Below are 71,414 nucleotides of genomic sequence, written 5' to 3' on the forward strand. Positions count from 1 at the left end.
GGGATTGTCACCAGTCGATGACCCTATTTGTTACTTATCTTCAAAATGTACTTCTTCTTAAAGAAAAATTGTCTCTGACACAGAAATTTCAGTTGTTAAAATGCGTTTCTTGATATCAGAATAACTTATGCCCATTTCATTGATTTCATAATCTGTTCATTTTTTATCTGATTTTCTCTCAGTTATTTAGCTAAAGAAAAACTAGTTTCTTTAAGGAAAAAAAATCCCAGTTTTTTTTTTAAATACCAGTTTTAATATTTATATTTTACATAGCCCATCTATGACACAAACCTGAAAAGAAAAAATGCAACTGTTGGCAAATGCTGAAAATATCAATAACTTTAGGTATCATGGAAGGGAGATTTCTCCTGTGAGACCAAGGAAATCAGCTGGACCTAGCACCTATCCTGAGAGCTCTTACTGCTTCACAGCACACTTGTAGCTACATTGTCAGGGTGTCTGCAAATGTTGTTAAGAGGGGGTGACCATCTTCTATAATTTGTGTCACAGAGAGACAGTTTGCACCTGGCAAAATGTTTGGAATTGACCTGGAAAAGCCCATGTAAGTGACTGGCCTAAGTGTCTCCAGTTTCACAGTAAATGACCCCATCAACCAGAAAAGGGGGTTGACCCAGCGTCTGCAGGGTCATTTCACCTCTACTTTAAGATACCCACCTCACAGCCCATGCTCATGGACAAAGCCTATGAAACAAGGGTCATGGGCAGCCCAGGTGGCTCAGCAGTTTAGTGCCGCCTTCAGCCCAGGGCATGATCCTGGAGAACCGGGATAGAGTCCCACGTCGGGCTCCCTGCATGGAGCATGTTTCTCCCTCTGCCTGTGTCTCTGCCTCTCTCTCTCTCTCTCTCTGTGTGTGTGTGTGTGTGTGTGTGTGTGTGTCTCATGAATAAATGAATAAAATCTTTTAAAAAATGAATAAACAAATAAACAGGGGTCACATCCTAATTGTATAGATGAGTGGAGCATGGGGGAAAGAGCAATAGGTTCGGGACCATGTCTCATCTGATAGGATGATACTTTATGTATCATAAAGAAAGTATATTAATAATACTATTAATGCTTCTATAAAATAATAATAATACTATCCTTACCTACCTCACAGTGGTGAGGATCAAATTGTATAAGATCGAGAGAAGTACTTTATAAACTACAAAGCACTTCCTGAAAGCAATGTATATTGTTCATGCAATCATGTGTTCACTAAACGTTTATTGAGTACCTACTATATGCTAGGCACTATTCCAGCACTGGAGATAAAGCATTAAACAAATACCATTATCTTTTTAATATATAAAATTGATTCTCTTTCTGGTCTTTAAGCTGAATGGCTTTTTAATATGATGAAGAGTCTCCAAGATGGCCCGCCAATGATCCTCGCCTGTTATGGGATGTTGTCCCTACCACATTGATTCTGACCTATGTGACCAATAGAATATGGCAGAAGTGCCAGTCTGTGACTTCCAAGCTTAGGTCAAAAAACACACTACCTCTTCATCCTTGGTCTCTTAGATGACCTGCTCGGAAGGAAGCCAGCCATCTTGTCATGGGGACATTTATGAAGTCACAAACAGGCTCATGGGAATAAATGTGGTGTTCTTTCAGAATCCAGCACCAAACTGCCAGGTATGCCCTACTTTGGAAGCAAATCCTTCAGCTCCAGCCAAGCCTTCAGATAACTGCAGTCTAGCTGACATCCTGACTACAAGCTAATGAGAACCTCCAAGCCACTTGCCCAGCTTGACCACTTCTTAATAGCCAACCCTTAGAAACTGTGACAGATAAGTATTTATTCTTGTTTTAAGCCATTATACTTTGAGGTAATTTGTTATGCAGCAATATCTAACTAATACATTCATCAAATAGTTCTTCCAAAAGGTTAAATGAAGATAATTTCAGATTATGTCTCATATTGCTACAAACTGACATTTGTTGCCTCTTACGTGTCACTTGTTTGAGGAACTTTGCCCTCATAGCACCAACCATGTAGCCTGAACCTATGTCCCATAAAGAATTATTTTTTGGCTGCTGAGTGATTGATTTTAAAACTTCTTAGCACAACTATGGCTTATAAAGCAGGGGAGAGGTCATCCAAGAGAGGTGACTGGCCAAGACCTACCAAGGCAGGCATGGTGTTCAAGAATGGTCTTAATGACAGGTAATCCTGGAAGTCCAGAGAGGTGGGCTGGTAGTTTGGGGACAATCAGTGGACATCCTGGTGGCTGGTCAGAACACAACATTCAGGTAGATCCAGGCTTGAGGGTCTGGACAGAGGAAAGTAATGGACAAGTATAATTTGAAGGAAGGGCAAAGGACAGGTACTGAGACTCCGGGCCAAGACTTCAGACCAAGACTTTGAGGCAGGTTACTGGGGGGTTAGCTAGAAGAACCCAGTCTCAGAGACTTAGGGAATCAAGGTAGAAATGGTAAGCAAGTCAGAAGCCCACACTCGGTGCTGAGGCCTAGATAAAGCTGACGGGTACAGCAGATTACCAAAGGAATGGCTGCCATGCTGACTCAGTAGGTATTCATAGAACTGTAGCTCCAGATCCCTGCCATTCTCCCTATTGAAGATCTAGCTTGATCCCAGAGCCCAGAACATAGTACAGTGTTCAGAAGAGACAGCTAAAGAGGCTCCTGTCAGGTGAAGTGTAGAGAAAAGAGTGAGCAGACATCAGACTCATCGGTACTTTGGGAGAAAGCTCTGACTAGTATGTACTTCTAGATCTCATTCCTCAGAGTAGAAGCCAAGGAGACATAAACAAACCATGAGTTGAAATGCTTGCTTATTTCAACCTCTGATCTTCCATCAAAACTGTTTGTTGTTGTTGTTGTTGTTGTTGTTGTTACTGGTTGGTGGCCAAGGGGACTCTTTCTCTGTGCTTCCTTCTCCCTGCTCACTTTGGGATGGGCGGGGAGGGAGGGTCAGGTAGACAGATGGATTCAAATATTTGGAGAACAGAGCATAGACAGCAAGCTGGCTAAGAAAAGCACATAGGCATGAAGATGAGTTCCATAGATTCTCAAGGGACTAGAGTGAACGTTCAGCTTCTGGCCACTGAGGATCAGCACTCTCCTCTGGGGAATGAAGCAGCTACTGAGTGTCATGGGTGCCCTAGCACACCATCTCACTTCACAGATCTGGTCCTGACTTCAATTCAGCTTCTTTCCCTCACTCCCCCTCACCTTTTTGCTCCTTCTTCTCTTTCATCTCAGCCACCTTTTGGATTTAACATCCATTATGGTGCCCTTTGGCTTTGACTTCCTCCCACTATGATTCTTCATCCTCAACCTTATAAAATATCCTTGAGCTCCTACCCTAAGGAACATCCTTCCCCCCTTACCTGGCACTTGGAACTTCTTAGCCAGACCATCTTGCCTTCCCACTAGTAGAGCTCCCACCATATTCACCTTGCTTATTTCAAACTCTGATCCTCCATCATACTGGTGCCTAAATCTGAATTCACCCTGATTTAGGATAGGGGACTTTAACACAGTCCTTCCATATCAAAATAGCAGGGGAAGCTGTCTCTCCTTAACCATACCTTCACGATTTCCCCTTTAGTAGACCCTGAATTCCTGGAGCAATAGACAATGTCCAAACAGGTGACAATGACAATCTAGTGATGACACCAGATTGTGAGAGTCTGGTGGGGAACCAAGGCAGGAAACTTCACTGACAAAAGAAGGACTTAGTGTTGGAGCTCTGGAGATAAGTGAATGGAAACAAAATATAGAGGAATCAAAGTAAGACCCTCACTTCCCAAAATATCCTTGCTTTCCCCTAACGCTGGATACTCGAATCACAAAATTATAACACAATGTGAAATGATAACCTCAAATCCAAATTCCCTCCTATGGTATCATAGAGACTACCTGTGGTTTTGTAGCATCTCCTAGTTTTTCAAGTATATCAAAGACCCGGATTTTCTAGGCATTCGTCCCAAAAGTAAACTCACCAAATAAAGTTTATCACCCAAAGATTATGCAGATTGATGCTGAGTTCTTTCATGTCAACATCTGCCCTCTCTCAACCTCCACACACAATATTCTGGTCCAGGAGAGTTTTTCTATAGCAATCTCTCTACACAGCATTCACCACTGTTAGCTTAACTGACATGGATTTTTTTTTAAAAAGATGTTATTTATTTATTCACGAGAGACACACAGAGAAAGATTGAGAGAGAGAGAGAGAGAGAGAGAGAGAGGCAGAGACACAGGCAGAGGGAGAAGCAGGCTCCCTGCAGGGACCCAATCCCAGGTCTCAAGGATCATACCCTTGGCTGAAGGCGGCGCTAAACCGCTGAGCCACCCGGGCTGCCCTGACATGAATTTTTGTTTCTTGCTTGAGCTGTAAGAATTGTTACTGCTGAAATGTTTTTGAATTAAATCAAATCAGGCTCCAGTTCCCGATTAAACCAACCTCAGTGTGAAGTCCCATGTTGATCATGTTTTGCGTCTCCCTGCCCCTTCCCCAGGGCTTTCATGAACCCTGAGAAGATAGGAACAAGCCCTCTAGTTGTGGTCCATCATGGTTAGTTAGGATCCCTGGTCCAAGCTTGTAGGATTCATTCAAAGGAGGGCTGCTCCACAAGCATATCCATCACCATCATACCAAGCTCAGCCATGGGATAGAAGCCAAAACTCCATTAACTGTGGTGTTTGGGCCATGGCTCTTAAGCATCCACCAACCCATCCAGAAGTCTCCCTCAGGAATGAAGGTCTTCCATCCTCTTCCCCACCCAAGCCCTAAGCTTGATCCCTACTCCTCTAGGACAATCAAGCCTTCCTTCTAGCTGAGCCTAATCCTTCCAAAAAAGCCCTGATGCTTGATGCTTTTCCTCTTGATCTTTTAATCACACACACACAGAAAGCTTTTACCAGCCTTCCACCCCAGGCCCCAGGGCAAGTGGTGCAGACTCAAGAACAGGAAGGTTGGTGCCCTGTACCTAGGGGTTGGGGAGGGGGGTAAGGATTAACTGTTCTGCTGATGAGCCTGTAGCAACGAAAAGGACAAGACCCTCATTTTTTAATAACTTGATTGTTAATTTATCATCACCTAAACACATTTCAAGTTCTTGATTCCAAAATAATCTATTTCTTTAGAGCAGAAGATCCAGTGTAATAGGACTCTCTCATGGCCAAGCATGAGACCTGGCTTATTCCAATCTCAGGAACTAAGGTAAAGCACCTAGAAAACTACACCCAAGGACGGGCATGCCATGGATAAATATGCCTTACTAAGAATTTTTCCATTTTGTTTGTTGAGACAATTTGTTGTGTGTTTATCAGGCACTGTCAAAGATTAAAAGAAGAAGATGACATGGCCCCTACTCCCCCAAAGACTGTGATTTTCTAATTGGGGAGGTATGCACCCATGAGAAGACTGAAGCTTAATAATAGTATAAAATAACAATGAAAGTAATGTCATGAGACAAATTGGCACATCTCATTGGTTTCTTGCAGCAATCCTGAGTGGTGTTATGACCTCCCATTTTGTAGATGAGGAAACTGAGACTCAGGAAAGGGATCCTGCCCTCCCAATAAACCAGATTTCTAGCAGTGGAAACTAACATGGGACCAGAGAGCTGTTACAGCCCCCCGCCACTCCTCACCAGCTTGCTCCCCACCCGCCCTGACCTGCAAACTTCCCAGCACTTATATACACAACCTGCCTCTACCTTATGGTGCAACTGACTCTGCAACAGTCTATAAAAGTTTTATTGTTCCTTCTTTTAGAAAGTTGCTGGACCTCCCCAGCACTTGTAAATAATATGGCGCTGCACCCCTGCCCCCACCCCATTCCTAACCACAGGCACCCAGGGAAGCTGAAGAAACATGGTCAGGGAATTCTGAGATCACAGACCTCCACCTGTAGGTTGTTGACACACTGTCCCATCTGCTCCCACCTGTCAGAATATTCCCACTGTTTCTCCTTCTCCCCAGGCTCTGGCTCATGTCCTTCCCTCCCAGAGAACCCTTCCTTCAAATTATGCCCGTCCCAGTAAAACTCTGTATATGAACTCACCAGTCTCTGAAACACCCAAGTTTTACCAGGATCATTCGAAGGCATGCTTCCCCATCCGCTGCAGCTTAGTCATTTGTGGCTTTGCCGTAGGGGATGGAAGTCAGAGCTCTGAATCTGTGTCCCACCTCTGCCACATATGACCTATACAAAATTGGGAAACTGAGCCAAAAGAAGTTCATCCACAAAATGGGGTGTCTCGAGGATGAAATGAGATAATTGGGAAGAAAGCATTTTGTTAATGGTAACAGGTTTTACTTGCGTTATGCGTAACCACTCTCTGCCCCAGTTTCCATATTCAGAAAATTGAAGAGTAGGAATAGTGTCTCCCTCTTGGATTTGCAGCACGGATTAAACGGGCTCTCGTCTGTAAAGCAAACTGAGCACAGTTCCCTGCCCCCATCTCGGTTCCACCCATGATATAAGCAGAGCTGGACCCATAAACCCAGCATTATGCTCTTCAGTCTGACCACGAGGTTATGCAGGATTCAGGACGCCTTTGCAAACACCCCTCCACATGGGTGACTTTTGGCATCTGGGCAGGAATTCCAATGCTGTGCAATAATCATCATCATCATAAACAGTTGGTGGTCCCTGCATCTAGGAAATTAGTTTTTAGGGGCCAGGTCTGGCTGTGATAGAACACGCACCCCACCCCCCAGAGGAGAGACTGCAGAGCATGTGTGTCTATAAAACCACAGCTGATCCTCAGGGCGAGATGAAAGAGCCGCCATCCTGAGTGGCTGGCCCTTGCATCAGAGCCAGACGTGCTCCCTCAAATGAGAGTTTGGAGAGCATCCGTCTCAGTCCTCCATGAGCATTGTTCTCTCTGAAGTGCTCCAGTTCAAATTTGGTACAGAAAGTGAATAAATCAGTTTGGACTTTGGGTCAAGGATCTGTATATGAGAAGGAAAAGAAATCATAGACTATCAGAGCTGCAAGGGGCTAGTTTGGACCATGGTCCTTGTTGAGAACCTGAGCCAAGCCCCTCCCCTTCCTCAACAGCACTCCCTCTTTTCAGGGATGGTTCCCTAACTGTCTAGCTACAGTTGGTATAACCAAGAGTGGGCCAAGCGAGGCCAACCAGATACTCGTCCTGGAATTCTGGAGTTAGAAATCAGACACACTGGTAGGTTTCCATTGGGACCTTTACCAAAAAAGACTCACTTCCACGGATAGAATATAGAGTGAACGCCAGACAAGAGAGAAGAGTATGGGGAACCTGGACCTCATTCTGGAGAGAAACAGCTCAGGGAGGTGGCCCTATGCAAGGAAGATTGCAAAAATCACTCTCCAAAGACACAATTACTTTTGCCTCACTGCTTTAGTTAATTAACATGTGTCTTGCATGTAGTCGCTGCTGAATAAAAGCTTGCTGACACTTGAATTAATAATCAAAAACACAGGACGCCTGGGTGGCTCAGCGGTTGAGCCTCTGCCTTTGGCTCAGGGCGTGATCTCGGGGTCCCAGAGTCAAGTCCTGCATAGGGCTCCCTGGATGGAGCCTGCTACTCTCTCTCTCTTTGTGTCTCTCATGAATAAATAAATAAAATTTTTTTAAAAAAATAATCAAAAACAGGTGGAAATCTAATCACAGTGTAGATTTTGAGGAGAAACAAATAGGCACTGAGCAGCTCATAATCGAGACAGATTTATATGAAGTTCAAACCCAGGAAACAGCTAATTAGGATAGTGGTTATCCTTAGAGAGATAGTATATGGAAGGAGCACAAGGGGCTTCTGGAATGTTCTGATTCCCAATCTGGGTGCTGGTTACACAGGTGTGCTGAGTTTGTGAGAATTCAGTGAGTTGTTTGTTTATGATCTATGTACATCTCGGTATGTATAGTACATGTCAATACAACATTTAAAAATAAAATAAATAAGGGTCAGGTCTTGACTTGCCCCCAGAGCCTACCTGATACAGCTCTGGCAGGACTTCAAGGATCCACCTCCCTAGTATTTCATGCAAGTGATTAAGAGCATAGGAATCAGAAGGCCAAGTCACAGAAGAGCAGCTTTGTTCTCAGAAGAGTTTGGGGTGAAGAGCTCATGCTAAGAAGCCAACCCCAAATTGGTGTGATAGCAATGTGTTTAATAGCAAATGTGTGATGGCTAATGTTTTATACACAGACCAATAAACACACATATATGTGTGAGCATATGCCTTGGACCTTTTGATAAATTCAAAATAATTATGAAAGTAGTACTTATTAAACCTTTCTAGATGGCAGGCACTTGTGGTTTACATTTGCTAAATAGTTCAAGTATCACAACAACCCGATGAAGTGAGTATCATTATTTATCCTCATTCTTCAGATGAGGAGACTGAGGCACAGACAGGTTTTAGTGACTTGATTAAAGTCAAAAGCTAATAAATGGCAAAATCAGGTTGGTCTAATTCCAAAACCTATATTTTTAAAAGAATAATTCCCAGCTCCTAAAACAAGGTATAAACAATGGTTTGTATGCTTGACTTCTCCATGTAAAATATAAGAGAAGAAATAGTTTCAGGGCAGCTGGGTGGCTCAGTCGGTTTAAGTGTCAGCCTTCGACTCAGGTCATGATCTCAGGGTCCTGGGTTTGAGCTCCTGCATCGGGCTCCCTGCTCAGTGGGGAGTCTGCTTCTCCCTCTGCCTCCCCGCCCCCTACTCATGCTTAAGCTCGCTCTCTCTGAAATAAATAAAATCTCAAAAAAAATACTGTTTCACTTATCAATGCCTTTTACTGAAGGCACATCTGATAGCAAGATCAGTGAGCTTGTTTGTTTCAAGGAGTAAATAGGAAATCATTAATTTGCTGGTCATTTTTCCATATGTGAAAGTCAGTAGGGAAGCAACAGACACAGTGGTTCTGTTCTCACACTTACTCTTCCTAACAGATTTATGAGGTGGGTGTTATTGTCTCTAGTTTGCAGGAGAAACTGAGGCTGGGAAAGATTAAGGACCTTCATCCTCATTCAGACTCCTGCCTGGATGGCTCCAAGCCCAAGAAGGCATCCCCCTTCCCCCAAACACAGCAGTCTACATCCTTATGTTGATCTCTTAACTGGACCCTCTCTGCTGGTGTGTGGGACAGGAGGGCTAGTGTGTGGCCTGGCCTTGCACTAGACCAAGTATGCTCCAAGGCTGGGCTCTTAACTCTTGGCTTCTATTTGTCTCTAGCAGTACCAGGAGACCCAGGTCCATTGGCTCAGCAAGCACCGAGAAAGGATCACACCAAGGAGCAAACTAACAATGGGTTTGCTGGAGTGGATGGACCCAGAGAGCAATCACCAGCACTCATACCTTGGAAGAATCTGGTGGATGACTGAGAAGAACCCAAGTAGCAGCTTCCCCACTAACCACACACCTGGGAGAAGCACATCATTCACAGCCATGAGCTCACCCTCCTCGCTCAGACTTCCAGGCTGACAGAGAGTGAGCGGAGGTGAAAACAAGCTCCAGTGAGTTTTGCTTTCTCTCTTCTCTTGGCTGAGAAGATCCTGGCTGTTGGCTTTCCTGTTGTCATTAATGATGTGACTGCACTTTTTTTAATGCACACGCGGAACATTCGTTCATTTAATAAACATATGTTGCAGGCCTATTCCCGGCAAACATTAGGAGGCAGGATGCAGTCTAGCAGTCAAGAAAGGGAATTCTGGTGCCTGTCTGAAATGAGTTCAAGTCCTAGCCTTGTTCAGTCCCAGTCTAGTGAGAGTCTGCTGCTATACTTACTCGTGTTACTACTCAGTGGAAGTCCTAAGCTGGGTGCTGGTGGGGAGAGGGACAGTACTCAAGGAGCATTCCTGCTAGAAGAGGCATTAAGACAAGTACACAAATAGCCCGCGATTGTGAAATAGGAAAGATGCAGAATATGACAGGTAACCTAATAGGCTATTTAGAATTATAAGCACTGTCTCTTTCAAGACTGTTCCTTGGGGAGGCCTCATATTTACATATAAAGCATTGCTGCTATGGTTATAGGAGCTTTTAAACATTTATTGCTTTATCATTATTATAAAAGTAAAACATATTCGTTTTTCCTTTTTTTTTTTAAGTAACCTCTACCCACAAGGTGAGGCTCGACTTCATGACCCCTAGATCAAGAGTCACATGCTCTACCTACTGAGCCAGCCAGGCGCCCCCATATTCATTTTTTAAACTTTGGAAAGTACAGAAAGTATTTCAGAAATGTCTCATAATCCCATCATCCAAGAAACTATAGTCAATATTGTGCATATGTTCTTTTATTTGAATTTTTTCCAGAAGTAGTCTTGAGCTCCACGTTTGGAGCCTCTATTCCCTTAGACACTGTAGCACATTCTTTTGACTTTGCCTAGTGAAACAGATCTTTATCCTTTGAAGGTAGGTTGCGTTTTGGAAACATTCGTAAGTCATCAGGAACCAGGTGCGGCGAATTTGATGTGATCAAGCCAAGGGCACGTTGCTTTGGGTCCAGACACAAGATGATAGAGTAATGAAACTAATTTTATTGGGGGGCTTGTAAAATAGTACTAACGGCAATTCCAGTGAATTGCTTGAAATTTGAGTTTGCCACAAGCAGTGATTTAGAAATAAAAGATCTTGAGGAAGGTCAGAATGTTGGGTTGTTCATTTTTATTTTTATTTTTATTTTTTTTAAATATTTTTATTTTATTTTTTTATTAATGAGAGACACAGAGAGAGAGAGAGAGAGAGAGAGAGAGAGAGAGAGAGGCAGAAACACAGGCAGAGGAAGAAGCAGGCTCCATGCAGGGAGCCCGACGTGGGACTCAACCCCGGGTCTCCAGGATCACACCCTGGGCTGAAGGCGGCGCTAAACCGCTGAGCCACCGGGCTGCCCTGGGTTGTTCATTTTTAATTTCTAGTGCCCAGTGTTATGCCTGACAAATAACAGGTATTAAAAACAGTTGGGTGCCCTGATGGAGCTCGACCACTTTATTTTTTAATTGATTTTTAATTGCTGTTTGGCTCTGGCTAGCATTCTTTCCTCTAAGAGATTCAGGCAATTATAAACCCTCCAGAATTTTCCTTAACATACTCAAGAATATGTATATATTTTGAAAGACAGGTAAAGGGAAAATAAGAGATTGTTAACACTTTAATTATATTATTCATAAAAATATCTCACTCATAAAAATGAAACCTTAAATATATGGCTATAGTCCCTTTTGACCACCATATTCAATCTTATTCCCCCCCAACTCCTCAGAGGAAATGAATTCAGTTAACAGATTGATATGCAACTTTGCAATTATTTTATGTTTGTGTATGTATCCATATATGATACATATTACATAAAGCATACCTATTATTTTTTACTAACTTGTATCACTGCATGTATGATTCACTGCTTACATTTTTTAGCCAAGCGAATTAAAACTGACCACTTTAAAGGGGACAAAATCCATTTAAATATGTAAGTTCTGGTTCACTTCCTTTGGAAATAAGCTCTTAACTTCATAACCAAGCCTTCTAAGGCATCTGGGAGAATTTAGAGAAGGCCAAGATGTCAACAGATGGACATAAGAACTTACCCCACAGGCTAGCCCTAGAATTTATCAGCACAGTACTGTACATGTGACAGGCACTGAGGAATGTGGTGGATAACATGGGCTGATGTCAAACTCTAGAATTAGAGACCTCCTAAGACTTCCTCATTGTCCTTCATGACCCATGATGCATCTGTCCTCCACAAATGTATCAGGCTCCTTGAGAACATATTTCTATTTCCAGCTTGCACCATCTTTAGGGGGATAATGAGCTCAATGAGCTCTCTCTGCAATAAGAAAGATGTTTGCATCTCCGTCATCATCATCTGATCTAGAGCATTTGCTGGACTTTGTCTCTCATCTTCACATATTTTCATGGATAGCAAAAGAGGATTTTGCTTCAGGGAAATATGTGTTGAGAGTCTTGTTGCCTCTGTCTGGCAATAACAGTAGGGAAAAACTGAAGACGGGAGTCAAGAGTAGACTCATTATAACTAAACTGGCTGCCATCAAGGTAGACAGATCCAGTGGTTTTCTCCAACCTCTTCCCAAGGCATATGTCACACATCTGGCCAGGATCTGTAATAGCCGTAGTTTGGGGAGGAATAAGAAAAGGAATGGAGATAGAAATGGAAATGGCTCTTGCAAGAAAAGCCTCCCATGGGTGATATTTTAGGACATTAGCTCAGGCTGCCTTGTCCTCAGTCATCTTGCTAGCATTTAAGTAGCCCCTTGGGTTACAGATCACGGCAGGTGTTGGGAAGGAAAGAAGGCCATGCTAAAAATAACCAGCCTCTTCTGGAACTCTGCCTGCCGGCGGGAACTCCCTCCTCAAGCGGCAGCACCTCAGAAAAAGAACAGAGTTTCCTCCATCTCAAGCAGTAAGAAAGGTCTGGCTCTTTCCTCTATTGAAGTTACTGAGGTGGAAATGGTCCTCTGGAGAACATACACTCAAAGAAGCATTTCTACTGAGAAATAGTGATTTCTATTAAATTAAGAAAATGGGCTCTCTTAAGGAGAAGCCAGGGGCCCAGTAGAAAGTGCTTGGGGAGAAGGGTTTTGCTAGTCAGTCAAGAAAGGGTCCTTACAGGGATGCCTGAGTTGCTCAGTGGTTTAGCACCTGCCTTCAGCCCAGGGTGTGATCCTGGAGTCTCAGGATCGAGTCTCATGTCGGGCTTCCTGCATGAAGCCTGCTTCTCCCTCTGCCTGTGTCTCTGCCTCTCTCTTTCTCCCTCTCTCTCTCTCTCTCTCTCTGTCTCTCATAAATAAATAAATGAAATCTTAACAAAAAAAAAAAAAAAAGAAAGGGTCCTTAAAAAACAAGGAAGTCCGCTGCTTCTTTTCAGTAACTGGGCCCACCCATAGGCCTCCAAACCAAATAATCTCAACTGAAAATTAAACTGTTGGCAATGAGTATGGCCAAGTCACAGGAACAAAAAATTTTAGAGATCCCAGGTTTGAGCATGCCTAATACAGCGGCCCTCAGAGAACCTGGATGAGTGGTAGCTAGACGTCAGCTAGGGCAGGAGGCACTGGCTTGCCCACCTCCACAGGTACTTTTTGCATCAGATTTCCCGGTCTGCAAAGTAAGAGTGGAGTTCTGCCTGCCACTCGGGAGGCTGCAAGGGTCACTTTCACATATGTTCCTGTTAAGGACATCAGTGGAAACTTGAGAACCAAGTATAAAAATATAAAAATGAACAGGTGGCATCCAATACGAAAAGAATGCGGGGTTTGCCGGGAAGTAATGATTAAAACCATTCCGAAGCTGAAATGTGGCCCTTGAGGCTGGCTGAAGTCTCTGGACTGCAAAGTCTGTTGATGCTTTTTTCTGCACAGTCTGGGGCTTGAGGAAGCACTAGCTGCTGTCCTGGCCGCATATTTTGTCTTCGTTTCCCCCCAAACATACTACTTGGATTGAGCGATGGCTCATTCCTTTGTCAACCCAAGGGTTTTGAGAGAAGTAGGTGTCGATTCCTAACGATTACCTCCAACTCTTCCCTGAAGCTACTAGGAACAAAATTAATGTACCTGCCTCTCTCTCTTCATGAAGATGTCCTTCCTGTCCCATCCTGAGCCATAAACGTGAGAGCGGGAAAGGTCTCCTGGGCCCAGCCACACCTCCTCACCAGGTTCTCCCAGCGACTGAGGTGCAGGAGCTGGGGCTGCTGTACGGAGACTGGCCCATAAAACATAACACACCCTTTTAGTCCCAGCCTCGTTACTGTCACTTGTTAACCATGGTCATAAGCAGAAAGGACCTCTGGTGGCCCTCTGTTCTCTCTTCATCTTGTAATGTGTTGCTTTGAAATATGACATTGAATATTCATATAAACATGGCTGGGGAAGGGTTAATGGAAAGAGCACCATTGCTGGGAGCTGAGACATCCATGTTCTTGTTCCTGCACTGCCACCTCCCAGCTGGGTGATCCTGATATTCTAATCTGTAGAATGGGAATAAAAGTCCTTATCCTGATGCTGTCATAAGCTGTAAGGAGATGATAAACATGAAAGTGCTTTTTAAACTGTACAGACATAGGGAATATTGCCGTGCTGGAGACTGCTAAATTCCACAAGTCAGGCTTGATTAATCCTATACAGAGTTGTAAGAAGAGAAGATGTAAGGCAGGAAAAGCCATATGCCTTTTCTCATCCTGGGAGAACCATCTTGCCTATGCAAGCCCTCCAGGTAGTGAGTGCACTCAGAGGGCCTCTCAGAGTTCACTCAACAAGGAAGGAAGCATCCACAGAGCTTGAACCCCTCCTGGAAGCAGAGCATGTTCTCCTTGGGTCCTTGGTGGTAGCATCACAAGCCCTTGAGAAAAAACACTCCCTCCCCTGTGGATGAGAAGAACATGCTGTATCTTGTTCCGTGAGACAATGAGCCATGAGCATAATAACACACTGCATTCCAAAATCCAGTAGAAGAAGCAATTGTCTCTCGGGTTAATTATAGATTCTTCACTTTCCCTTAATTGCTTGAGTCAGCACTGTTGACTCTAGGGCAGTCGCCATACACAGGTAGAGCTATTTCTGTGAAACAAGGTGTGACTATTAGGTAATGAGGTTTTTGTTTTATATTGTGTTTTTAGATAAACAAACCCACATGTACATATCCAAGTAAGTGTTCCTGTTAAAGGTGTCCCGGTAGCAAGCTTTGCTTATGTTAACTCTCTTTTTTTGACCAAATATTGGGAAATGTAGCGTGGCAAGTATGGGTGCTCTTATGGGGGTAAAGGGACAGTATAGTAATATTAAAGCTCTCTTAGAAAACCTAAGATATGTGATCCTCATAGCTATAGGGGGCTCAGATAGCATTTGGGAAAATGGTAGTAACATCATTGGAAATACACATTAAATGATTCCCAGAGAAAGGAGAGAAAATGAGTGGGAAATATCAGAGAGGGTGACAAAACATGAGAGACTCCTAACTCTGGGAAACGAACAAGGGGTGGTAGAAGGGGAAGTGGGCAGGGGGGATGGGGTGACTGGGTGACGGGCACTGAGGGGGGCACTTGATGGGATGAGCACTGGGTGTTACACTATATGTTGGAAAATCGAACTCCAATAAAATAATAAAATAAAATAAAAATAGACATCGCCTACCAAAAATAAATAAATAAATAAATAAATAAATAACCCCCCAGAGAGAGGGTTTTTTTATCGGCAACATACATATTTTCCTGGAGGAAAAAAATCCATGTCTCTTATCTACCTTCCCTGACTTTGTAAACTTTAGTTAAATGCCCTGCACACCAAAGTGTTCCATAAATATTTGAGGGACATCGGTCCTACTCTATCACAATAATGATATTTATTCTTCCAAAAATAAACCATGGAGTCCATGTATTCAATGGAAATAAATCTTTTGCACCTAGTTTTGTTATCTTTCCTTCCCGGTATTGTGTCTCCTACTTACTCATATGACTAATAGCCAATAAACAGTCATTCAGCAAACATTTACTGAGAAATGACTGATACCAAGCTCTGGAGAAATCTGGAAATTCTGCGGACGTTCTTAGTGTCCACACAGAAGCTTGGGGCCAAGGATCTTGTGCAGGCTTCTACACCAGCATGATTTGGTCAGCTTTTTTACTTCCAAAGAACACAGATTCTCTCATGTACCCCAGGAAAGAAGGAGAGTTATTATAAGGACCCTTGAACTGAAATGTGATCAGATTCTCCCAGTCGCTTTCTCTCAATGGTCTGTTTATCTTGATATGTCTGTTCCATTCTTTCTCCATAACCAAATTTCTCTGCTTCCTCATAATTTAGAGGATGCATCAAGAGAAGCTAGTTATGCCCCAGGAGACTCCGATCTCAGTGGCCTAAAGTAGCAAAGGTTTATAGCTCACTCAAGCTACTTGTTCACCAAGGGTTAGTTGGGAGAGAGGAGGAATTCCTCTTATCATAGCAACTTGGGAACCCAGAATGACAGAGCAGTGACAGTCTTTAAAAAAAAGAAATGAGGAGGCATGTGCTCTTCAAGTGTCCACCTTATGTCAATTCCGCTCACATTTCCTTGGCCAAAACAAATCAGTGACCACAACTAACTTAGCTGGGTGGGGATGTGCAAGCCTACCAAGACCTTGATTGGAGAGAAAGCCCAAATATGTCTCAATGGCCTTAATCACCCTCATTCAAGGCATCTCCAGCCCAAGACTGCAAACCACTTTTGTTTCAGCAGCCACAGCTAATGATTCATATTTTCCATGTTCCTTCATTCCAAGTACAGTAAGAGAGAAGCTGAGTGGCCTGCAACCTAGGTCCCTGGTTAGCCTATGGATCTTTGTGTCATGGCCAATCTGCTGGGAACAGGCATATACACGGTAGTACATGACTGTCTAGCCCAATCCTCTTGATCCTCTCCAGCCACCAGAAGACCTGCCCAGTACAGTCATGATGTTTGAAAAAAAAAAAAAAAAGTCATGATGTTTGCTTGTCCTAGCTCTTGATGACAGAGAGGCCATGAATGGTACAGTCCATTAAGCTGGGTAGGATCTGGCTGTCAGGCTGTTTATGGGGCAAACTCAACAGTGGTGAAATGGAAATGACTGAGCCCAGGGACCTGCTATGTTAGCTCACCAGTCTAGAGATCAATGATGTGGTACTACAGGATTTTTAAAAGTTGGTTCTATGCAGCTCTATTGCCACACTTGGACACAGTCTTCCTCCTCTGAACACAGACTTAGGTGGGAAGGGCAGAGGGGGGAACAGAAGTGAGTGGCTTCAACCCACACGAGAAGACCTGAATGTGTGAACCCAAAATCAAGTTCCATATGCCCCCTCATCTATCTTTCCAGTCTCATGTCCCAGTTCACCCCCAAATAAACCTTCTGTCCAACTACTGTCAAACATTCCTTGTTCTTTTTTGGGCTTATTCAATACCCTCCTCTCTAACTGCTACCCTTCCTCTAAAATCAGTTTAAAAACTACCACTTTGGGATTCCTGGGTGGCTTAGTGTTTGAGGGTCTGCTTTTGGCTCAGGGCTGGATCCTGGGATTCTGAAACGGAGTCCTACAACAGGTTCCCCGTGGGGATCCTGCTTCTCCCTCTGCCTATGTCTCTGCCTCTGTGTGCGTGTCTCTCATGAATAAATAAAATCTTTTTTTTTTTTTTTTAAAGCCACCACTTTTCAGGAAAGTGTTTCTCTGACGGCTATGACCTGTGGTCCTTTCTAGATCTTCCTCCTCTGAATTCTTGTGCCCCTGCTCATGCTGAACACCTGGAGGGCATGAACATGTCTTACTCATTTTGGAATCCCAGAGCTTAGTGCCTGCCTAGTACATAGCAGGTGCTCACCAACTATGTGTTTAATGAATTGTCTGTAGCACCAGACATTTAAGGAAACTGTAACGAGTTCCTCTGCTATATTAGGCACAGTGGAGAAAAGTCAGTAATAGATGATCTCTCCAGGAGTTTCACTAGTTCAGTAGCCTGGTTTCATAGATGAGAAAATTGAGTCCCAGAGAGGAGAAATGATTTGCTGTCTGCCACCCAAACAGCCCCTATCGACCAAGCACTTCGCTATGCGCGAGACAAATGCTTTTCACTCTTTATCTTATTTTCATCCTTGTGACAACCCTTAAAAGGAAGACTTTTTACACTTACTTTTACAGAAGAGGAAATGGAGGCTTAAAGAAGTTGTAACCTGGCCAGGGCATTTGAAAACGTACGGTCCAACTCCTGAGTCCCTATTCTTGCCCCCTGCACTGAGCCCCAGGCTATGGAGTCAGTTCCCTGTGGCCCATGAAGATGCATATTGCCCGGAGGGCTTGAACCTTTTCTGTGCTCCAGTGGCTGGGTTGACAGAAGGTGATTAAAGGATCCTGGTGAATTTCTGTGCCACCAGGTCCTGTGCACGCGGGTCTAACGTTCTGACCATTAGGTCAGGGTATTTCTTCCCGCCTGGGCAGTCGGGTTAGTGGAAGAAACCCGATAAAATCCTGGAGAGGAACTTGATCATTCTCTGAAGGACTTACAAGTTGTTTGGCCTGCCTAATCAGCTCAGACACCGTCTGGGGAATATTCGGTATCCATGTAGTACAGGTTGTGAATTACTCTGTGGGGACTGTTAACAAGACCCTCACCAGCTCCGCCTTGGCCAGTGTCAGACAGGGCCCTAGGGCGGCCCCCTTTCTTCTCCTCCCACCAAAGTTCTAGAAAAGAATAGGCTTCCCTCCCCTCCCCTTGGGGGCAGGGAGGAGCGAGAGATGGAGGGGAAATCCATCTGCCTCCGAGCAGAGCTCACTCTACACAGCTGGACCTGATCCCTCCTCAGAGCTAAGGCTGTGGATACAATGACTTAGCTGGGATAACACTCGGCCAGCGTTTTGGCAACCTGGTATCCGAGTACCCAAACATGGAAAGAGGCCGACTCCCTAAAATCAGTGCAAGAATAATGACAGGGAGTTAGATTTGGAGGCACGGCAGGGATCATCCACCCCCTGGATTTAAAGATACTGAAGCTAAGTTACTTGTCGAGGAGGTCGCACGGCTCCTGGCTGTAGAGAGCGAGGACCACGGTGCCTCGGTCTAAACTCAAAGTTCCCTTTCCTTCGACTCCCGCCCTTTGCCGTATGGCCACACACAGGCCCAGCACACCTAGGCCGACCGGGTCCTGTGTTCCTGAAGGCTTTGACTGTCCCTCCCCGGGGGAGAAGCTCACACAGAAGACAGAGCCCCAGACACCACCCCCCACCCGCACTAGCAGGAAAGTCTCAGGAGGAGCCCCCCAGGCCTTGCTCTCAACGCTCCCTTCCCTCTTCCAGAAAGGGAGCCCCCAGATGACACCTGGCCGGCTGGGGGCTGCGGGGGAAGGACCTGGAGGGTGCAGGGAAGGCGCAGGCCTGGGGTCGGGCACGGCGGCTGCCGCCCCCCCACCCGCACCCCCCGCACCCCTCGCCCCGGGCCGGATGCTGAGAGCGCAGGGGTCTTGGGGCTCCCTCCGGGCCACGCGCACCCACTACCTGGCCCGCTCCCCGGGCCTCCTGGGGCTCGGGCGGGCCCGGCTGGGGTCCCGGAAGGTGGGGGGCGCGCGGGGCGCGCGGGGCGCACGGAGCAGGGGTCAGCGCCGGCCCGGCCCGGCCCCAGCGAGGCCTCGGCGCCCTCTCCCTGGCGCGCAGGTTTGGAAACAGGGCGGCCTCGGCGGGCCGCCGCCTCGGCGCTCGGGTCCCCATATATAGTCATATCCACCGTCAACCGGGAGGCCGGCAGGCGGCAGCGAATGGGCGCGCGGCCCCCGCGGGAAGGCGCGGGGAGGGGGCAGGGGGCGGAGGGAGGAGAGGGGGGAAGGGGCCGGAGAAAAAAGCTTTTCCAAAAAAGTATTGGCTGTCTCGAGGAATGCGGTCGCCCCCTTGGGAAAGTACATATCTGGGAGCAGCAGGCGGCTCCGCGCCCGCACTCCGCCTCGGCCGCCCCGCCGCGCGCTCGCCTCGCCGCTCCCGCCGCAGCCGCAGGGCCCCCAGCCGCCGCCACCATGGACGCCATCAAGAAGAAGATGCAGATGCTCAAGCTCGACAAGGAGAATGCCTTGGATCGAGCCGAGCAGGCGGAGGCCGATAAGAAGGCGGCGGAGGACAGGAGCAAGCAGGTCTGCGCCTCCCCGGCTCTGCGCCCGCGCCGGCGCCCCCGAGCCCTGGGCGCCCCGCGCTCCCCCTCGCGCTCCCCCCGGGGCTCCCCCGGGGCTCCCCCGGGGCTCCGGCCGCCCCCCTCCAGCCCGGGCGGCGGGGCCGCGCAGCCCGCAAGGCGGAGGGGGCAGCGAGCGAGACTCCGGCTCATTCTAACTTTTTTGGTCTCCTCGGGGGACGTTTATCTCGCTCCTCCGCTTCCCAGAGCCCTCGAAGTCCACTCCAGTCCTAGAGGCACTTGATCCTCAGGATCGGGGATCACTGCGGGGCGGGGGGGGGCGGGGAGTCGAGTCCCGAAAGTGCTAGTAGTTCCTCTGGACTTTAGGCTGCAGAGAAGAAAAGCTTCACCTGGGTTAGAGACTGGGCGGGGAGAGGGGAGGGTCAGGGAGTTTTGTTTTTGGTTTGGGTTTTTTGGGGTTTTTTTTTTCCTAAGAACAAAGATGGAACAGAATAGAGAGTATACGGCCCGAAGGCCAGGGAGACAGCGGCGTGTTTCTGCACCCCCAGGTGTGGAGCCTTGTGCCCGCGGGGGGTGGGGGTGCAGGGTGGGCCGCCCCTGCAGCGCGGTTCCAGCTTCGGGGGAGAAGAGGCTACCGAGAGTCCCCCGAACCCCGAGTCGGCGGCGCCCCGAGCCCGGGGCCCCAGCCAACCAGGCGCTCGTGTGTTGTGTGTGTGTGTGTGTGTGTGTGTGTGTGTGTGTCTAACACCCGGTCCGTGCCGGCCGCCCGCGCCCGCCCGCCGCTGCCCCCCAGCTGGAGGAGGACATCGCGGCCAAGGAGAAGCTGCTGCGGGCGTCGGAGGACGAGCGGGACCGGGTGCTGGAGGAGCTGCACTCGGCGGAGGACAGCCTCCTGGCCGCGGATGAGACCGCCGCCAAGGTACCCGGGGCGCGGCGCGGCGCGGCGCACGAATGGCTAACTCTGTCTCTCTCTCTCTCTCCCTCCCTGTCTTTCCCTCTCTCTCTCCCGCTGTCCCTGTCCTTCTGGTTCTGTGCACCCACACCCCTCCCCTGCGGGATCACGCTGCCTGCTGCACCCCCACCCCACCCCTCCCCGTCCCCCACGGCCAACTCCCAGCTGGAAGATGAGCTGGTGTCGCTGCAAAAGAAACTCAAGGGCACCGAAGATGAACTGGACAAATACTCCGAGGCTCTCAAAGATGCCCAGGAGAAGTTGGAGCTGGCGGAGAAAAAGGCCACTGACGTAAGTGCACGCTCACACTACCTCCCTCACCTCCTGCCCGGTGGCCACTCTGCGGTCACCACAATGGCCAAGGAGCAATGGAGGAGGGTCGCCTCCTCCTGCTGGACACCCGCACACAGCCCTGACATGGCCCAGAGCACTGGATGCTGCCTCAGACTCCTGTTGCACACATTCATTTATATTTCATCCACTCCTCTTTCTTTTTCTCTTTCTTTCCCCCACTCCTGGGGGGTGGAGGTGGGTGGGTGAGAAGCTGGGAGTGGAGTGGCTGAAACTGGATGCTGGAGGTGAACCTTGCCTCCCTGGTGGCAGAAGACCTCTGAGGTGTCATCATCAAGGTTTGTGCAAACAGAATACCTCAGTTTCTTTCCTTTCCTTTGCCGCCTCTGATGGGTGGGAATGCCTGGTTTTCCATGGTGAGTCTGGTCAGAGTACCGAGGGCCCAGTCTCTGAATCGAAGGAAGGACATGGCACTACTACTTTTACTTAGAAGGCTGAGCTTGATGCTGGGGTGCAGAGACACTTGAGGCCTCCTTTCTTACTAGGGGAACCTTAATCCAGCCCTTAAGATCTGCCTGGGAAGATGATACTTGCTTGGGTCTGCAGTCTGACAGCACTAGATCCTGAAAGTACCCTGGGAGTTATATATAGCTCAGTGCTTTATATGGTATAGTGAGCTAACTGCCCCCTGCCCCTCCTGCTTGCCCCACCCCCACCTGTCAGCCTTCTGACAACCACCACATAGTTTCGGGGGTGATGCACACACTGCAAAAACTCTACCAGCACTTTGTCCCCTGCCCTTTGGAATCTTTTTAGCCGAAGAGCTTGCCTTGTCTGCTCCCTAAGTCAAGCCAAGCATTAGATTTCCAAAGGAACGACTTCTTTTCACACTGTTGGATTCCATTGTAGAAGCTCATTAAGGCTAGAGGCCCAATTAGGAAAGAATTCCTTGGGAAGTTAGTAACAATTCCAAGAATGTATGAGCACCGGGGAAAGCTGTGCCCAGAAGTTGAACTACCAAGCACAATGGCAGAATTTCTTGTAGGAGAGGAAAATGCAAATTGCTGGAGGGTCTTGGGTTCTTGAAACCAGTAAAGGCTTTTTGTGGCACGAAAGGCTTAAAATGTAATCTCCAGGCATGCTTTATAAATGAGAAATCCAGACATCGGACATTTAGAATCAACAAAAATACTCCAATCGCCGTCAAGATTACTGGAAAAGGGGTTCACAGAAGCACTGACTTAGCTAAAACATTAAAGCTACAAACTACCTGGCTTTAGAAAAAGAGCCAAAAAACACATACAACTGCGCCTGCTTTGTATAATGTAGATCAGATGTCTGCTCCGTATAAGGTTAAATGGAGGATGTCTGTCTCCCCCAAATTGTCCAGCAGGACGTTTATTTGGCTTTTTCAAAAGAGCCGCTGATAGATCAAGGAGAGATAGTCCTTATAAGGAAAAGAATGCAGAGAATTTGAAAATAGCCCTGTAAGACTGAAGGCAAGAGAAGGAGAAAAAAGCTACTACAATTCTTAGAGGGGAAAAAAGATCATAATTATTGTAACTATGCAGCGCTATCATGTCTTTATTGAAAAGTCTTGTTTAAGGGAATGCTGGTATGAGGTGGGGCAGAAATGGAAATGAGGATATTTAAAGCCACCTTGGGCAGGGGCGTGGTTAACAGGGGAGGGGAATTTTTGAAACTGTTTTGGTTCTTTTTTTCTACCGGAAAACTATGCTTAATATGGCACTTTTTTTTGTGGGGGGGGGGGGGTAGTATATATTGATCATCTTCCCTTTTAGGACCTTTTAGGTTGTTTAGAAACTGTAGGGATGTTGAAGAAGAACGTTTGCGAAGAAATGCTATGTTTAAAGTGATTCCCAACTAGTAAAAATCGTCAAGACTTAAGGAGGAAGAGACTGATATCACTAGAGAAAGAGGGAGGTAGGAGGTCAGCTTCCTGAAGTAGAATCGTATTACACTTGGAATTAGGACACTTCGCTGTCATTACTCAGCAGTGTAAAAGCATTTCCATATTTTCCTACTACTAAAAACATTTTTCTACTTATTTACCAACATACTTTGTAAATCTTATTCCAGACGTAGGGGTCTTCCTAGCTTAAAAGATTGTGATTTACAAGGTAGCACCCTGATGGTTTTTTTTTTTTTAATTTTTATTTATTTATGATAGTCACAGAGAGAGAGAGAGGCAGAGACACAGGCAGAGGGAGAAGCAGGCTCCATGCACCGGGAGCCTGACGTGGGATTCGATCCCGGGTCTCCAGGATCGCGCCCTGGGCCAAAGGCAGGCGCTAAACCGCTGCGCCACCCAGGGATCCCACCCTGATGGTTTTGGTCTGAATTTTTTTTGGTGTTCTACCTGAATGAGGCTGAACGTTTTCTATCTGGCCTCCCACCCCTGCCCCAATAATTGTGATGTGTCAGTTATCTGCAGAATGTGAGTCTTTAGTCCTTGTAGGTCTTTGCTTCCTACATCAGCGATTCTCAACCTTATGTAAACAGAATCTCCTAGGGAAGTTTTAAAACCCTAGAATCCAGGCTGCACCCCAGCTCAATTAAAGCAGAATCTCTGGGAGTGGAACCCACGCATTAGTATTTTTTAAATGTGCAGCCAAGGTTGAGAACTGTCCTAAACTCTTGTATAATGACATCAGCGTGAAAATGAACTCACCTGCAACTGTCTTTCCCAGGTGTTTGAAAAGCAGGACATTAAGTCATTAGTTGGCTGCGGAGAGCACTTGCAAATGTCCAGCAGTTTCCCTGGCTCCTCCGGGGACGTCCCCAGACGCCCCCATCCTCCACTTTCAAAGTTGGAGGCTCACTGTGTACTCTAGGGGAAAAGTTGTAACCTCCCGCCGGACTAGATGAACTGTGTTGGAAACAAAGCGAGAGGCTCCACCTACAGGACGTGGGGGCACCTGCAGAGGTTTCTGAGACTCAGTAGAGACCTGACAAAGTCCAAAGAAAATGAGTCTGGAGAGCACAGGAGGTTCGTTGTTCGGGCTTTGGAGGAGGAAGAGGAGGAGGAGGAGGAGAGGGTCGTCAAGTAGGTTTTTTCTTCATTATTCCCACACTTAAACACATCAGAAATTGACTTGAAGGGCTTCCTGCGAGAAAGGTGAGGAAGAAAGCCATGACACATAGAAAGCATTTATTCTTTTTAAAGATTTTATTCATAACAGAGAGAGAGAGGCAGAGACATAGGCAGAGGGAGCCCAATGGGGCCTCCATCCGAGGACCCCGGGATCACGACCCAAGCCTAAGGCAGACGGCTCAACCCCTGAGCCACCCGGGTGCCCCTAGGAGGTTCTTAAATACATGGCCCAGTGGAAGAATTGGCTGAGGATGGTTCCCAGAAACTGGGTTTTCATCCAGCTGGAGCCAGAGGCTCTATTAGGGTTCTGTAGCCTTCACGCTTGTGCCTTTTAAAGACCTCCCAGTCCAGCCCAGAATCGGTCAGATCCCAGATCTTTGAGGCTGACCTAAAACCAGAGAAGTTTGTAAGTATAAGGGATCCTCGAGACGATTGTTTTTATGGAAAACGAGCCCCAAAGAGGCTCGGGGCCCTGAGAACACAGCCGGGGATGCGCCCCGCCTGCATCTTAAGCCAGTGCCTGCATTTGTTTTATTCACTTAAAGCCACCACTTAACTATGTACGATGTATTGTGTTAAGCGCTTTGTATTTCACAACCCTCACCACTGCCCTATGAGGAAAGTGCTCCTGTTAACCCATGCTTACAGACGAAGCCCAGAAAAGTCCGGTTATTTGGCCAAAGTCAACAGCCAGGAGAGACCCAGGAGCGGATTCGAACCCAGGAAGCCTGCGCTCGGCAGGTCTAACCACAATGCAGTATGTTAGTGGTTTTCGCTTCGCGAGCGCGGCGAGGGAGGAAGGTTGCTGTGGTCCGGCTCGGGCGTGCTGGGCTTCTGGGCAGCGAGGCACGGCCCCTTTGGGGACGCGTTTCAGGCCCCAAACCTCTGGCTCCGCTTCTCTCCCTCTCGGGCGAGGGCACCCAGAACGCCCGAGCGCCGTGCTCCCGTCGCCGGCAGGCGGCACCGTCGCGCTCCGCAGCCAGGTCCGCTCCCCCGCGTCGCCGCGGAGCCCCAAGTCCTCGCTCCCGGCCGTGCGCGGCTCCGCAGGCGGCCCCCGGCTCGCGCGGCACCTCCGCGGGCCCCGCCGCCGCGAGCATGCGCAGTGCCTCCCGCGGCGCGCGCCCCGCCCCGCCCCGCCCGCGGCGCTCGCGCACCGGCCCGCGGTTCGCCTGCGCCGCCCGGGAGCCCGCCACTTCCGGGCTGCTCCTGGGCCGCTGGGGGCGCCGCGGTCGCGCGGCGCGGCCTGGGCGGGGCGGGGCGGCCGGCGCTCGGGAGTGCGGCCGCGGCGGCGGGAGCGCAGCACCGGCCTCTGCCCGCGCAGCCCGCCGCCGCCCCGAGCCATGGCCGGGAGCAGCTCGCTGGAGGCGGTGCGGCGGAAGATCCGGAGCCTGCAGGAGCAGGCGGACGCGGCGGAGGAGCGCGCGGGCAGCCTGCAGCGCGAGCTGGACTACGAGAGGAAGCTGAGGGAGACCGTAAGGGGCCCACGCATCCCGCCCCCGCCCGCCCGCCGGGCCCGCCGCGCGGTGCAGGGCCTCCCGGAGCCCACCTGCCCCCGCCCCCGCCCCCACCCCCACGCCCGCGGGGGCGCACCTGGCGCAGCCGGCTTCTGGCTCGGGGGAGCGGCCCCGCCTGTTCTTTGCAGCCCTTCCTTTGCATCTCAGCTGCTTTAAAGTAAAAGCCCCAAGGGAAAGCAGCAGTTGTCTTGAGAAGGTTCTGGAAGCAGCAGTTTCCCAGAAAAGGCTCTATTCTGGGGTTATTTGCATTCGGCCCCGGTGTCTGGGGTCCCCCGGGATGTGCACTTTGCGCTGCTGGCAGTATTTACTCCGAGGGTGGGGAGGGAAGAGGGAAAACCTTGCGGAAATCTGTCCCTTTGGAAAAGGGGCGCCGACCGGGCAAGTCTGGGGTGCTGCTAGACTTTGGGGCCTGGGGATGCTAAAGTCCGTCCCCAGTGACCATTGGTTTTCTGGAAGCCTGTTTCTTTGTGGTGGTGGAGACCTTGACAGCGCCGGGTTCGGACAGGAGTATGTGACCCGTGCACCTTTTCCCTTTGTATTAGCCATCCCTCCTCCCCAGTGGTCTTCTACAGACATTCCTTTGTTACCGAGTATTGAAAAAAGTTGGCTGAATGTCAGCGATTATTGGGTGTATTCTCCTGCCGGCTTCCCCCTCCCCCATGGTGAATGTAATACCTGGCTTCCTTCCTTTCTGCTAAGGCAAACGTATCCAACAAACAGGAATAGGATTTCAGAGGTAGTCCGGGCATTTACTATTTGTTGGTTTTTGAGCCTGTGTTTTAAATCAGGATGCTCAAACACCCTGGGAATTTTACAACAAACATAATAAGGTGCCCAGCTGTGCTTAATATGGACCCATTCAGAGTTGAGTAAATTGCATTCGTTAGGTGTTTGTAACTGCAATATGGCTGGCTGCAGAAACTTCAAGACCTGTTTTGCATAAAATACAGGGAAGCAATGGATTCTCTTAGGAGGAAGGCCTAGCTGGAGGAGATTTCAGATGAAATGCAGATGGGAATCAGGAAATCAATCAGCAAAAGATAATTTTCTTGAGAACAGGTCAGCAGAGACCGCATAGATACGTCTGAATTTGGCAGGGCAATAAATTGATTCCAGGGCCCTCTCTGATTGGCTAACAGCTGTCCTTGAACCATTAAAGCTAATAGAACAAGATGGATAAGAATGAGAACTCTGGACCCAGACTGCCAGAACTTGAATTCTGGCTTCTGCTATTTACTACCTGTGAGACACTGGGCACATTAACTTCTCCGTCTCTCAGATCCCTAACTTTAAAATGTGGATAATACTAGTACCTGCCGGTTAAGGTAGCGAGAGGAATTAGTATGTGTAAAGAAGGTACAGCAGTGTATGGGCAACAGATTAAGTACTAGGTGTCAGCTGGTGTTAAAATTGCACAGCACTTGGCTTTGCCTGTTGCCCCCTTTGCCTTCACCTATCAGAGGGTCTTAAGAATGGCCTGGACGTTTCACTGCATTTTAAAATGCTCCATGTAAATGCTTTTCTTTAATCAATTTTTTTTCTTTTGGAACTTGAATGGAGAGAGGACGTGGACAGACTGGAGGAAACGTTTGGCTGAAGTGGCATTAGTGGCAGAAGTCAGTAGAACTCCCCTCACCCTCCTAAGAAAGGGAATATGTGGTCCTATACAGGAGAGCCTTGTATTTATTAACTTCTGTCCCAGTAATTGATGTTAGACGCAGAAGATTAATTTTTATGAAGGGCATGTTGTTACTCTTCTACTCCTCTGCATCATTTTCGTAACCGTAGTCTTCCTGTGTCTGTTGGCTGGAGATGATGCTTTGATTCTTTTCAAAGTTCTGTGCTTAAAGTGGTTTAATTGGGCCGGGTTTTTAAAAGTAATTTGGAAAACACTCCATCCAGGTGACTGGACACAGAACCTTTTAAGATAGCAGTTTGAGAACTGAATCAGACCATTAAAGAGACCACTTCAGATTGAGAGTTGCTCTGACTTCTGCAGCTGGACCTGGAAGTAGCTTATTGAAGCCAGCCTCTTGGTAGTTGTCAGACAGCGCTGTGAGGTAAGCTAGTAGTCACAGTTTCTCTTGGCAGCAAAGATAGAGGTTTAGAGTCAGAATCATGAGCCACTGCAAAAAATATTTGACTGGAGAGTTGGCCCTAAGTTCTTATTCTCAAAAGTTCAGACATGCTATAGTTAATTGGCCCTATTATGGCAGCACTTACCTTGGAAAATTTGGCTATCACTTATTTCCTACTGGTTTGTTTTTCCAAGGTGTGTGGGCCCTTGAAACGGTTGGAATGAGGATACTTTGCTTGATAGAATGATTGACTCTAGGTCTTGTGACCCACCAGGGTTTTGTATGTTTGTTGTCATTATCAAAGGAAAAAGTAGCAAGAAGGAGCCAGTCTTTCCTCCTTTGTGGATAGCAGTCCAGCAAACAAGGAGACTTAAAGTTGTAGCCTATAGGTTTTGAACTGATAGTTTTATTAAATTGTGGGAAATAACCAATTTATAAAAATCCCCTGTCCTCTTCCACTTTCAAGTTGGTAAATATCTCTGGGACCAGGAAGCTCGAGAGTGTGCTTTGTGCTCACACTGGCACCCCCAGTTACTGGCAGTAACTGGAATATACACTCATGATGTCTGTTTTGATATGTAGGCAAGGCAAGGGCACTACAATGCCCTGTTCTTGTCCGTTCTCCCTCATTATACAAATATGCCTCATAAATTATAGGCTTTGGCACAGATAGAGGAGGTTGTGTTTATCTGTTATCCATGGGAGTGCCCCTTAATGTCCTCAGTGGTTTTTTTTCCTCTTTCCTTACCATATAAGGGCATAAGTTTAACTTGGCCGTAGACACTTGGTCTTACACAGCAAGTTGGGTGAAACCTTCTCTGTATAACTACAGTTTGCATGAAATAAAAATGCTTGACCTTTGATCATCCCATGTTCCACCGCTGGTTCAGGCAGGACTTTGAAAACATATTCCAGAGGATCACTTTTTAGGATAGAATATTATTTGTTATTCTCCTACAGTTATTTTTTTCTTAATAGTCTTAACTAGAATGCTTTTTTTTTAAAAAAAATTATTTATTCATGAGAGACAGAGGCAGAGACACAGGCAGAGTGAGAAGCAGGCTCCATGCAGGGAGCCCAACATGGGACTCGATCCCAGGACTCCAGAATCACGCCCTGGGTTGAAGGCAGGCACTAAACCGCTGAGCCACCCAGGGATCGCCTAGAATGCTTTTTTAAAGTAAACATCATTGCTGTCTTTTTGTTTTTTGTTTTGTTTTTAGTTGTGTTGGCTGTAACATCTGGATTTCATGAAAATCTAGGCCTAAAAGTTTTCTTTCAAATCTGATTTGGAGTAATATTTTGCTGTATTGAGGTGGCCACACCCTTGATTTCTGTGTAGTACCGTACTGTATTGGGTGGGGGGCAGTTGTGTACCTACCCTTGTTTTCTGTGTGGGCAGCTAGTACCTTCGGGTTGGGTGAGGGGACAGGGCAGGCACAACTGCAAAGTGTCTGGTGATTGTTTAACAACAGATCTGCAGGAAGATAATTGGTAGCCTTTACTAATATAGCAGTCTCTTCTGAGTAGCTCATTACACGTTGGGACACAATAGCACTTTTGAAATAAAAGAAACTAGCATCCCAAACTGAAAGACTCCACCAGCAGTGTCAACACACAGCCGTTGTTAGAAGAAGCTAACCCAGCACACTGAGGGTGATTTCCATGCCTGGAAATAATTTGCTTCTTGGGTCTTGACCCTTCCCAAATGCCTTATTTATATGTGCTTTTAAAATAACAGCTACTCATGTGGCTGTGGGCTTGTACTGACAGAGGTAAACACAGGCTAAATCTTAAGTAGACTGCCCAGGTTCTGTGATGAAAGGAACCTTAGAGAATACCTAAATAAACCTCAAAACTTAAAAAAAAAAAAAAAAAAAAAAACACCAGGAATAAAAGCCATTAAAGGTGAGGGGGGCCTTTTGTTTTTTATTTATTTTTTAATTTAATTTTATTTTATTCATGAGAGACCCAGAGAGAGAGGCAGAGACATAGAGGGAGGAGCTGGCTTCTTGCAGGGAGCCTGATGCAGAACTTCATGGACCGAGATCATGCCCTGAGCCAAAGGCAGATGCTCTACCGCTCAGCCACCCAGGCGCCCCACGTAGGGGCCTTCTGAACAAAGGGCATAATCCCAAATACATACACACACAAAAATTGAGAGAAGTACCCTTAATTTATTTGTGGAATTAAACTTCATTTGAATTCTAGGGACCCAAACAACATTGCAACCATACCAATATGGTAGGGCTTGAGAAGCTGGTAAGAGTCCAGATTTTTCCCAGAGAAGGCTTTCATGGGGACAGATGTACCCCCGAGACACTGCTCTCAGGTCCCAGCTGTAGCCTATAAGCACCTTAGCCTGTCCTGGGAAACCCCAGGAGCAGCAGGCATTGATTTCCTGGCTTGAGAGCAAATGCCCTGTGTCCCTATAGGAGGCGTCACTCACCCATGAGTGCTGCGTGATGAAGTTATTTCTGAAAGGACTGAGAGGACTTGTTTAAGAGGATGGCGTTCAATATAGTAACTTCACTAGTACTGGCTATCCTCTGTTGCGGAAGCCTTGCTTTTGTGTGGGTAGTTGTGTTAGTGGAGGCTGTAGAGGATCTCCCATTCTGATTTAGGAAGACAGAAGGCACCCGGGGTAAGAACCACCAATCCAGCGCTGTCATGAGATTCCTGGAGGCCAGGAGAAGTAACAGAGCCCACACGTAAGGACCCAGGCAACTGGGGTTCTAGTCTTGTTCTCCCACTGATGGCTGTACGGCCTGAGCATAGTCAGCCCTCTATCAAAAATCCTCTATCAAAATCCTCTATCAAAAATTCTTTTGAACAGAGAGCTCAGAGAGTAGTTCCCAAAAGATTTGCCAGCTGCTGTGGATGGTGGGGCAGGGAAGGTGCAGGAATGGAACAGGTTGCTTATATTGCAGATGCCTGCCCTCCCCTCTGACCTCCTGAGTCAGAATCTCCGGGGATGGGGCCTGAAAGTTTGCATTGTTAACGTGCACCTCCTAGTGGATTCTGGTACTCAGCCAGTTGTGGGAACTGCTGAATGATGCCTAGGGACCTTTAAAACAATTGAGACCCCATTTTGTGAACCACCCACAGGTGTGATCTCTCTAGTCCTGGCTCCTAGAATGGACCTCCATTCCCAGCTGTTCCTTGGGTGCCCTGGATGAGGCCCTCTTGGGCGGTATTCCTGCAGGACCCAACCCATAATGTCGGGAAGTCTAAGGTTCTGCAACATGCTCCCAGGGAAACAGTGAGTGACATTTATAAAACAGGGTCCAGGACTAAAGGAAGAATGGTTAGAGTTAGAGGCAATAAGAGGGAAGATAGAGACTGATGAGGAGAACCTTTCAGGTCAAGGAATCTTGTGTAGAGTGGCAAGAACAAGCATTGGTCTTTCCCCTCTGGTGCCCCAGCTGGGTGAGAAGCCAGGGACCTAGGTTGCCCTGTCACTCTGAAGGTCGTTTCCCTAGAGCATAAACAGGCTTCTTCCTGTGAGTACAAAGTCCTCAAGGTTGGGGCCCAGATGAAACAGAAAGCAGAAATTTAAAATGTGGTGGCTACAAGAAAACATTATAGAGAAAATCTTGTTGACATTTCTCTGGCCACAGCACTTGTAACAAGGATACTTGCCTTCATATTTAAAATAATAATTATGAAAGAAGGGGAGGAGACTAATACTTTTGAGTACATGACATAGACATTATACTACAGTATTTTTGGTTTTGCTCTTCGTTTTGTTTTCAACTTTCAGACTTGCTTATCTCCCTCTACCCTCATTCATAAAGGACATAGAATCTTACTAGAAATGGAAAATACAGAACAGTGACCAAAGCAGATCTGACCCAAAAGTTGACCCTTTTAATGTATACTTCCTTCCAATTTTGAAAAAATAAGGTTGAGAAGACAGTTGCTTCTACATAAGAAATTTATCGTCCCTATTACCCTCCCCCCTCCTCTAGAAAAAACCCATACTCACCTGCCCATTAGATTTAGCAGAACCCATTACTAGCTGTGCACTGGGAAGGATTTACCGTGTAGGCCAGTGTGGTTGTAAACTGTCGTCCTCGGATCCATTTCCCTCTTCCTCATGCCCTGTCTCGTCAGCCAGTTATTATTACATAGTTAATTTTTGACAAGATAAAAGTATATTTGAATTTTTTTTTTGTAAAGTCCTTCACCCCAGTTGGAGGTGCCCTAATCACCTCTTCCCTAGACAAAACTTGGCATTTAAAAAATTTTACAAATCCTGATGGGCAAATGGTTGAATGTTCTCGTATTAATTTCATTCAAGGCCGTAATCACAGACTCTAACTATGTATGGGTCTTTCAAACTTTGTATATCATGGGTCCCTGAGCTAAGAAAGTTTCTTTTGTTTAAATTAGGTTGGTTTTACTTGTTTTATTCAGTAGACATTTACTGAGCCCATATTGTGTGCAGAGAACTGTGACTCCCTACATGTAAGAAGCTTCCTGTTGAGTAAAGAAGATGGGAATATAGATAGAACTAGCATGGGTGCTTAAGTATGTATCTTAGTTTTTAGAAATCTCTCAAGTGTCCTGAAAACTTGATCACTCCATGATACCCACATATTCAAAGTGGATGTGGTTGAGGAAATGGAACCTGATTAGTAAGTCCTAGCTTTGACTTCCACACATAGTATTTAAACAGACACCAATGCAAGTGTCTGCAGTGGGCCATCACAGTCCTACAAGTGTTCTGAAGCTCATAATAGCAAGTGTTTATAATAGTAAGCAATCATTGCATCCCCAAAAAAGAAACATCTTAATTTGGATACAGATATCAATAAAAATAGTCTCTGTACTGCTTTCCTCCTTAAGGAGTTTGAAACTTTTCTAGTAGCAACCTTGTAAGAAATGCCAGTAAGCTTATCTCAAAAACACTTGGGAAATTTGTCTTGGCCCTGTTCTAGGGTGGCCGAGTTCTTCTACACCGGTTGCTGAAAAGAGGGTGGAGGAGGGGGGGGTTACTAGATTTCCTTGTATCTGTAGGGTGTATAGTTTACAATGGCTGAATTTGGGCAGCCCGGGTGGCTTAGAGTTTAGTGCCGCCTTCAGCCCAGGGTGTGATCCTGGAGACCCGGGATCGAGTCCCACGTCGGGCTCCCTGCATGGAGCCTGCTTCTCCCTCTGCCTGTGTCTCTGCCTCTGTCTCTGTGTGTGTGTGTATCTCATGAATAAATAAATACAATCTTTAAAAGGGGGGGAGGGGCGCCTGACTGGCTCGGTTGGTAGAGTATGTACATGACTCTTGATCTTGGGGTCATGAGTTCAAGCCCCACATTGAGTAGAAATAAATAAATATTTAAAAAAAAGAAGAAGAATGGCTGATTTTAATTATTTTAGTTCCTTTATAAGACTCCTTTGAGCCAATGGCCAGGAGAAGGGGGAAGGCAGACTCCTGAGTCTGGTTTCTGGCTGTCATGCTCTTATCTTGTGTGGCCGAGCCCGGGTAAGTGCTGCCTCTGTTCGGCCCCCACCCCGTCACCCCTCTGTGAGTGAGGTGGCCGCAGTGGCAGTCAGGGTCAGTGTGGAAGTTCCAAAGAAGAAAAGAACCCAGTGAGAGAGTGCGCTCGTTCACAGTCCCTCTGGCCACTGAAAACTGTATGTGCAGACTTGTAAACACACCAGTTCATTGTATCAAATCATCATAGCCTCACAGAACTCCAGAGTTGACCAGGGCAGGTGGTGCCCTTGGAGGTAGGTCCCCACGGGGCCAGGCTTCCTGTCTGAAATCTGTGTTTCAGGCTCCACCACTTCCTGAAGGCACTCCCCTCACTTTTCTCTCCCAGCCTGAAATGCCTTTCATTCTCTCTGCCTAGGCTGAAGCCGATGTAGCTTCTCTGAACAGACGCATCCAGCTGGTTGAGGAAGAGTTGGATCGTGCCCAGGAGCGACTGGCAACAGCTTTGCAGAAGCTGGAGGAGGCTGAGAAGGCAGCGGACGAGAGCGAGAGGTGAGGGTGCCTCTCCCAGCCCATCTTTCTGCACAGGCCTCCCTTCTGGGTGCGACAGGGAGGCTTCTCTGATCTGGGGCTTAGGAGTTTTACAGTCCCTTGGGGGGATCATTTCCTCGTTCAATCCCAGATATAACTTTACTGGGTTTGTTTGTTTAACATTAGTGGGATACCTGTGTGCCAAGTGCTATTTTTAAACCCCGAGGTTACAAAGAAGAAAAAGATCCTATTCCTGCCCTCATGCAGCTCCCTGTCCAGCAAAGGAGATGGACATTTAAACCAGACATTCTAGGGATGCCTCTTGGTTCATTCAGCTCCTGCTGACCACAGAGCAATTAGGCATTTTTTAAAAGATAAACTTTATTTTAAAATACACAGCAGAGACTGGGCCTTGATAAATGAACCAGGGACTCTCAATTGTTAAATAACCCTAAAAATAAGTGGAAGAGGAAGCACAGATAAAACAGTAATATGATCTGTGACAGTAAATTGTTTTGGACTTAGTACTGCTGATAAGACACTCATGCACATGTAAATACAGAAGAAACCTGTGTATTCTGAGCCCGCTCCCTGTAACCTGGCTCTTCCTGACTTACTACTCCAAGATTCAGCTTTGTGGTAGTAAAGGAAAACCATGGCCATATAGACGCACAACTCCACGTATCCTAGAAGATACTCTTTCTTATGCTCAACCATTCAAGTTCATATATTCCTATTACATAGAAGCATTCCAAGCATGACTCATTGAGACTAGAGAGTTCTGCTAGAAGGATGAGAGAGTGGTGTGGTGGTTCAGAACCCGGGGAGAGTGTATCCGTGCTATGACCTGGGCAGGTGAATGCCATCAGCCATTCTTTCCATTTCTCCCTCTTAGATAGAAGTGAGTTTCTGCTCCCTGCCACCAGGGATAGAGAGTAATTTCAGACTTGAAGATTAAAGAAGCTTTTAAGTTGAAGTTTCCAGTTCATTATTCACTGTTGCTTATTGTTTCTTCTCTAATGGAGAGTGTTGGAATTCCTTAAGATGACTCATCATCTCTTACAGTGCACACATACCAGTGGTTTTGTGGCTGATCCTTCCTGAAATATACTTGTTAGTGAGCCTAAAAGACAGTCTGGCAATGTTAGAGTTTGTAGGAAAAAGGAATTTAGAGATGACTTACCCCATCCCTTCGTTTTACAAATGAGAAAACGGAGGACTCATCGGTTAATGCGACCCATCCAAAGTCTCACAACGAATTTATGGCTAAGCCAAGACGTGAATCTTGGTTTCCTAATATATACCATAGTACTTCATCCAAAACTACTGGTTTATTTATCTGAACTGCCTGCTCAGATTTTATTAAATGAATCCCGTTTTAACATGACTTATGCCTTGGGCAGCCCAGGTGGCTCAGCGGTTTAGCGCCGCCTTCAGCCCAGGGCCTGATCCTGGAGACCCGGGATCAAGTCCCATGACAGGCTCCCTGCATGGAGCCTGCTTCTCCCTCTGCGTGTGTCTCTGCCCCCTCCCCCCATGAATAAATAAAATCTTCTAAAAAAAAAAAAAAACAAAAACAAAAAAAAACATATGCCATAAACTGAACATATCACGGAACAATTCACGTTTTCCAAAACTTAACACCAAACATACATGTTCAGCATAGACAACGGTATCCGTGTGTCTCAACACCTCTATGGTGAAAGAATTCTATTAAAGGCAGAATTCATAGTTTCTTATCTAAAGTATCGGTTGACCCATAGGAAATTGCCATTTTTACAGATCTGATGCAGTCAAGTATCAGCAGTTTCCTATGGTTCAGTCACATTTGTAGCTAATGGGGTAAGAACAGCTACCTTCTTAATAAGAAGTACATGAAGACAAAATTTGTTTTTGTTAAAACTTTCAAGCTGAAGCTTCTCACCAGGAAAAAGAAGAAATCCCATGATTTATATAGCAAGTAAAACATGTTGGCTTTTCCTGTTTCCGTGCCTCCCAGTTTCAAACGGGATCCTGACGTTGCACCTTTCATTTAACATTAGATCCCTGGACAGTTTTCACCAGTATTGAAAGTGTGAGGTTTCGGGTGGTGAGCGGTTTAGCGCCTGCCTTTGGCCCAGGGCGTGATCCTGGAGACCCGGGGTCGAATCCCACATCGGGCTCCCGGTGCATGGAGCCTGCTTCTCCCTCTGCCTGTGTCTCTGCCTCTCTCTCTCTCTCTCTCTCTCTCTGTGACTATCATAAATTTAAAAAAATAAATAAATAAATAAAAATAAAAAAAATAAAAAAAGAAAGTGTGAGGTTTCATTCACAAAAAACAGAGATGTGTATGTCTTTTTCTGTCTTAAGCTCTGGAAACTCTTACTTCATGGTTTGGAAAATAAGAGCAGCTCTGTGCTCTATTTTGGTCTACCCGTTACACCAAGCCTCACAGACCAGTGCAGTGTGGGCCTATGGAGATCTCCTCTAAACCTTGGATCTTCCTGCTTGTCTACTTTTCAGAGGCATGAAAGTCATTGAAAGCCGAGCCCAAAAGGATGAGGAGAAAATGGAAATTCAGGAGATCCAACTGAAAGAGGCCAAGCACATTGCTGAAGATGCCGACCGCAAGTATGAAGAGGTCAGATCTTGGGACCCAAAGCCTCATGACTTGCCAGCAGTGGCCTTGGTGGGGGCTGGGGAACCATGCTTATGAGCCTTGGGTTCTTTTGTGAAACACTGCTGTATTGGTGGAAATGGGTGGTTTTGAGAAACAGAGTTCCCTTGTCTCCAGAAAATAGTTCTGATTTGATCCTGCTAGGGGATCCCAGGCTTTATCATAAAGCCAATCCATAGCATTGAGAAAGACCAAAGTTTCCCCCAGGATCCCTGCCCCCCACCTTTGCAGCATCCCGACCAGGACAAAAGATGTTTGGCCTGGAGAAAAGGCAGTTGGGCCTCTTGTCACTTGTGGAAAGAGCCTCTCATATTGTCACCACGCAGGCAGCTCTTCCTGGTGTGACTCACCTAGCACCATCCACTTCAGGCAGCATGGAGACACAGTCCATTGCGCTAAAGTCCATGTAGATTCAAAAGGCTTTTTTCAGTCTGTCCTCTCTTTTCCAGTTGATAGAATCCCATTGTCAAGAGAAGTTCACAGGTAAATCAACTTCTGGTCCTGTCCCCATGAGAACAACCTCCTGTGATAACAAAGCTAATGATTTGTTTTAGTTTTCATTTAATGTATCATGGCTATCTTGAAATGGTATTGACACCCCTTTTTTTCTACTTTTTAAAATTATTTTATGACCACCATTATTACCACTCCGGTTACCCTATGCCCACTACTTGAAACGCTTCAGAGGATCCCTTCTTCTCTCAGGTTCTTTCCTCCACTGAATCGAGAGCTTGATTAGTCATCTTACCAGCTCATCTTATGTTAGCTTCTGTTGCTATTCTGTTGTCATTTTTAACCTCCTCCACAAAGAGAAGGTTGAGGTACAGGGCTCTAAATTGGTAGAGTTCTCAGGATTATTTTCAGTGTGTTTTGGCAGCCCCTACCTTTACAGCATCAAATGGATCATGTCTCATCGTGCTGCTATTTTTGAGATTGTAAATTTTGTATCTCTCCCTCCTTCCACACTTAGGCTGGCTATGTAATTATAGGAACTTCACCTGGGTTAGACTTAAAATGAGACTGCCTACTCAAAACCAACCATTCTGGATCTTTGTGAGCCGAAGCCTCTGGTCTACTCTCCATTGGCCCTCCCAGTAGAGAGTTACTTCTTTCCAGTCCATGGGAAAGAGAGTCATCTTCTTTGTCTATAAGAAGTTCTAGGGGCTGGTAGATCCGTTCCCCACCTCCATGCCCATGCTTTGCCCCCTTACTCAAAGCTTGCCACCCTCATGATGTGTGTATGTGTGTCTGTTCTACAGGTGGCCCGTAAGCTGGTCATCATTGAGAGCGACCTGGAACGCGCAGAAGAACGGGCTGAGCTCTCAGAAAGGTAAGTAGGCCTGGTGCCGGTCTGCTGTGTGTGGGATGCTACAGAGCAGTGACTAAACAGCATGACCTTCTGGCAGCTGCACATTTACCTGTTTCAGCTCCGGGCTCCTTCTGTGCTCATCTGCCGTGGATGAGCTGCGAGTACGGAACACGGAGGGCTTGTGTGGGGTGTCTGTATGAATGCGTGTACCACTGCATGCCTTACCTGCACACTGATTTTGAGAATGGCCTTGTGCATTTCCTGTGTCCACTAACAGCCAAGTTCGACAGCTGGAAGAACAATTAAGAATAATGGATCAGACCTTGAAAGCATTAATGGCTGCAGAGGATAAGGTACTGATGGCTCATGTGTGGTTTTAGGTTTAACTGCAATGCAGACGTCTTTCAGCTTCCAGTGTCTACTGGTTCGTTTGGTATAACGACACCCTCTGCTGTCTTCTATCTTGCTTTAAGTGCTTTCTTTGGGTCCTTTATACTCCTTTGTTTTTCCTTCATAAATGCTCTTTGGTGCAGCCGAAAAAGTAGCCAAATTATCACACTTCAGAATTGTTGGATTTTGTCACCCTGCCTTTCCGCTGTTGCAGGGTTGGGGGGACAGTGTCCTTGGCAAAATTGAGCATTTTACTACCTGACGATTTGGCTACTTTAAGGCAGCCCTTTGTTCTCTAGGACTCAGTTCTCACTTTTTCCCATCCCTCTCCTTTTTCTCTCCTCCTTCCTTGGGCTTGTCTCCCATCCTTTCTGCCTCTGATCGAAAACATTAGCAAATGTGCCGAGCTTGAAGAAGAATTGAAAACTGTGACGAACAACTTGAAGTCACTGGAGGCTCAGGCTGAGAAGGTAGGCCAGGAGCATGGTGTGGGGGAAAGGAGTCTCTCATAAGAGCTGCTCAAAAAACACGTACTTTTTCTCATCTGAGGCCCCGCCGATGAAAGCAACAGTCCCTTAGGCGTTTTATTTAGCAAATGGCATCATTTTGAGGTGATGTCCTGATGGTTATTGGATAACATTTTTTTTTAATAGGGAAAATATTTTATGTTGAATATGTGAATCGTCTGTAACAATTTAATTTGCTTGGTTTAAACACCACATGGCTAAGTTATCTTGTTCTTAACCCATGTAAAACAATAGGCAAGAAAACAGAGAATGTATTGTAGCATGCCATTTGATACCAGAGGCTCCATTACCTCCTAAGAGATCCTCAACATCTGTTGGCTGGGCTGGCACTTTCTTTGTATTAGAAGACCTGAGTAGAGTGAGCTCTATAGCCTGACATCTGGAATGCTCTTTCTAATTACAGTACTCGCAGAAGGAAGACAAATATGAGGAAGAGATCAAGGTTCTTTCTGACAAGCTGAAGGAGGTAATATGAGTGTTTTAGAATGAAGCCAACTGGATTTTAACTGAGCCCCATTCTTACGGAGCTGAAGTATGGTAATCCAAGAAGTATGGTAATCCAAGTCAGGAATGTTCAAAGGCAGTCCTGGCGTTAATGTGCTATGCTAGCGACTGACAGGTCGTTCTAGATCCATTTTACGGGTGCTGTGCTTCATTTTCATGCTCTAGGGTTCCCTATATTTGTAGCTACTAGCGACATAAAGCTTCCCAATTTTGACTGAAATAAATGGAATCATTGCAGGCCGAGACTCGGGCTGAGTTTGCGGAGAGGTCAGTAACTAAATTGGAGAAAAGCATTGATGACTTAGAAGGTAAGATCTTAAGGTTTGTTTTTAATTTAGTCCTATAGTTGCATACTGACCTTGCAAAGCAGTTTTCCAATCCAAGTGCATCCTCCTTGATACACTTTTTTGCTCTTGCATATTCTTCCTATCTGTCCTTTGGGGTTTTCATTCTGTGACTCTTAAAACTCTTGGACCTGAGTCCTATGCTCACCAGATGACTCAAGCCACCAGAAGAGGCCCGTTTGTCTCTAATGGCAGATGCCATCCAGCTTTATGTCACACTCTGGAGAAGTATGGCAGGTTTATTTGTCATTGTGGGTGAGGTGGTTGTAGGGTGATAGCAACTAGCTTATTTTCTGCTATTAATACCTCCTAATTGTCAGAGTGGCATGGATTTGTTTTTAGACACAACTCATCTTCTAAGTAAGAATCCAACATAAGGGTGGGGTTTATGTCCTCAATGTCCTCGAGATGCTCCACATTTTGAAAGGGGTGTGGGGATAATAGGACTATTTTTTTTTTTTGAGATTATACTTAAGCCTTTCTCCCCTAAGGTACGTAGGTTTTGTTTTAGGAACACCCACCTTAATCTCACAGAAATGCTAAATGTGGAACTCTGAGTCGTGAGAAGGGTCAGCAATGAGAAAGAAAGAAAGGGAAATACTTAAATTCAAGAAAGGCAGAAGGGGCTGGCAGAGGCCCCAAAGGTTGGTGCAGACAATAACCAAGCTAGAGAGGAAGAGTGGGTGACAGATGGTTGCAGAACAATCTGCCTAAGTGCAGAAGTATGAAATCTTCATCATTACAAAGACTAAATTGCAGATTTGGCACAGCACCACCATAAACCTGTAGCTCTCCTTGCTTCTCAAGCCTCCTGGGCCAGGAGCAGGGTGGCTTAGAAGACTTCACAAGGCAGCTTCCAGGGTGCCCAGAAACCCATAACCCAGAAGTCCATTTTGGTCAGGAAGTCAGTGGTTTGAAGGTGGAGCCAGATAAGAATGACAGACAAGAGTCACAAGTTGTCCTTCCAAAACCCTGTCCTTGGATATTTTTCCCACTGTTTATAGTCGCAGGTAGCTGACCGCGCCAGCACCATTAAAATACAGCTATAGACAGGAAAAGTGTTCTATCACCTACCCAGGAGACAGCCTTCTGTGGTCTCATTTAGGACTTACCATGGTTTACTGACATACCAACCACATTTGTGATGATTTTCATATTGGGTCTTCTTGTTTTATTTTCTAATGGCTTTTGTTCTTTTTGTTTTTGTTTCAATTCATTTAAAAACAAAACGCACGCCTCCTGCATTGGCCACCTGCTGCGATACCACTTCCTTCATGCACTGCCCTTTCCTTGCTGCTGTGTCGGGATGGCGTCCGCGCCACCCACCCCCACCCTCCATCTCTTGATCACTCTCCATGCCCTTGCATCTCTGCCTTCCACTTCCTGGTCATAGACGAGCTGTACGCTCAGAAACTGAAGTACAAAGCCATCAGCGAGGAGCTGGACCACGCTCTCAACGATATGACTTCCATGTAAATGTTCATCCACCCTGCCTGCTCACATCCGTGCCCTCACGCTAATATGATAAACTCACCGCTGCTCCCTTCTCTACCTCCAGAAGCTCCATCTTTACGCTTTTCTGTTTATTCTTTGCATAACCTTAGGATAGTTATTGTTTGTTCACAGTCTACTAATATAAAAGCCAAGCAGATTAAGTCTAGCTATAGAAATCATTTTCCTTTCAGAATCTGTTTATTTCACAATCTCTGAGCTAGGTTGTTCCCACCAAGCAGTGAACTGAAATATGAACGATTGGAGCACTACCCTCTTACGAACTTAAACCAGGTTCAAGTAAACTCAGAAGGCTATGGAATTGTGCGGGAACTTCCCCAGAAGTATCAAAAATTGGCTTCCTGAGACTCAATTAAATACAGTATAATTTTTGTAAAAGAAATTAAGGAACCCTAAAGTGTCCAGTTACTGATGATCTGAGAGGAAATTGATCCAGTACAGCCTAAGGAATGATGCTGTGAGGGATCATCTCTTGCTTTTAAGAATTCTGGAAAGAAATGGTTCATCTCCTGGATACCAGAGCCTTTAATTTTCTGTGTTTAGGTAAAAGAAATACTCACATTGAACACCCTAATTGGTGTCAAAGTATTGGGAAATAAAACACTGATGACACAGTATGAGTTTGGGAGTTAATGGCCCACCTTTAACTGTGTGAGACAGTGAGCATTGGAGCAGATCCCTCATTCTCATGAGAACTTTGAGCAGACACAACTAATCCGCATATGGCTAACCAAACCTTAGCATTACACTTCTGCCTCTTTGAATTCTAACCTCCAGTGTTCCACAGAGGGTTCTCTTCATTCTAATAATAAGGCACTGAATTCTGTATAAGCTAGGAATTTCCCCACCCACCCATGCAAGAAATTGGTAGCCTGAAGAGTGTGGCATGTGCCTGCTGCCTTCCCGGTTATAGAATCTCCACATCACCATTAGAGACAGTGACTGTCACCATGGAAAGTAGAATTGCATCCTCTCCTCCCTCATTTGTCAATGTGGGAGTAAATCAGAATGTCTGTCTCTAAGGAGTTTTCCAGTGCTAAAATGTGGTGATTCTATGGGGAAAACTTATAGCATCAGGTATGGATTGAATATCCTAAAAGGTGGGTTAGCTTAAAATCTATTTTTGAACTCTGTTCTTGGGTCGTCTTGGCCACGGCCCCTCCCCTAGAGGGACTTGCGCTAGCCCTGGGTCCAGACGCTGGTGGGTGAGGACGGACATGCTCCTGCAGGTGCAGCTGGCAGAGGGTTTTGCATGTGTGCTTTCTGGCCTGTGTTTCAAGGGCTGCTCTCATCTGTTAGTTTGGTTTTCCTTTATTCCATTGTGCCACTTTGTTTTCTTTCTCTCCCACCTTTTCTCCTCATGCAGATAAGTTTCTTTGCTTCACTCCTCCTGAGACCCCTTCATCAAGCTGGCTGTCCCACCTCTCTGAGCTCTGCAGGTGGCTGTATGTTCCCCAGCTGCCCTGGCTCGCTCTTTTAGCACCCTGCCCAAGAGCCAGGCACACCGCTTTCCATTGTACAGAAGCTCCTCATTTCAGTGTCAAATAAACACTGCATAAGCTCTCTCTGTTTGCCATTCTTTTTACTTCTTACTTCCTGACATTTTAGTTTCAACGCTGAATAAAATGATAAATCTATTTCACACACATGAGGATTAGTTTTTAGCCACTACCTTTTTTTTTTTTTTTTCTTCCATTCTCAACATTAATGTTAAACATTTCTAAACCAGTAGTAGTTCCTTACGGAACTTTCAAAAAATATTCATGCGTGGTTCTCTCATAGAGTTTTGGTTTGCAAAGGTTAGAGTGAGGCCTGGGTATCTGCGTAGGGGGGTTTGTTTTGTATTGTATTTTTGAGGTGGTGGTGGTACTGGTATGTAGTCCTCATTGAGAACCTCTGCACATTTGCTTGCTTGAGTGAGAAGATGTGCCTTGAGCAGTGTCTTCCTCTGCCAGAAGTTTGGCATGGGACACGGAGAGCCCTCTGTGTTGATGTTGAGGTGGCCCTACTTGTAGGGACGTGGCTAACTAGCACCCCACACTGCCTGGAATTCACATAATTGGAATCGTGAAAAAGAACTTGTATTCAACAGCGGTAGTTGAGGTTACTGTCAATCATCCTTTCACGGCACAAAGAACAAAGCATTTTAAAAGTATATTCATTACTCAGCCACCTTCATTTGGATCAAGAAAGACATCATAAGTTTTCTAAATATGATAATGTTTAGGTCCAGATTCATTTTTGTGCCCTTAAGGACGTCACATATTTTTTAGGAGGAGATAGATAGATAGGTAGATATAGATGATACAGATATAGATCTATGTGTATAGATAGATATCACAAAGAATATATATTCTTTGTGATAATAACTGGGGTTTTTTCCTTCATTTGTAGACATTTTTGAAGTATAGTCATTAGAGTTAATTCTTTTTTTTCTCTCTAAAAGTGTAGTTAGTAGTAGTTGTTCAGAATACAGTTCTATTTTATGTAGGCTTCACTAGTTCACTCCAAAAACAAGAGCTAAGTGATTTTAAAAGAGAAACACATTGCAAAATTAGAACTTTAAAATGGTATGAACTTTTGTTTCTTAATTCCCAGCATTTCTGCATCCTCAACAATCTGGCTGTATTTCTCCTGTGTTTTAAATGTGGGTGATTTTCATCTGTTTTTGTTAGACTGAGAGGGTTGATATGTACCACTATACTCAACTTAGACAAACTGAAAATAATGTCAATCACACTATAAAGACTTCAGATCAGAGAAAAAATACTTTTTTAAGAGGACCACAAATTATTTCAATAGTGATATAGTAGACTTTCTAAAATTTAGAATCAACATCTCTCTCGAGAGTGTAAAGACTTCTAAAATTTCATGGATTTTTTTTTTCCCCTAAGGCTTGTTGGGTCTGCTTTTGACTATGATTCCTAACCCCCCCCCCTTTTTTTTTTTAGCTCCTACTGATTGAAGTGAGCCCTTCTTTGACCCTGCTTCCTACTAGAGACAAAATGATGAGTTTAAAAGTTCTGCTGAGCAGATGTGCAGTTAATTCTAGAGGCACATCTTTTTTTCTTTTTTTTTTTTTTAAACCAGAGACTTTCACACTTTTTCTAATACATTCTACAAGGGGAAGTGGAAAACTGATGGTTTGGAAAGGCAAATCTAGAATAGCCCAAGAAGGTAAGGGTTCACAAGTGGATAAATAGCAACTTGATTCTGTCAAGAAATTGTTGGGATCCAGGTTTCTAGTTTAGAGGGCCAGACCATAGCTGCTGCTACTGCAAGAACCTGGTAGGACCAAACAGAGAGCATTGCTCAGTCTGGGCGCTAGAGGTTTCAGATATCTGGGAGGTAGGAAAGGAGGAGAAAATACTGCTAAATGTATGACTGTTTCTGGTCCCTGCCCTCAGGCCACCAGGCAAACCAGCTCCATGGTAGCTGAGTGGAGCATGTCCAAAGGGAGATGTGGTAGGGACAACTGTCATTTAAGCTGAGTTCACATTGACTAGGTTCTTTAGGGTTTCTCTAAAGTTATTTCATCCCAGTTTGGCCAGACAACTAGCTCAGCAAACTGAGACATCCTGCCTATGACGATTGCCCCACATGTAGTAGTGTGACTATATCGGTAGGGTTTAAATTTGCAACCCCGGAGCATGTGCCTTACACAGGACACTGTAGAAGGCAGTGGAGATGTGAAGAGATGAGCCAGAAATGCTCTTTGCCCTTGATGAGCTGGCCATCTTGCTGGAAGGTAGAGAAGTGAAGTGTGTCTGAACCTATAGATGGGTATACATTTGGAGCTACCTGGAGAAGGTGACTTTTGGCTAGGGTTTTGAATATCTAGAGGATGTGGTTGAGCAAAGAGGATAAGTAGCAGATACTCTGAGCTATAAAGCATAACGTACATGGCATCTTCCCCATCACCTACCACATAGGAGAGAAAGCCAAAATAAGAATTGATCAGTTTCCCAACACACGCCAGTCTGGAGGCTGATAGTGCATTCTCTCCAGGGATGGGATTGTCAGCCTTTCAAAATCAGTACGTAGAATTTCTAGGTCCAGGTTGTCACTGTCATTTGAACCAATTTTATATCCTCCAGCTATTTATGGTAAGTGCCAGGTTCTTATCATTTGGGGAGCATCCCTTGGACCATCAGATACAGCCTGATGACCCCTCTGGTTGACCGCCCTGCCATGTGAGCAGATTATATGCCAATGTGTAAAATTCATGTTGCACTAGTCTCCCTGTGGAAGTTTGAGATTTTGTTCACTCGGTACACCTCCATCTCACACCACCATGAATGCCATTCTTTTCAACTAGTAAGCAAATGAATTTTAAGTCAGTTTCCTTCGGAAATGAGTACCTGTTGTGTTACTCTTTGAGCAAGGTAGCACCCTGTATGGTGGTGATAAGGAGAGGCACAGGGAGCTTAGTTCTGCAAAACTGCATGAAGGAGCCACTGGGGGTCCCTCTTGGTACTGCCTGAAAGGAAAGCTCTAGCCACAGGAGTGCAAGTGAAAGGGGTTCTGGGAAGAGGTGGGCAAAATGGGCAGGTTGAAGTTTCAATGTAATATCTCCACTGTGATGCTCTGCCTCGGTTCCTCAGGCTGTTGCCAGAAACTGCATGTGGTTCTATTCATGCAGCGGTTTTAGTAAGGTATAAAAGGAACATCCCCCTCCTCCTCTCTCTTCCTCACCCCTGTCGCTCCCTTTCCCTCCCCGGCCACCAAGAGAGAAATCCTGGTGGCTCCTAAGTCTGCCAGGCCTTTCCCACCCACCCTTCCTGGGCATGGGACAGATGACCACCGGGGAAGGGTGAGCTGCTCGGCAGGTGACCTGAGGTATCTCTGTGTGCTGTTAACTCCTTTACCAAGTCTGGCTAACCTCTCTTCCTTCTGCCTCTCTTCTGCTAACCTGCTTGCTGACCTGTACAGATCAACTCTACCAGCAACTTGAGCAAAACCGCCGCCTAACTAACCAACTAAAGCTGGCCCTGAATGAGGATTAAACTTAGGAAAGAGCTTGGGCTGAATTCTAGGAATGGAGCCCATGGGCAGGAAATCTTATGACTGCCGTACCTTCAACCAGTAGGGCTGACAACACTTGCTTTCTGCAGAATTGTACATGGAAGGAATTAGCTAAAAAGTTGGCTTCACCTGCATTTTCCTCTATATCTGGAATAATTAGGTTCTCTTTAAACCCCCAAACTGCTTTTATGGTAAAATTACATATATGTATATGGGTTAAATACTTAGAACAATTCAGCAACTGCAGGTCCTCTTGTTTGAACTGATACATAATGAGGACCAAAAATTGTTTTGTATTTCCTACAGAGAACTGAGTCCTGCTTTAAGTTAGAAAGCCAAAGCAGAGGAGTGACTATATACATATATATATTATATATTGCATCATATATATAATATATATATATATACACCCACATAGCTATTACATATTCGTATTCCTGACTTCTTAATATCTGGTATAGTGTTTGATTAAATGTACCTATGCTTGGGCAAAATAGCTTTTGAAAACAGGAGCTCATGTCAGAAGTCCCTGATTGTCTGAAAGGTATGCTTTTATTCCGTCTAATGGTGTTGTTGGAATCTGGTGAGAATGTCATGCTAATAATAAATAGAACTATAAGAATAGCAAGAAAATGTCCTACTGAAGTGTGCATGAAATATGTTGATAATTCATTTTTTTAACGAGCAACAGAAATAAATCATTTTAAAAGTCGCCAGAAAACCTACTTACGTCCTCTTTGTCTTCTGTGAGATTGTGTTACAACACAGCTCCCAGACCTTTAACTGCCTGTAACTCAGAAACATCTGCTGTATTAACTTCAGTGCTGCTGGCACCCCTCCCTGTCCCTACAGCATAGGGCCAGCAGACCTTTGCCAAGCGCCACCTGTGCTTTTTTTTCTGAGTGAACGTTTGGTGAAAGTTTACCTGACCGCCCTGTGAGACCCTGCTGTGCCTGTAGCTCCTTCAGGTCAAAGACGTCTTCCCCCTTTGTAGGTCCTTGTCTGGAAATGAGTAATATCTTACCAGCATGCCTTGTCCTAATCATCTCATCCTTGTTTGTGACTGATGTTTGCCTGCCTAAATGTGCAAACCGCCACTGTGTCCAGAGTGCAGCTATTTATGACTTAATTTTCTAATCCCACCACAGAGAAAGTGGCTCATGCCAAAGAAGAAAACCTTAGTATGCATCAGATGCTGGATCAGACTTTACTGGAGTTAAACAACATGTGAAAACCTCCTTAGCTGCGACCACATTCTTTCATGTTGTTTTGTTGGTTTTTTTTTGTTTTGTTTTATTTTGTTTTGTTTTGTAACACCATGCTTACCATGAACCCCCCCTTAAACGCATTTTTATTTACTTTTACACTGTCACAGAAAACATCCACGAGATACCAGCTAGATCAGGGGATGGGGAAAACACACACACACACACACACACACACACACACACACACAAAGGCAAGCCCGTGGCAGGGCCGTAATGACTTAAATGTGCCATTTCCCAGGTTGACGTTGCCACACTTCATAGAGAGTTTTGCAACACCGCGTACTCCGCCAGTCTAGCGATCCTCACTAAAGCAGAAAGATTTCCACTCAAAGTGCCAACGATGTATTCAACAGGCAGATTAATGTTGAAAATGCAATCAGGTGTGGTTTGGTGCTACTTTAAACAAAAAGTCCCACTGTGGTCTTTCGTTCAATATTGTTCAATTTAGAATTCTGTCCAACACTAATTTATTTTGTCTTGAGTTTTACTGCAAGATGAGACTGTGGGTCCTGTATGCCCGAATTCACTAAAGCCAAGGGTTTGTAAGGCACGCTGCTCCTGTAAGACTTCTAGCCTCCTCATTGGCACATTTGCGGCTCATTACAACTTATAGGATAGCATTCGATGTGGATTTCCACTCTCCATTTCTCTTATGTTAAAGTGAAAGATTTAGGCACTATGTACAATTGGTAAAGAAGAAACATTTTCATAAGAGTTATAACTATATGTAAACGTTGTATAATGGTATGGAATAAAATGCACATTGTAGGACATTTTCTAAATTTGGTGGTCCTGTCATTTGTATGTTTTTACTTTGTGAACTTTGGATGGTGTGGTCGACCTACCTTCCCTTGTGAATGGTTTCTTAAAACAGTGTCCCAAAGATCAGGGGGCAAGTGGGTTTTGTGCATCATCCTCCCCACTCTCTTAAGGCAGCATCCCTTTGGTCTGTTAATGTTATAACCCAGCGGGAAAGACTCTTTTCCAAAGACCTTTCTCCATGTTCCAAGTGTATATCTGCACATTCATACAGGCTTTTGCAGTGGTTGTGCTGCTTTGGGGATTTTCCCCCAAGTTAGCTAAGGCTTCAGCAGTGACACATACACATCAGCACATTGTGGGTGAAGGCACCAAGTGTGCTCTCCTCTTCTAGCTGTGTGACTACTGAAAAGTGTTGCTCGAAAGGCTCTTCGTGATTTCCTGCTTTCTCGCTCTTGCTGAGTTCGAAATTCCAATACATCTTCATTCTCTCAGACTTAGAAATGGAAAATAACACAGGTCACTCCTGAAGACTTGAAGCAAATGAAAGTAGATTACAAACATGAGTTGGCCAAACTTGAGCTGCATGGCGGAAAAGGACATTCTCTTGAAAAGCAAACATGATAGAATGGAAATGAAAACTCCTCTGTGACAGATGACATAGTATTTTCATTGAAAAGTATTAAATATATCTGTAGCTGTTCTTCCAAGCCCTTTGATCAAGTATTTTCTCTCCACAGAGAGGAAGGGCATGGAAGGTAAAGAAGAAGCCTGGAGGCCAGGCTTCTGGTTCCCACTTCTAAAAAGCTGTCCCCTTGCTCAAGGTGAAGAAATGTCCTGGGTCTTCCCCCCGTCTTCACTGCCCCTAGGCTCACTGCTGGTCCTCAGCTAGGCCAGGACTGGTCTCTGCCTCACTACAGTGACAGAGGCCTTTCCCAAGCCAGCACTCTTTCACGTGGGGAGCCAGCTCTGGCTTCACCTTTACTAGCTGCCTAGCCAGTCAAGTCTAAATCTGAGATTCTTCAGTTATGAAATGAGGATGAGATTAGCACCTAGCACCTAAGGCAGTACCATGGGACTGGAACGTATCGCCCACATCCCAAAGTACATAGTGCTGCACCCAGGACATGCTTGCTAACCATTAACTGCTGCTGTCCTGCTCACGCCACATGTGCTCCAGAGAGCACCGCAGGGGATTGAATTCCTGACTTCTAAAAGTGGAACAACACTAACTTCGCCCCAGATGATGATGGCTGTTAATACTCTTCTCAGGTATCCTATGCCAGAACCTATAAGTGCCTTAAACAAGGTATTATTTCAGTTCTCCATCATTCGCTGTTTTATTTACACAGAAGCCGAGGCTCAGGGAATCTGTGAAACTACTCACAGTCCCGTGGCTCACAGGGAGTGGGGTCGACCTTCAGATTCAGGCCTGTGTGACGCCGCAGCCCTGTTCGGGTTCTCCCACCTGTTTCAGATGTTTTGCATCAGAAGAAAAGCCACTGCTGGAGATAGTTAAAAACATGATGCCACAAATACAATTGGGGGAGGACACCGGGAAGATGTAGGTGGAATCAGCTTTGCAGCTGACATGACTGCCAGTGACTGGCTTACCACCTGACTTCCTGGGCTCCAGGGATCTGGTAGAAATAATGAATTCATGAAGTATCATGCCAGTTTGAAGAGTTATTACCTGATCTTTTTGATAGGAAGGAACACCCTGTCTCCTCATGGCACACGCCTTGGGGCTGCTCCAATGTGATAATCTCTGAACATGCCACAGCTGTGAGGTCAGGAGAAAGATAAGGGCTCTTCCAAGTGGAAGCACCGAGGCTGGAAGCTGATACGGTCACCATTTAGAAAATCATGAAGTACAGAGAAATAGTTCAAGATTCATACCCCAAATTCCATTAGCAGGCCCAGATTTCAGAATGAGCAGCTTTAAGAAGCTGCCATGTTTAGAGTAAAACATTCGGGCCCTCCAGAGAGGAAGGGTACAAGTGAGAAATAAGCATTTCCCCCAAAATGTTTCAATTTATGATAAGAGTTCCATAATCTCTCTGGGGGAAAAAAAGAAAAGCACTTCCTGGATACATTCTGAACTTTTTGAGACTGGCATTGAGAACAAATCCTCTACTTACTGCCCCTGGTGAGGTCATTAGCAGAAAGAAAATTAATTTTTGTGTATGCTGGTATGTATCCAGAGTTTAATACTTTTGGCCTAATTTTTTTTTCTCCAGGAAGGAAAAAATGTCTTGAACAAATATTTGAGTGTATGTTAACCATTTTTTCTACTTGTCGACACTATTTGTAGATGTGATTTTGTTTTAAAATCTGCAGTCAAATGTACATACAGGGGGAAAAAAATCCGAATTCTCCAACCAAAACAAAAAGCACTGAGGTGCTCAGGGAGCCATCATTTCCAGAATTGGAGACAGGGTTTTGGGGAAAAAAATTAGAAATGTCAGGGAATGGAAGAAGTGTTCCTTCCATTATATATACTTTTTGACATTGAGAATTTTCAGAGCTACATTCCTCCAACGGCTGTCATAAATTTTATGTGTCAAACAGCGAATGAAGCTAAGTTGAGGGTTCACTAATATGAATGCAACTTTTGCCAAATTTTTGACAAATGGGCATCAACCTAGAGGCTAAGACCAGTTTCTGCTGCCTGTGAGAGTTTTATTTCCATCTGTTTCCAAGGCCATGGAGAACAAAGAGTCAAGTCAAGGCCTTACCAGGCCTGCCAAGGCTGATGCCCTAACCAAAATGCTGATTCACAGCCGAGCTGGAAGGAGGTTTATAATCAAGGCCCGGAGAGGTTCGATGGCTTGCTCAAGGTCTTTCAGCTAGTAGAGTTGAACACTCCTGCAGGGCCTAGAAACCAGATGGGCAAGCTCTGAAGCCTGCTCCACCACTCACCTCTGTTAATTTTACCATTTCAAGCAGCAGTGTCTTCAGCCTTGAGGGAGAAGTTTTGCCTCTTCACGTGTTCTGCACTTCTCACAAGCCTGGGAACTAAACGAGGTGGTGTGGTGATGCTCCCCCCACCTCCAGTCCTGTTTCTGCTCCTCAGCCTGAGCCTTTTACCCCCTTCCTTGGGGGTCCTTAGGGAAACAAAGAAGTAACTTGGTTCCTTTTAAAGTGAAAATCTCCAGGACCCCTTCCTCGCCCCCATTGGTTGCATGGCCCTGGTACCACACAAAAGGCATTCAGAATACTTTTGTGGATTGAACAAATGGCCCAGACACAAATGCTCAAGTAACAATTCTGGAGTCCTTACCCACCCAAGCAAAAAGTAAAGAATGTTTCAAAGCAATAGATTCAAATTTCATTTTTAAGCACAACACTGGCCTTTGAAAATGAGTTTCTCTTGCTGGGCTCTCGAACTGCATTTGGACATGCTACAGAGTGAAGCAGACAGTAGGAATACTGCCCAGAGCCCCTGGACCAGATGTGAATGAAGGTAGGCAGCCCTGGTTCATTCTTGAGCAGCCACTGGGCAGGACCACTGTGGAATCCACTCCTCCAGAAGAAAGCTAGTGAAGACAAAACAAGCCCTTTGTGTGTGTGTGTGACCTAGGATTGATTGTTCTGTCCCCAAGAGGCCCTCCTGGGCCTTATTGGGCCAACACTCCTCTGGGTGGATGCTACATGATGGTCGGAAGGTAAGAGGGAAGCACACTTCACGATGGAAAGTCCAGATCTGTTTTCAACTTTGGAATGCTAGATGCTCAGGAATTGGAATTCTTGTTCCTTAGACTCATAAATTGGATAGTAAACACTCAGATACATGCAGGTAGATGGTATAGTTCTGTGGCCTTCCAGTGAGCTAGGTTTTGATGAGCTGACCACATTTTGCATCAGCGCCCCCACCCTCCACTCTATCCCAAGCCCACTTCCTCTATGAAAACCATTTTTCACATTAAAACAATTTGCCAGGGGATCCCTGGGTGGCTCAGCGGTTTAGTGCCTGCCTTTGGCTCAGGGCATGATCCTGGAGACCCGGGATCAAGTCTCACATCAGGCTCCCTGCATGGAGCCTGCTTCTCCCTATGCCTGTGTCTCTGCCTCTCTCTTTCTCTCTGTATCTCTCATGAATAAATAAATAAAATCTTAAAAATAAATAATTAATAAATAAATAAATAGATAAATAGATAGATAGATAGATAGATAGATAAATAAAATAAAAAAACAATTTGCCAAATAACTACTTGAATCATGCAGTGGTCAATGACAGCATTACCTGAAGCAAGCCCTGTCACTGTCCCAAAAGGGTTTATTTAGTACAGGTGCTAAAATCGCAGAGAATATATTAGAAATATGAGCCAGCACCCAGGCAATAGGGTTTTTCATTTTTTCTCTTAAAGGACTGCTATCGAACCCAAATGGGAAATGATGAATTACTGTTTTTTTCACTTCGAGGACTGCCATTCCCATGATTCGTCTTCTTCCTATGTTCTCACAAAGTACTCCTTTCTGGAATTCTCCAGGGTTGTCCATCTTACCACCTTCACAAGAAATTAAAAAGGAACAAGTCAGGGGATCCCTGGGTGGCTCAGCGGTTTGGCGCCTGCCTTTGGCCCAGGGCGCGATCCTGGAGACCCACGTCGGGCTCTCGGTGCATGGAGCCTGCTTCTCCCTCTGCCTGTGTCTCTGCCTCTCTCTCTCTCTCTCTCTCTCTCTCTCTCTCTCTGTGTGTCTATCATAAATAAATCTTTAAAAAAAAAAAAGGAACAAGTCACAATAACTTGTCTAGGAATAGGAATATAATAAATCTAAAGAAAACGTGCCTCAGTGAAGTGTTTCTAGACTCAAATCCCGGCAAAACCATTCACATCTCTTCAGTTATTAGTCTTATACTTGAAAGTTCCTGTTTCTGGCTTGTGATCTCCCCTCTTCCAGCTGCAGTTTTCTTACTACACTAATCTCTTGTTCTGCTCACTTTCTCTTAAACACAGAAATGACTCCCATATTGTCTTCTAGAGAATATATGATATATGGAAATTAAGGTTATGCATGATTTGGCCTATGGGACTAAAAAATCCCACCTAAGAAGCATGCACATCATTTTAGGAACTATAGGTTGGGGGGTTGTAGAACAGTATAGAAAAGGCATAAAATAGACTTCTTCTAAAATAGACTTGCCCTCAGAGTCTATAGAAGAACCAGTGCACACACACTAAAAAATAATGGGATGTGATTACATGGCAAATTGAGAATAAGTGATACAGGAGTGCATTGAAAATGGGCATCATGCCTCCTCCTTCCTGGAAGATTGTTAACCACCTAAACAGTGGAAGAGGCCGGGCCCTCCTGGGCCTGCTGCATCATTTTCTTAGAAGTGCTCTCGTCACAGGCAGTTCATGATTCAACCTAACCTCTCAAACCTTAGAAACAAGACCTCCACTTATTTACAGATGCTTTGGTTTTGCTCTTTGCTCAGGCCACCAAGTTTGTTTTTCATTGTAGTTTTTCTACCAGACTTTAACTGAAAAATTCTCCCTTCTTAACCACCTTCCTACTCTTTGTTTTATGCTGTTTAACTTGTTTTAAATTAATCTTGGTTTTGGTCTTAACATACCTTTGCTTTTATCCAAGAGCATCTCAATCTTTAGAGGAAAGACTAGAGTACAAATAAATTATTAGATAGACTCTTAGAGACTATAAACTCAGCATTCTATGCCAATAGGGAAATTTGCAGGGAGATTTTGATTTCTGGAAAAACAAATGGATGACAGATGCCATGAACACACCTTTCTTCCATGGGAAGATTCCCCTAGCACTGTTTCTTATAGCCCTTAGAGAAGACCGTGACCTGATCTGCTGGGGTCGCCAGACTTCAACCTTCCTAATAGGTGAATTACCTGAGTGTCTCCAGGTAATTCATTTTCCAACTTTCATGGAAAGATGAAAAGTAAGGTGATGTGTGAGAGAAAGTTGAATTTCACTACTGTTATTGATAGGAACTGTTGGGAGGTGGGATCTCTTCTTTTGCTCTTCTAGTTTCCTACTCAAAAAAGGTAAGTGCTAGGGATAAATATGGCATAGCTAAATTTGGGTGACAAAGACTCTAACCCAAGGAATTACTCCCAATTTGTATAACGGCAATGGATGTGTATTATGTATTTAAAGGAATATGTAAATTTCATGCAGCAATTTGCAAGTTCAAATGAAAAGTTCTGCCATATTTGGATACGAGGTTGCAAGGTAAGGAGGGCCAAAATGTATACGTACGGTACAAGCCTACAAGCCGCCATATAATTATATACACTTGGAATTTTTCATTTGTCACATGCTATTAAAACTATAGAGAAAATCCATAAAGGAATAGTCATTCGTTATCTCACCAGCACTTTTAAAAAAAAATTATTTTTCATAGGTTGTGCCTGTATGTATAGTTAGGGCTTTAATTTTCAAAACTTCGTATTTTTTTTAATTTTTATTTATTTATGATAGGCACACAGTGAGAGAGAGAGGCAGAGACATAGGCAGAGGGAGAAGCAGGCTCCATGCACTGGGAGCCCAACGTGGGATTCGATCCCGGGTCTCCAGGATCGCGCCCTGGGCCAAAGGCCGGCGCTAAACCGCTGCGCCACCCAGGGATCCCAAAACTTCGTATTTTTTATTACAAAAAGTTTTGCACAGGTATCTACCTCCTGTTACTAACCTAGCCTTCATGGTATTACTATTATATGCTATTGCATCTGGTCTATGTGCTGTAATTTGTTTTTTTTTAAGATTTTATTTATTTATTCACTAGAGACACACACTCAGAGACAGAGACAGAGAGACACAGGCAGAGGGAGAAGCAGACCCCATGCAAGGAGCCTGACGCAGGACTCGATCCTGCGACCCCAAGATCACGCCCTGGGCTGAAGGCAGGCGCTAAACCACTGAGCCACCCAGGGATCCCCAATTTGTTATTCTATTTTTGATCATTTGGAATATTTCTGATTTTTTTTCTTTTGTAACTAGAACTGATAAGGATTCATTGTAATTTTGGATATTTCCTGACTGACAGGACATGAAAACATATACTTTAAAAAAAAAAAAAAAAAGCTATTTCTTTTTAAGTCCCAACATAACCCTAAATATCATGCTCTAGCCAGAACTGGGTAGCCCATTTGGGTTCCAAGCTTTGGGTTCTTAAAAAAGAAACAAAACAAACACTTCCCAAACTGGTTGAAATAGAGACTTTTGAGAAATCTAGCTCCACATGTGATCTCTGTCTCTCCCAGCTCTCCTCCTGCCAACAAAAACACAGAAACTTGAACTTTGAGCAATGTTCACACAGCAGTTACCCACTCTTTCCTATACCCCATGTCTAGACCCAGAACTGATAAAAGTGAGTAATTGGTGTGTGGGCCCAGAGGCAGCGTCGAGGGCCATTCTGGCTTTGGTTTTAGGAAGCCCATTCCTTACTTAAACGAACAGTGACAGAGGGTAGCAGCAGCAATAAAAGTAACTTCGGCTGTACTACAGAGGACGCAGCCCAAGAGAGTGGTTAGAATCCCAGGGTTTGAAGTTAGAGCAGAATTTGAAGGCCACCTGTGGTCATGTGACTTCAAGTAAGCTACTTAACTTTTCTGTCTGCAAAGTGGGGGTAATACTAAATAGCACCTCGTTAAGGTCATGACTAAAGAAGATGTCAAGTTGTTAGTACAGTTCCTGATACAAAAACTTCACAATGGACATCTTCTTGTGTTGTGTTATCACTTAAACGAGCCTGAGTCTCGTGTCCTTGCCATCAGCCCTTATAGCCACTTTTCTCAGGCTTCAAAGGAAAGGCCGCCCTTGTCCCTTCCATACTCACCTGTGAGGCAGCCTCTGATGTCCATCAGGATGGTTCAGGGCCAGATAGGTCAGTGGTTTCTTCCCCCTGAAGTCACAAGGAGGCAAGGCTTCATGGCCCTTGAGGACTCAAATCCAGTGTTGGTAAAGAGCACAGCCCCTCTCCAGTAGGGACCCCTCAGTAACCAAAGGATGGACCAACCATCACCAGCTCTCCAGGAATCACCTCTTCCATGGTATCTTCACCAGAGCATGAGAGGGGTTTGGTTCCCTGGGGACTTCTCAATAACACTATGAACAACGCAGCTCACTTGGTTGTTGATCTTATTCTCAGACACTAGAAGGTTACCAAGGGCACTTGAAAGTTTTCTTCAGACAATAAAATACCCTCATCCTCCTCTGATAAAATCCTTCATACCTAAGGACCTGCTTCGTGGTGTCCTCCATTGGGATGCAGTTCCTGCCTTCTGTATCTTTAGCCTTGAAAGAAGGGGTTGGCAGGAGGAAGCAGGCTATTCTCTGTCGGAGTGGTTCCTAGATATCTGGGAGGAGGCAGGAACTCAAGCTTCTTAGCTGTGGCTTTTGTCTAGAGAGGTGTGGGGTGTGGGGCAGGGTGCAGGGACCCAGCCAGCATCAGGAACGAAAGCCAAGCACCTGCTCTGTGCTTTTGGGTCTGGTTGGCCTGGGTATCTGACACTAGGGAACATCTTTCCTTTCACACCCTATTGTCTGGGGCTTCAGTTACATTCTTGACTCAGAGCCCAGGAATGGGGTGAGCAAGCACTCCAAAAATCTTTAGAGCAGTGACTCACTTAGGTTTTCAGCTTCCTCACCTCCCTAACAAGCATGCACTGGTCCTCCCAAGTGGAGGGTGTCACCACCACCTCCAAATAGCCGGGTGAGCATCTCCTGGCCTCAGCACTGGTGTTAAGATGGGTCCTACAAGGATGGGTACTGAGTGCATCAGCGAAGGAAGAGCACCCAGAAGAAAAAAAAAAGATAGAATTTTTTGTATTTCCCCCCAAAAAAGCATTGATGAAGTCCATCATTGGAAGAATCTCAATATCCTTGGTCTATTTCCACTTATTCTATAGTCATCTTTTATTTTGAATTGTAAATGTGTAAATGGTGTCTTCAGCTGTCTACATACCTCATTGATGCCATGGCCCGCCAGCAAGAGGAGCTGGGTTCCTCTGCAGGTGTCTCACTTGTGCCCTTGACTCTCCTGAAGACTCCATCCCACCTTCCCCCAGTGCACACTCACACCTGCCCACACCCAGAGCCGTCATCACTGCCACCACCACATGGGATAAATGCCAACCACAGTTCCATCTCATGTGTTAGATTTCATGTGTTTTTGTGAGTCTGCAACACTGATGAAACCTGGTTCTATCCCTGGTTCTTCTCAGCAAGTAACTGGGGAACTTGAGGCAAGTTACTCGGCTTCTCTGAATTTCACTTCCCTCCTCTGTGAAAGCCCATCCTTTATGGTTGTGTTAAAAAATAAAGAATACTGGGCAGCCCGGGTGGCTCAGCGGTTTAACACCTGCCTTCGGCCCAGGGCCTGATCCTGGAGACCCGGGATTGAGTCCCGCGTCGGGCCCCCTGCATGGAGCCTGCTTCTCTCCCTCTGCCTGTGTCTGCCTCTCTCTCTGTGTCTCTCATGGATAAATAGATAAAATCTTAAGGAAAAAAAAAAAAGAATACTATTTGCTGACACCCTGGTACATGGTAGGTGGCTGGTACAGGGCAGGCCGTCAGTAAATAGTAGGGACGTTAATGTCCCTTCTTCACTCCTGGCCCATTCTAAAAGGTCGATAGAACAGGTCCCTTCTCTAAGAGAACCACCCCCACCACCCCCACCATCCCAGGTTAGTCCGGGGGACCTTGTAGGGAAACGTCACCACTCAAAGTAGCTTCTTGAGACTCCTACCCTCATTACCCCAAACTTTTAAAGGGGAAGAGCTTCCTGGAGAGAGGCTCATTCCAAAAGGGTGACACTCTCACCATTTTCTGAGGTCAGTGTGTATTTTTTTTTCTTTTATTTTAGCATCAGCCTTGAACTGGAGATTGCATGATGTATCCAAGGAGCCCTGGGCTGAGGATTCCTCAGGGAGCCAGGCCATCTGGGAAGGCGAGGGCCAGCCCAGAGCCTCCTTGAGTTTCAGCAAGTTACGCATTTCCCAGGAAGGCCCTTTCCCAGGCCCCTGTGACTGTGAAGCCCAAGGGGATTCAGTGGTGGGAGAGTGGGGGAAAGGTGTATATTAGCACTTCCCACATTTAAATGAGCACAGGAATCACCTGGCTCGTCAAAATGCAGCTTCTGGCTGGGGTCTGGGACAGAGTCTGTATTTCCCATGAGCTCCAGGTGATGCCAGTGCTTCTGGTCTGTGGACCACAGCCGGAATAGCAGGGCTCTGAGGTGTGACTTCGAATGTACCACTGTCATGTGGGTGGTGAGAAGAAACAGAAAACAGCTCACTCACCTTGGAAGTCAGTGTAGGAAAGGAAGACACGATGCCCACACCATGCCCGGGGCCTCATACCAGCCTAGGCTCTGGTGGTGAGGCCAGCCTGGAGTTGTACAAGACTGTACCATGAGAAAGAAGGAATTCCTCACCAGCAAGTCAGGACATCCTAGGAACCGGTCACATGACTATGAGGTCACCCAAACCCATCAAAGCCCATTCCAGCCCTCCCAGAACCACAGCTAGACTTCAGGGAAGCTGAGGCACCAGCCAGGACTAGTATGAGGCAAGTGAGGCATCGGGTGCAAAACTTAAGGAGGTGCTCACTCTCAAGGTCATGCAGTATTTGTGTGTGAAGCCTCCTTGACCTCTGTGCCCTTGAGGCTTCACTCACCTCACCCTAGTCCCAGCCTGCTAAGGCAGGTACTAGGCATGCTCTGCTTTCTCGCTCTGATATTACATCCGGGACAGCCAGCTAGACCTCTTGTCTCTGGTTTTCCCTCAAGAAAATAAGATAAGAACTAAGTGAAAGCATGGAAGAAAGTCACTTATCATAAACTTCTTTGGAATTTATCTTGGAAGGAAGGTCTGGCACCTAATCCAGGACCTAGCATGAAGTAGGTGTTCAACAAATGCATTGTTGAATGAATGGTCGGATACTATTGCTAAATGGAAAGGACCTTTGATTAGCAGGTGCCCCCTGTCAAAGGGCAGGAGCTGTCTTTTCAACGTCTTTGCACTTAGTGTGTTCCTGGAATATAATTGAGGTCAATAAAAGTCTGTTGAATTTGATAGAGGTGAAACCCATTCTGTCTGAAGGTCAAGTCAGTACTTGTTTTACAAAGCGTCAAATGAGAGACCTTCTTCAAAATATTTTTCTTTATTCTTCTTGAAATTCCCTATATTAATAATTTATTCCTTTGACTTTCATTTTCCTTACTCACTTGTCTTATTCTAAAATACCAGAACCAGGAGCGCCTGGGTAGTCCAGTTATTTGAGTCACCAACTCTTGGTTTCAGCTCAGGTCACGATCTTAGAGTCGTGAGATTGAGCCTGGCCTCGGCCTCTGCACTCAATGGGGAGTCAGAGAATCTCCCTCTTGCTCTGACCCTCCTCCTCACTCTCTTTCTCTAAAATAGATAAATGAAATCTTTGAAATAAAATAAAATACCAGAATCAGGGATCCCTGGGTGGCTTAGTTGGTTAAGCATCCAACTCTTGGTTTAGGCTCAGGTCAGGATCTCAGTGTGGTGAGATGGGGTCCCATGTTGGGCTCTGTGCTCAGTGGGTAGTCCGAGATTCTCTCTCTCCCTCTGCCCCTCCCCCCATTTGTGTGCTTGCTCACTCTCTCTCTCTCTCTCTCTAAAATAAATAAATAAGGGATGCCTGGGTGTCTCAGTGGCTGAGGTCTGCCTTTGGCTCAGGTCTTGATCCTGGGGTCCTTGGATCAAGTCCGGCATCGGGCTTCCTGTGAGGAGCCTGCTTCTCCCTCTGCCTGTGTCTCTGTATCTCTGTGTCTCTCATGAATAAATAAATAAAATCTTTAATAAATAAATATTTATTTATTATAAACCAGAACCATAGGGAAAGGATTATATTAACCAAAAATAAAACTTTACCTGCATACACAATGTCCTGGGAATTTTGTAAACCAACCAAATTATCATCTGTGGGCCAAATTGAACCCACCACCTGTTTTTGTTACAGCCTGAGAGCTAAGAATGGTTTTTAAATTTTTTAATGGTTGAAAAAATTTCAAAAGAATAATAGTTCATATACGTGAAAAGTATACAAAATTCACATTTCAGTGTTTATAGAGTTTTATTGGAACACTCACATCCATTAATTTATGTGATGTCTAAGGCTGCTTTTTGTGCTACATATATAGAGCTGAGTAGTCATAACAGAGACTTACAGTCTAAAATACTTACTATCTGGCTTTTTACAGAAAAATTTGCTGTCTACTCTGTGGAGAGGCTCTTATAATTATCCCATCAGCGTGTTCCAATAGTTTTTTAAAAATTACAGATATAATCTGCTGAGGACGTAACCTTTTTTATGAGATACATAGATTCCCAGAAAGTTTTGTGTATATAGAAGTCTTTTGAATAAAATCAATTTTTTTAAAGATTGTATTTATTTGAGAGTGAGAACGAGCAGGGGGGAGGAGCAAAGGGAAAGGGAGGAGCAGACTCCCCACTGAGCAGGGAGCCTGATGTGGGGCTTGATCCCAGGACCCTGAGATCGTGACCTGAGCCGAAGGCAGATGCTTAACCGACTGAGCCACCCAGGCGCCCCTAAAATCATATTTTAGAATATTTCTTATTATTCCTACTTATTTCTATTTAGAGAAATGAAAACATTCTCTAAGTTTTGGCAGTCAGGTTTGTCTGAAGCAGGCACTGCATTGGTGCAGAGGCACCTTCACTTTATCTTATCTTTTCTCTGCTCCTAATTCTTGGAGCTCGGGCCATCGGTGCTGATGCACTCCATACGTCATCTCAGTCTCAGCTCACTGGAGGCAGACTGTTTGAATTATGATTTAAGCAAGAGAGAGACCTTTCCCAGGGGTAGAGAAGGAAGTGATTTACTCCAGGTCCTCCCAACAGTATGCCTGGGAAATCATCTGTCTGCAGCTAAATGGTTTCCATCCTGTAAGGAGATTGTGTGTGTGTGTGTGTGTGTGTGTGTGTGTGTGTGTGTGTGTGTGTTGGGAGGCCAGAAGGTAGGGGGGATGTGGTGATAACAGGACAGGAAACAAAACAAGGATAGGAATTCCAGAATTGGTATTTCTCCCATTGTCCCGCACCCCACCCTCAAGCTTATCTGTAAAGATGGGATTATCATTTTGGCCCCCACATACCACACGCACTCTCTCCCCAGACTTCTAGTTTTGCAGCTGGTCAACTTCAAGGCAAGTGAACTTGGGTTGAGTTGGCAGCCCAGGGATTTTCAAGGTAGACATCACCTCCCAGTTAGGAAAGTTGCTGAAGTTTGATCCGGTCTGAAAGTTGTGACTTCCCCAGGCTCTCTGGAATTCTAGATTTTCCTGGATTTGCCAGAGGGATTTTGTTGGTCTCACCAGGATGAGCCTTGAAGCTCCATTTTTCCCTTCTTACCTTAGAGTGTCACAGCCGAGTACTGTATGAGACTTCACAGAGCAGTAGCAGCGTGGGAGTCTTCTAGCCACACTCTGGATTGCTGGTGAGCAATTTAAAAGTCAGCTCCACCTTCAGGATGTGAACTGAGGAGAGTTAATGGAAAACAGCAGGCTTTCATTCTGCCTCCACCGGTGAATTTTTCCATCTCCCTGTTTTCATAGTGTAATGTGTTATATGTCATGAAATACCTTTAAACAAAGAATCCTCAATCTTTTCCTGATGTGAAGAAACTTTGCGTTTGCCCAGAATCATAAAATCAAAATACTTCCATACTCGCAACACTTCTGACACCAGATGTGCGGGTTTTCCATGCTTTAGGCAATTCTCCGATACTAGGGGTGTCCTACAGTTCAGTTCAGTTCTGACACTATCTACCTGGAGTTAGCAGCAGATCCCACAAGTTAAGGGCTCAATCCCACGAGACTGCCCCCCACTTACGGCACCAGTCACAAATCCTGGGCTGTCACCTGTCCTTCTGACCAACCAGCTATAGATTGGAGTTCCTATGATCTTCTCCTTGGGTTCGAAAATTTGCTAGAATGGCTTCCAGAAATCAAGGAAACAGTTACCAGCTTATTAAAGGACATAGTAAAGGTAATGAATGAATAGGCAGATGAAGAGATACATAGGACAAGATCCAGAAGGGTCCTGAGCACAGGAACTTGTGTGCCTGTGGAGGTGGAGTCGGCCACCATCCCAGCATACAGGTGTGTTCACTAGCACCAAAGTTCCCCAAGTCCCCTTTATTGGAATTTTTATGGAGGCTTCCTCGTATAGGCATGGTTGATTCTTAACTCCATTTCCAAGCCCCTACCCTCTCCAGAGAAAGGGGATTAATGCTGAAAGTTTTAAGCTTCTGATTATCCTTGGTCAGATGGACCAACCTTGATCATCCAGGATTCCACCAAGAGGTCACTCTTGGTGGTATTTTGTAGAAAACAAGGAAGGAGATGAGCCTTGTGACCAGTTTTGATATCAGCTGAAACCAAAGCATGAGCAAATATGCAGGAGCAAGGAATCGAAAAGATGCTAGAAATCAGGTGAGGGCCAGGCCAAAATATTGGGAAGGGCTTTTAGCAACCTTCAAGCAGGGCCATCTGGTGTGCTGGTCCCACTGGCACAGGGCCTCTGGCAGATGAACAGTTTTCAAAGGCCTGTGGAAGCGTGTGAGATGAGAAAAGCAATGAATGGACGTAACACAAGGAGAAACATAAAAATTGAAAGTAAAGCATTTTATTTATTTTTTTTAAGATTTTTATCTATTTATTCATGAGAGACAGAGAGAGAGAGAGAGAGAGAGAGAGAGAGGCAGAGACACAGGCAGAAGGAGAAGCAGGCTCCATGCAGGAAGCCCGATGTGGGACTCGATCCCCCGTCTCCAGGATCACGCCCTGGGCTGAAGGCGGTGCTAAACCGCTGAGCCTCGCAGGCTGCCCGAAAGTAAAGCATTTTAATTAAACATCTATAAAACATATATTTATGTCAACGGCATTTTTAAGTTTTGTATTTATAAATTCTTTATATTTGAAAATAATGCTGTGGTTTGATTTTTCTCACTCCATAAAATTTCCAATGTGCATGTGATGACAGCCTAGAAATCCTAATCATATAATAAATGGCTGACTAGTAGCAAAATAATTTCAAAAGCAGAATTCATTTTGATTTTTTTTGCTATGTGAAAATGTTATATTTACTCTGAAATATGGGTATACTCCAATGTGTTTGATATGATGTGGAATGTGAATTCCATAATGAATTGAAAGGCCATGGGGCCTGTTATGGACTACAACCAGCCCTGGTCACAGGTCCTGGGATTAGGGTTTGGGCCAAGTTGAACCAGATCTCTGAGGGATAAGATGGAGGCCCCAGCTGATACCAGATAGTAACTGCTTTGAGTAAGCTCAACACCTTTCCATTCAGAGCCCATCTATACACAAGTGTTTTTTTTTTCTTTTTTAAAGATTTAATTATTTATTCATGAGATACACAGAGAGAGAGAGAGTCAGAGACACAGGCAGAGGGAGAAGCAGACTCCATGCCGGGAGCCAGATTTGGGACTCCATCCCAGAGATCCCAGGATGACACCCTGAGCCAAAGGCAGACGCTCAACCCCTGAGCCACCCAGGCATCCCTGTACACAAGTGCTTTAAACCCTGAAGGGCTATTCCAGTGTATGAGCTTTTAGATGGTGGGTGTGAAGCTTTCTGGGAAGAAGTACCTTATAGGTATAGTGAACTACTATGTTGAGTCTCTGCTAAGGCTAATGTAAGTTATGAAAGAGAGAGGAAACCAGAATGAGTAGGTGATACGTTTTACTGCTTGCCTAGTGGCCAGAGACCTGCACAGGTCAGATGGCCTGGGTATGAGGCAAGGAGCTACTGGGGGGCCTCTGGCCTGGGTGGGCCAGCCTGCAGCATCACTGAGCTGTGGTAGGTCTCCTGATGGCAGCAGGAATATCCTGTCACCCATGCAAATTCTGAAAGCTGACACTGGTTGCTATATTCCCTTTGAAGAATGCTCTTCCCCTCCCTTAGTTCACTCTTACCCTTGAGAAAAGAAAACAGTGCTCTCCAGCCTTCTCCCCACATCCCCCCAACACCACCAGTTTTTTGTCTTTGGTGTTCCCAGGCTGTCTTATCACCCCCAGCTGCATTCTGTCCTATTGCCAGCCCTCCCCAGCCAGATTTCCTTGAATATAGGTTTCTTTCTGGGAGGCAGCACTGTGATTACTACAGTGGGTTTGGCTAGCATCCACATTCTCATATAGATACAATAAGAAGAAAAGAAAAAAAAGGAAAAAAAATTTCCTCCTTATGATGAGAACTCTTGGGATTTATTCTCTCAACAACTTTCCCATACACCATTCATACAGAAGTGTTAGTTCTAGTCATCATGTTGGACATGACATCTCCAGTGCTTGCTTATCTGATCACTGGGAGTTTGTACCTTCTGACCCTCATCCTATTTCTCTGTCTCTTCTTCTGCCTCTGGTTACCACAAATCTGATATCTCTGTCTCTCTCTCTCTCTTTAGTATGAATGTAGTCAACACAGTATGCTGTGGTCACCACTAGTATAGCTATCATCTGTCCCATTACATCCCTGTTACGATATCATTGATTCCTTATGCTGTGCCTATTTATTCCTTGTTCATTCCATAACTGGAAAACTGTGCCTCCTACTCCCCTTCATGCATTTTGTGCAACCCCCACCCTCCCCTCCGAAAACCATCAGTTTGTTCTCTGATTCTGCTTTTTATTTGTTTATTCATTTGCTCTTTTTAAAATTTAGATCCCACTTATGAGTGGAACCATATGGTATTTATCTTTCTCAGTCTTACTCATTTCACTTAGCATAATACCCACTAGGTGCATCCATGTTGTCTCAAATGGCATGATCTCATCCTTTTTATAGCTGTGTGATATTCCATTTTATATATATGTATATATACCACATTTTCCTTATCCATTCATCTATTGAGGGACACTTGGGCTGCTTCCATGTCTTGGCTGGTGTAAATAATGCTTCAGTAAACACGGTGCATACATCTTTTTGAATTAGTGTTTTTGTTTTCCCTGAATAAATACCCAGTGATAGAATTATTGGATCATATGGTAGTTCAGTGTGTCACTTTTTGAGGAACTTCCGTCCTGTTTTCCACAGTGGCTGCACCAATTTACATTTCCACTATCAGTGCACAAAGGTTCTTTTTTCTCCAAATCCTCATCGATGCTTGCTATTTTTTATCTTTTTTCTCGTAGCCATTTTAACTGGTATAAGGTGGTATCTCATTGTGGTTTTGATTTGTATTTCCCTGATGATTAGTGATGTTGAGTATCTTTTCATGTGTATGTATCTTCTTTGGAAAAATGTCTATTCAGATCCTCTGCCCATCTTTTAATGGGATTGGGGTTGTTTGGGGTTTGTTTTTGCTTTTTGTTTTGTTTGTTTGTTTTTTGGGTTTGAGTTGTACAAGTACTTTATATATTTTGGATATTAACTCCTTATCAGAAATACAATTTGCAAATATCTTCTCCCACTCAGTAGGTTGTCTTTTTGTTTTGTTGTTAGTTTCCTTTGTTATGCAAAAGCTTTTTATTTTGATGTAGTCCCAATAATTTATTTTAGCTTTTGTTTCCCTTGCCTTGGGAAGCATAGCTAGGAAAATTGCTACAGCCAGTGCCAGAGAAATTATTGCCTGTGTTCTCTTCTAGGATTTTTATAGTGTCAGCTCTCACATTTAGATCTTTAATCTATTTTGAGTTTATTTTTGTGTATGGTGTAAGAAAGTGGTCCAGTTTCATTCTTTTGCAGGTAGCTGTCCAGTTTTCCCAGCATCATTTATTGAAAAGACTGTCTTTCCCCCATTTATATTCTAAACTCCTTTGTCATATATTAGTTGACCATATAATCATGGGTTTATTTCCGGGGTCTCTCTATTCTATTATTCTGTGTCTCTTTTTGTGCCAGTACCATACTGTTTTGATTATTACAGCTTGTAATATATCTCAAAATCTGGTCGTACCTCCAGCTTTGTTTCTCTTTTTCAAGATTGCTTTGGTTGTTCAAGATCTTCTGTGGTTCCATACAAACTTTAATATTATTTGTTTCTAGTTTTGTGAAAAATGCTATTGGTATTTTGAGAGGGATTTATTCAATCTGTAGATCGAAAAGCCATTGAATTTTAGAAGGAAAGAATATCTTGTTTATAGCAAGATTCAGTACATTCATTCACTCATGTATTCATTTACTCAACAAGTTTATATAGTGAACACTACTCCATGTCCAGTAGATACAAGCCAATTTGCCAAAAATCAGTGCACCCCAAAACCCAATCTGCTGAATTATCAATTCAGTTTGTCAATTTAATCAATTTGTCAAAAGACTAGTTTACTGGTTTTACCAAATTTACTCATTGTAATTATAACAGTTTGAACAGTAATATTTTAGCAACTAAAATGTTGGCTACACAGAAATGTGCTGAAATAAATTCTTTTTCCCACATGAAACACTACTTTTCCAGGCAAAATTCCAGCCTTTAACTGTATGATAGGATTATTTTGACTACTTCTGGTTTCTTTACATGCTTTTGAATGTAAGTGTGTACTTTCAAACTTGAAACATTTAAACATTTCTCATCAGTTTCTCAAGTCATGTAAGCCTTAACTTTATAGAGGCAGTGTAGAGAAGCGGTTACACAGGACGGCTCTGACCTGGAGCCAGCCTGCCTGGTATACAAGCCCAGCTCTGCCACTTTCTTAAAGGCAGAACTTCTACAAGGCCAGGTTACTTCTACATATGTGATATAATCTCAGCCATATTACATATAAACACTGAGGGAGGGGTTCCTGGGTGGCTCAGTTGGTTAAGCATCTGCCTTCAGCTCAGGTCATGGTCTCAGGGTCCTAGGATTGAGCCCCACATCTGGCTCCCTGCTCAGCAAGGAGCCTGCTTCTCCCCCTCCCTCTGCCTGCCGCTCCCCCTGCTTGTGCTCTCTCTCACTCTCTTTCAAATAAATAAATAAATAAAATCTTAAAAAAAAAAAAAAAAACACTGAGGGAAAAAACACACCATAATAATAACAGTTATTTCTGGGTGGTGGGATTGTGAGTAACTTGCCTTCCATATAATTTTTCTGTATGTCTGATTTTTAAGACATAGTTTTGATAAAGTTAAGTGTTCCTTATTTAAAAGGAACTACATCAGAGAGCTCCAGATATGAAGTTTTATTTAATCCTCATAACAAACACACAAGATAGGTAATATTATCACTATTTTACAGACAAAGAAACTGAAGCCCTGAAGCATTAATTAACTTGCATGTGCCCTATGACCCAGCAATTGCACTGCTGGGGATTTACCCCAAAGATACAGATGCAATGAAACGCTGGGACACCTGCACCCCGATGTTTCTAGCAGCAATGTCCACAATAGCCAAACTGTGGAAGGAGCCTCGGTGTCCATCGAAAGATGAGTGGATAAAGAAGATGTGGTCTATGTATACAATGGAATATTCCTCAGCCATTAGAAATGACAAATACCCACCATTTGCTTCAACGTGGATGGAACTGGAGGGTATTATGCTGAGTGAAGTAAGTCAATCGGAGAAGGACAAACAGTGTATGTTCTCATTCATTTGGGGAATATAAATAATAGTGAAAGGGAATATAAGGGAAGGGAGAAGAAATGGGTAGGAAATATCAGAAAGGGAGACAGAACATAAAGACTCCTAACTCTGGGAAACGAACTAGGGGTGGTAGAAGGGGAGGTAGGCGGGGGATGGAGGTGACTGGGTGGTGGGCACTGAGGGGGGCACTTGACAGGATGAGCACTGGGTGTTATTCTGTATATTGGCAAATTGAACACCAATAAAAAATAAATTTATTATTTAAAAAAAAACTTGCATGTGTTCCCACCTCTCGGAGGAATCTGACTTCCACTGTCTGACTTCAAAGTTTATGCTAATTTTTTATTTCCTCTGACTCAACCTGAGTCCTTCTCTGTTAAATGGACATAATATCTGCATTTAAAAATATGGAGGGAGGATGGAATGAGATGATAGGTATGAAAGCCCACTACAAATGATAAAGCCCTCTACAAAGAAGAGTACCAATGAATGGCATGTGTTGTGTTCACTGTGCTATTGTAAGGCTTTGCATATGTCATGTTTCTTCAATCATCTCAATGACCCTGTGAAGCAGGTGGCCAGTATCATCCCCATTTTACAGACCAGAACATCAAGGAACAGAAAAGGCAACATAACACGATCACACAATTATACATGACTTAACTATCTAGACGGAGCCTTTCCATTGTAAATAACCCCTGGGTCATTTTCCCCAGTCTTCCACACTGGTTCCTCAGGGGATACACACTGCAGAGAAAGGGAAACACTCTACTCCTACTCGGTGTCAGGTAGTCCACCTGGCTCAGGAGGAAGTGGATGGAAGGTGGGAGACAAGTCAGAGAGCAGAGCATTGACCTTGCTCTCAAGGCCTCCGGGGAGAACCATGACTCCAAGGACACTGCTGCCACCTGCTGTTCACACATTCTCCATCCAAGGGCTTCTCCAAGGCTTTGTGCACGATTCAAGATCCTCATCACTGTCTTTTCCAGACCTCTTCTAGGACCTACGTAAAAGAATATCAACCTTTGCTCAATGTCAAATATTATAAGAAGAGTAAACCGTTAGCCGAAGTAGAAAGGCTCAAATAGGAGAGCAAAGATATGCTCTGGGCCATGTGACCTTGGAGGCAAGGAGCTTCACTCCTTTGATTCTGTGTCTTCATCTGTAAAATGAAGACAATGGTATTTCTCCTTCATACAATTGTTTTTAAGTTGAAATAAGTTATCTTTTCCCTCTACAATCCACTTTCTTATCAAAGAAATTTAGATATTAGAAGACCAGCCAGGATAGGGAACAAGTAATCATCCCTAACATGCTCCAAATCACCTCTGCTTACATTAACATTTTTAACAATTTAAAAACATTTTTTCTGGGGCACCCAGGTGGCTCAGTTGGTTAAGCATCTGCTTTCAGCTCAGGTCATGATCCCAGGGTCCTGGGATCAAGCCCCACACTGGGCTCCTCACCCTTTTTCTCTACCCTTCCTTCCTACCCCCACCACCCCGTTGGTTCACCCAGGCACCCCCGCGCTCTCTCTCTCTCTCTCTCAAATAAATAAATAAAATCTTTAAATAAAATAAAATAAAAATGAAAACATTTTTTTCTTGTAAATACCTACTGGTGCAATTGCTGGGTCATAGGGTTGCTCTATCTTCAACTTTTTGAGGAGTCTCTATACTGTTTTCCAGAGTAGCTGTACCAGCTTGCATTGCCACCAACAGTGAAAGGGTTCCCCTCTCTCTGCTTCCTGGCCAACATCTGTCATTTCCTGTCTTATAATTTCAGCCATTCTGACTGGTGTGAAGTGGTATCTCATTGTGGTTTTGATTTATTTGTATTTCCCTGATGCCGAGGGATATTGAGCATTTTTTTATGTGTCTATGCCTTCTTTGGAGAAATGTCTGTTCATGTCTTCTGACCATTTCTTGATTGGATGATGTGGTCATGGTGTTGGGTGTTGAGTTTGATAAGTTCTTTATAGATTTTGGATACTAGCCCTTTATCTGATCAGACATTGGCAAATATCATCTCCCATTCTGTCGATTGTCTTTTGGTTGTGTCAACTGTTTCCTTTTTTATCTTGATGAAGTTCCAATAGTTCATTTTTGCCTTTGTTTCCCTTGCCTTTGGAGATGTGTCTAGCAAGAAGTTGCTGCAGCTGAGGTCACAGAGGTTACTGTCTGTGTTGTCCTCTATGATTTGTTGGATTCCTGTCTCACATTTAGGTTTCTCATCCATTTTGAGTCTATCTTTTGTATACAGTGTAAGAAAATGATCCAGTTTCATTCTTCTACACGTGGCTGTCTAATTTTTCCAACACCATTTGTTGAAGAGACTGTCTTTTTTCCATTGGACATTCTTTCCTGTTTTGTCAAAGATTAGTTGACCATAGAGTTAAGGATCCATTTCTGGGTTCTCTATTTTGTTCCATTGATCTATGTGTCTGCTTTTGTGCCAGTACCATATTGTCTTGATGGTTACAGATGTCATATAATTTGAAGTCCAGAATTATGATGCCACCAGCTTTGGTTTTCTTTTTCAACATTCTTTTTGTTATTTGGGGTCTTTTCTTGTTCCATACAAATTTTAGGATTATTTGCTTCAGCTCTGTGAAAAAAAGTTGATGGTGTTTTGATAGGGATTGCATTGAATGTATAGGTTGCTCTAGGTAGTATAGACATTTCAATAATATTTGTTCTTCCAATCCATAAACATGGAACATTTTTCCATTTCTTTGTCTCTTACTCGATTTCTTTCAGGAGTGTTCTAGCTGAGTACTGATCCTTTATCTCTTTGGTTAGGTTTATTCCTAGATATCTTATGGGGTTTGGTGCAATTGTATTTGGGATTGATTCCTTAATTTCTTCCTTCTATCTCATTGTTAGTGTATAGGCATGAAACTGATTTCTGTGCACTGATTTTATTTCCTGCCACTTTGCTGAATTCCTGTATGAGTTCTAGTAATTTTAGGGTGGGGTCTTTTGGATTTTCTATATAGAGTGTATGTCATCTACAAAGAGTGAGAGTTTGACATTTTTGCTGATTCGGATGCCTTTTACTTCTTTTTGTTGTCTAATTGCTGAGGCTAGGACTTCTAGAACTATGTTGAACAACAGTGGTGAGAGTGGACACCCCTGCCATGGACTTGACCTTAGGGGAAAAGCTCTCAGTTTTCCCCCTTTGAGAATGATATTCACTGTGGGCTTTTCATATATGGCTTTTATGATATTGAGGCATGTTCACTCTATCCCTAAACTGTGAAGAATTTTAATCCAGAAAGGATGCTGTACTTGTCAAATGTTTTTTCTGCATCTACTGAGGGGATCATATGGTTCTTGTCCTTTCTTTTATTAATGTAGTGTATCATGTTGATTGATTTGTGGGTGTTGAGCCATCCTTCCAGCCCAGGAATATATCCCACTTGGTTATGGTGAATAATCCTTTTAATGTACTGTTGCATCCTATTGGCTAGTATGTGGTGAGAATTTTTGCATCCATGTTCATCAGGAATATTGGTCTATACTTCTCCTGTTTGGTGGGGTCTTTGTCTAGTTTTGAGATCAAGGTGATGCTGGCCTCATAGAAAGAATCTGTAAGTTTTCCTTCCATTTCTATTTTCTGAAGCAGCTCAGAAGAATACAAATTAATTCCTCTTTAAACGTTTGGTAGAACTTCCGCTGGGAAGCCATCCTACCCTGGACTCTTGTTCCTTGGGAGAATTTTTATTACTGTTTCACTTTCCTTGCTGGTTATGGGTCTGTTCAGATTTTCTATTTCTTCCTGTTTAAGTTTTGGTAGTTTATAAATTTCTAGGAATGCATCCATTTCTTCCAGATTGCCTAATTTGTTGGCATATACTTGCTCATAATATGTTCTTACAATTTTGTTTGTATTTCTTTGGTGTTGACTGATTTTTCTTTAATGGAACAAGCTTTCATAATTAAAATTGTCGCTTCTGAGACTGTCAGAGTTATTTCCAAGATTCCAGTTCACACGTTTCATAGCACTTCTTTCAGGCAAAGCATCTAGCAAATGGGCAACATAAAACTGAGA

At 44.8% G+C, this 71,414-nt stretch overlaps 1 protein-coding gene and 1 long non-coding RNA gene across 24 annotated transcripts; both read left to right on the forward strand.

The window, feature by feature from the left end:
• Positions 1 to 1,596: 1,596 nt before the first annotated feature.
• LOC100687021 lies at positions 1,597 to 10,002 on the forward strand. The gene is made up of 3 exons (XR_005381751.1): positions 1,597 to 1,642; positions 5,123 to 5,198; positions 9,205 to 10,002. It is a non-coding gene; the product is annotated as an uncharacterized LOC100687021 (long non-coding RNA).
• A 9,362-nt stretch (positions 10,003 to 19,364) lies between these two features.
• On the forward strand, positions 19,365 to 47,834 carry TPM1 (tropomyosin 1). Of its 23 annotated transcripts, none has more exons than XM_038580614.1 (10): positions 19,365 to 19,606; positions 20,720 to 20,845; positions 33,405 to 33,538; positions 36,020 to 36,137; positions 37,433 to 37,503; positions 37,760 to 37,835; positions 38,803 to 38,865; positions 39,142 to 39,211; positions 40,641 to 40,719; positions 42,126 to 42,324. In XM_038580614.1, exons 1-10 carry the CDS (start codon positions 19,493 to 19,495, stop codon positions 42,127 to 42,129), a joined length of 855 nt encoding a protein of 284 aa, XP_038436542.1. In that variant the 5' UTR covers positions 19,365 to 19,492; the 3' UTR covers positions 42,130 to 42,324. The 23 variants fall into 23 exon arrangements, with proteins under 23 accessions (XP_038436542.1, XP_038436537.1, XP_038436543.1 ...); XM_038580609.1 differs by lacking the exon at positions 37,760 to 37,835 and adding an exon at positions 38,267 to 38,342; XM_038580628.1 differs by lacking the exons at positions 37,760 to 37,835; positions 40,641 to 40,719; positions 42,126 to 42,324 and adding exons at positions 20,396 to 20,521; positions 38,267 to 38,342; positions 46,933 to 47,834 and having other exon boundaries at positions 19,397 to 19,606.
• Positions 47,835 to 71,414: the final 23,580 nt, after the last annotated feature.

The sequence above is a fragment of the Canis lupus genome, chromosome 30, assembly GCF_011100685.1.
Source record: "Canis lupus familiaris isolate Mischka breed German Shepherd chromosome 30, alternate assembly UU_Cfam_GSD_1.0, whole genome shotgun sequence".
NCBI lineage: Eukaryota > Metazoa > Chordata > Mammalia > Carnivora > Canidae > Canis > Canis lupus.

Coding starts and splice junctions, on each gene's coding strand:
- TPM1 (XM_038580628.1), top strand. CDS start 19,493: ATGGACGCCATCAAGAAGAAGATGCAGATGCTCAAGCTCGACAAGGAG. Junction 20,846..33,404: donor CGGAGAAAAAGGCCACTGAC/GTAAGTGCACGC, acceptor CTCTCTGCCTAG/GCTGAAGCCGATGTAGCTTC. Junction 38,866..39,141: donor TTTCTGACAAGCTGAAGGAG/GTAATATGAGTG, acceptor GAATCATTGCAG/GCCGAGACTCGGGCTGAGTT.